This window comes from Tetrao urogallus (assembly GCF_951394365.1).
Source record: "Tetrao urogallus genome assembly, chromosome: 6".
Taxonomy (NCBI): Eukaryota; Metazoa; Chordata; class Aves; order Galliformes; family Phasianidae; genus Tetrao; species Tetrao urogallus.
In genome coordinates this window covers 17,683,100-17,755,188 of record NC_136819.1, presented here as the reverse complement: position 1 = coordinate 17,755,188, position 72,089 = coordinate 17,683,100, and the positions used below count along the sequence as shown (strand labels likewise).

Genomic DNA, 72,089 nt, shown 5'->3' with positions numbered 1-72,089 from the left:
AGGACATCTGTGTTTCAGCCCTGCCCCCCCACAGCCCTTAAGGGAGCACAGTCTGGAGTTCAATCAAACCAAAGGAGCCCAGCTGCAAGCTGTACTGTCCTCAAGCGCCAAGTTAATGTCATGGGTTCTCTACAGTGTGCCATGTCAGGAAAGCTACTTGCTTAGACCAGCCTTTCAGAACCTCTACCACAGCAGTTCAACAGCCCAGACAGACCACACAGATCTTACACAACTTCTGTGATCTATTTCCCCTCTGCCACCCCAGATGTAGGTGAAGGCATCTGATCTGGTGCAACAGAGAGCAATGGGATGGAAAGGAGGGCAGTAAAACTAAGCTCACAGAGGTATTTTGAGGGTATGGCCACCCACCTTAGAGAGAACTCAGATCTTGCAGTGATGAACACCGTGAAAAATCCAGGAGTAAATAAGGAAAAGAGACATTCATTTGTTTCACGGTTGTGATGCTAAAGGTCAACTGGAAAAGTTACTCTCCTACATGCTCAGAGAGGTTATGGATTGTACAGCTATGTCCATATATGTTCTGACAGATTTTAAGTGTTGCTTTGCTGGGAAGTTTTAAAATTCAGCAATACACGTCATTTGCTTACAACAGCCAGTTTTCTTCACATCAGCCACCGGTAGAAAATGATTCATACAAAAGAGGCCACATGTTGAACAGATTTGTGTAAGCCAGTTATGCTACACTCAAAGTCAGCTAAAACATTCTCACACAAAAAGTTAACTTAAGCTACTATTTCCCACAATAATAACAATAAAAATAAGCTTAACAAACATTTACCCTGCTTCTCAAAACTCATTTTCTGTTATGTTTCCTTTTACCAGTTTTGTTTGGCAGAATACCATGTAATGGATCAGCAAGAGTATGTGTGCCATAATCTGACAGAAGGAAAAAAATGTATATTTTTAGTTTGAAAATGTTTATAGTCTCAATAGGTAGAAAGGATACAGGACAAGGAAGGATAAAATAGCACATGCAGAAATGTCAGCAGTCAATATAAGCCTAGGAGTTTTAGAATGAGAATGATCCTGGCTGAGAACTAAGTTATCAACAAAAGACATACACTGGTAGCAAGAGCCCTCTGAACATATTTCTTCACCTTGGTTCTTGGACTTCCCCGCTAAACTTAGGCTCGAATTTCAAGAAGCTAGAATCAGTGGGCTGTGAGTCTATGGCAAGACCCCAGGACATTACTGCCCTCAAGAAAGATCTCTTTGGCTGATAGCTTTCTAGGACATTTCTATTTCCCATCCCACTGAGTCCTGCTCCTCAAGAATAAAAACTCCAGTCGTATACTCCCTCTCTATTAATGAAACATTGAACTCACCCTTTGATATTCTTAATCTGAGAAAGATGGTATCTCTGAAGAGTCTTCAGGTCTTCCATGTTCTCCATTCATCCTACTGCCCTACAGAAAAGCAGCACCTCCAGTTTCAAGAGCTGACACTAATCACAACATCAGAGAGAAATCCTACTTAGGCTGTTACAAATTCCTCCCTTAACTGGCTCTCATGCTATCACACCCCAAAGCTCGTTTTCACACCATTTATATTTGACTCATTCAAGTAAGCAGTGGCATTATAAAGGCAATTGCAGAGAAGATCAACCAGGTAAGAGACGATCTTCAGCCCTGTGGTTAAAGTTTGTGTGTTATTTAGTTATCTTTTATCATACTTCCACAAAAGATATTTATTTCTGTAATCGCATCAGCTGGTCCTGAGGATGGAGAAGGGAGTAAAACAGAAACAAGGGAGAGAGTAATGAACAACAAGAACTGTGTGCGTGGCAGTGTGGCAAAAAGAGCTGCTATCAGTATAAAAGCTAAGAGAGAGAAAAAAAAAACAACTGCTGGAAAGATGGCATGGTAGTGATAGTAAGATTGGGGGTTTGGGCTTTGAGGAATGCATGGTTAAAGAAAGTCATGGAGCAAAGCTGCAGCCTGCAGAAACACGGTGAGAAGCAGAGGGTATCATGGATTGCTCAGATGTTTCTTCACCTGAGATCTATTACTGTGTCAGTCAGTGGCAGAGACCAGCTGGACAAAGAATTGGCCTGCGGTGACCATAGCAGATCAGTCGGCTAAAAACAGAGCTGGGTCTCCCATGCGGTTGCTGTCACCACACTGTCACCCCACACCTCAGAAATGGCAATGCAGAAACAGTAATCTTACTTCCCAAAATTAATAAAGCAAATGAATCAAGCATGAAAGCTGAAGAAAAATAAAACCTTCTAAGACATTGAATATAATTCATAGAAAGTCAAATGTTTGTGACTTGATTCTCTCTTTGGTGCCCAAACCCACAGCAGTGTGTGCATGTGAGCAGCACAGTCACAAGCTGGAAACATGAACTGTAGCATCTGAGCCACTGAAGGCATACAGGAGCCGCACAGATGGATGCAGTCCTCTCTGATCTCCACTTTATACAGGAATACTACTGCTCAAGTTCAGTAGCAGCAGAGGGAGTAGCTGTGGAAAAAGTCCATTCGCATTACAAGCAAAGTGACACCCAGTCATCCAGCTGAAGCAGTGCAAGTACACAGGAGAGAGGTTATTAGTGCCTTTGTTATCTGCCCAGCATCGCAGCTGCTTGCTGTTATACTCCACTGCCCTTTTCCAATACATAACGCTACAACATCACCCAAGATAATAAGGTTTTGATCACAGCAAGACGCTCACAACAGCAAACAGTCCAGGCACACAGAGATCAAATAGACCAGCTGCAAACAGAAAAAAAAATAAAAGGAGTGCATATGACTCGCTGGCGTGTGTGGGTATGCGTGCTATGCGGGCAGCAGAGGCCGGGATGCGAAGGTCTCCCAGCGACCCCGGCCCTTTGGGCTCATGCCCCAGCACTGCGCCGCATTCCAGCCTCTCCCGGCCTGCTGCCCTGCTTGCACAGAGGGGCAGCCAGACGTGAATGTGAGAAAGCTCTCTCAGGCGATTCCCTTCTGCAGGTTGCTGGGGAGTTGTCTCCCAAAATCATCAGAATTAAAAGGGGTATGTGCAAAAAGGGAGCTGGGATACGGGCTTGCATTTTATTATTATTATTATTTTTTTTTACCATGTCTTGGTAGCATGCAAACATGGTGAAAATGCTTTTTTCCTGACAACATACTTCTCTGTGCCCTTTCCACTCCACTTTTTATCCCTTCAGATCAAAACCCATGAGCAATATTTTTCAGGGCCATTTACATCCACTTAGTGGGGTTAATAAGTTGATTTTCCAATGGACATACATCCGTTTGGAGATACAGACACACAGCCAAGTTCAGGTGGCTTCTGTGCCAGTGCAAACTAATTTCCATAAAGGTTGAAGAGAAACGACAGATTCCTACTTCCCTTTTTCTTTCAGAATACATGGTACAGATTTGAATCTGGGTGTGGACCTGAATTCTATGAATCCTTTCTTCTTGCTTATACTTTAAGCCTAGAGGAATTTGGAAAGCAGAGCTGTCTGAACTGTGATATTCACATCCTTCTAAGGAAACAGAGCCAACATATCATGAAGACATTTTACCCGTTTTAATATTCAAATTATTACTGTGAAAGAGTGTGTGACACAAGGTGTAAGGGGTATAAAACGATGGAGAACGTCATGATATGGAAGAGTCATAAGAATAAACTATGGGATGATCCAGAGACAGCCAGTTACTCTGCACTGCATGAAAGCTGAATGGGTGTTGGATGCTCTATCCCAAGAGCCTGGCCAACCGTGGGCAAATCATTGCATCTCTTTGTGTCCATCTATGGCCCGGGATAATTCTATGTTTCTGCCTCACAAAGGGTAAGGATAAAGTAACATTCAGGAGCTGTTTCAGTATTACACAAACAGAGCTATAGAAACTCCATGGATCTGGAAACATTATAGTCATGGAAAAAAAAGAAAAATGAAAAGAGAAAATACAGTCTCAATGACTTCTATAGGGAATACGCTATTTGGATTTTTTCCTGTAACAGTAATTTCCAACTGGAAATATTTTTGCTGAAGCACAAAGGCCCTGAATGTCAGCAGCTTCCACTTGTCATTTACACCTGTTGCAAATTTAAACTGCTGCAGCCTTACTTTGCTTTCATCTCCATGTATCTTCCACAGGTACACACAGCTCAGCGACCGGTGTGCTTTGAAGCATCAGAAATAGTGCTCTGCAGGTAGTAGGAGCTTTGCTTTGGTGTGTTGTAGAACTGTATCTGCACAGAGTTTAATGAACTGCCTATATTGTAAAGGTACCAAGAGTTCATATTCAGACCTCTGGGCAGTTCAGATATCAACTCCAACAGTACACACTCTAACACACAAGAATATTGGTAACTTAAGGCAAAGCCAAACTTCATTCCTCTGTTCTTGCCTGGAAACTTCTTGCTTTTTCTTTCAGAAAGATTCTTTTCAAGCTTTTATGGAAAGAGTGCCATTTCATTCTGTCAAAAGTTGAAGAATGAACTTGTAGAAGTGTCCCTTATGGGCCAGTGGTATTGTTGCTATTATGTGATGTTCTGGATACTTTGTGAACTAACTGGGACCTGATCTTATAAACTTATGGACTCAAAGGGTAATGGACACTTTAGGATTCATTCTCGTATGTCCTAGTGTTGGATATTAGGAGAATGTCTTCTCTAGAAAGAGTGGAGAGACCTTAGAACAGGTTATTGATAGAGCTGGTGGTTTCACATTCCTGGAGGTGTCCAAGGTGTGGATGTGGCACTGAGGGACATGGTCAGTGGGTGTGGTGGTGATACACTGCTGGTTGGACTTAGTGATCTTTAGTGGTCTTCTCCAACCTTAAGGATTCCATGATTCTATGATTCTATGACCAGGGCCCTGCCTGATGCACAGCACTGTCATTTGGAATGGAACCCTGTGCTGCTCAGGTGCAAATCCATTTGTACATTTGTAAACACACACAGTAAGTGTGTGTGTTTAACCTCAGCAGATTTCCCAGCCAGTAAATCTCGACAGAGAAACCTTCACATTCTGCTCTCTTTAAAACACATGCTTAAACAGACTTGTTGGACACACTAGGACAAAGTTACAGCTAGGAGGCTCCTAAGCCTCAATCAGCAGCATGGCAACAGCCGTTGCTTTTCCATCCTGAAAGGTGCAGCTTTTCCATCCTGAAAAGCTCTGGAGAAAAGGTACACACACACACACACAGACTTCATACACCTCAAATAAAAGCACATCATCTGAGTTTGCTCAGGTTTAGCGAAGGTCAGAGATTTTCGCACTTAGGTGAGCTGTCATCTGGCTCGGGGCAATTCTCTTTTCTCTCGCATCCTTTGCTGGAACAGCAGGAGTGCTTTACTGGTGTGAAAGACTAAACTGTCCTCAGGCTATAAAGGGCTTGAGTCACAAACCGCTTCCCCCCACTTTGCTATTAATTCAGAGCCTGCCAAGACTGTTCTAATGTGCCCTCACCTGTGGGTTCTGAAAACCTGTTGAGGGCCGAGGCTTAGGCTCAGAGATGTGACAAACAGATGGGATTTACTCAAATCAAAGCAGCTCAAGTCTGCTGGAATCTGTACTCCTACTTTTAAAAACAGGGTTTCAATTCCATGAATTTAAACTTAATGAAGTAATTATCTAAGAACAACTGCATCATTAAGGCAAAGCAGCAAGATCTAAGTGCATGCTCAACAAAGATTGCAAAACAGTCATACCATTAAAAAATGCAGCAACACTGATGTGCATGGGCAGCCTCCATAGGCCAGAAATGAACTATCTACTGTCATTACTGTCCCTATCAGCATACTGACCAAGAGTGAGCCCCACATGTCCTCCACTCCAGAGCAATGCTGTGCTTTCTGGCTTCCTAAACACATATTTAGAACCAAAAATATTATTACTGCTTTCAAGCCTCTACTGCTTCATTAACTGTTTTCTGCCTTAGCCCTTTCATTATTTTCTTTTCTTTCTTCTTTTTTCTTTTCTTTTTTGTTGTTGTTGTTGTTGTTGCTGCATTCTCTTTCATTTTTCACTTTGTAAACCTCCCATGCAACAACTATTTTGGCTGTTAATGAAGGGAATTTTTCTGCATCCAGCAAACAGTAAACCATGTCGCTTGGTTACAGCAAAAGCTGAAATTCCACAGATTTCCACAATGTCATACATTGTGTTGGGAGGGAAAGTGTGCTGGGCATTCTCTGACTTTTGTGTGCCGTGTTAGCATTTGTAAACACGTATAAAAGAGAGAGAAAAAAAAAAAAGAGGAAGGAAAGAGGAAGGAAAAATGAGAGGAGAGGAGAGGAGAGGAGAGGAGAGGAGAGGAGAGGAGAGGAGAGGAGAGGAGAGGAGAGGAGAGGAGAGGAGAGGAGAGGAGAGGAGAGGAGAGGAGAGGAGAGGAGATAAAAATAGCAAAGCAGAAGAAAGGAAAAAGGAAAGGAAAAAGGAAAGGAAAAAGGAAAGGAAAAAGGAAAGGAAAAAGGAAAGGAAAAAGGAAAGGAAAAAGGAAAGGAAAAAGGAAAGGAAAAAGGAAAGGAAAAAGGAAAGGAAAAAGGAAAGGAAAAAGGAAAGGAAAAGACACTTGTGTGATTAATGCAGTATATGACCTTTTCTTTTAAAAAGTTTGTGCTGTCCCTCTTGTTTAGTGCCAGTGCTGCTCACCCTTTCCCCTGAAGACGCTTGAGATGTTAAGCATCTAGGGTGCTAATTTGACTTACAGCTAAACCCGAGGGCTGCAGCAGTAGGTGGTGATGTAATAGGTACCAACGCACATGGATATATAAATATCGTGGCTAGGGCTAAAGCGCTATGGCTGAGCAGCTATAGAAGATCAGCACTTCAGACAAGACTCCTGGAGTTGAGATCAAGTTCAGAAGCTCTTGCTCCCGGGATTTCCTCTTCATGCAGCCTGCCCAGGGAACCCAGGGAAACTGCAGATCCTCAGGGGACTGAACGTGGGGCTCTCCTTCCAGCCTCGCTTTTCCTTTTTTTCCTTTCTCTTTTTTCTTCCTTCCTTTTTTTTGTTTTTTTTTTTTGTTTTTTTTTTTTGTTTTTTTTTCCCCGTGTGTGCGTTTTGTTTTGATTTTTTCTCCCCTCCGCTTTGACCTCACTATAAAGCAGGAGCTGGGGGCCAAGCGCCTTTTCGGAGCGACCGGCCGCCGGCCCGTGGCTGCGCGCCGCTAGCCGGGATGCCTCTCCCCGCGGCGCTGCTGCCGGCTCTGCTCCTGGGGCTGCTGTGGCCGGGGGCGGTGCGCGGCCGGCCGCCCCCGGGCCGCCTCCCCGCCGGGCCCCGCCAGCGGCGGTGGGACGCGGCTCTCTTCGCCCGTTCCGTAGCGCGTCTCCCGGCCGAGCGCCGCGACGCCGCCCGCGACGGCGACTACCTCCTAGGCATCAAGCGGCTGCGGCGTCTCTACTGCAACGTGGGCATCGGCTTCCACATCCAGGTCCTGCCCGACGGCCGCATCGACGGGATCCACAGCGAGAACCGATACAGTAAGCCGGCGCCGACTCCCGCAGCCGGGCAGGTGAGCCGCTCCGCACCCGCGGAACCGCTTCTCTGACGGTTCTGCGGACGCGGAGCGGCTCGCCTCACCCGGAGAGCGGTGTGAGTTAAAAGGAGGGTGGGTTTAGGGCAGACCTCTCGCCGCCTAGAAAAGTCCGCTCGCGCCGGCTGCCCCGAGGGCGTCCTGCGCCCGGGGGAACGGGACGGCGGCGGAGCTCAGAGACCGCTCCATGTGGCCGCCCCGCGGGTCGCGCTGCCCGGCGCCGCGCTGTCCCCTCGCAACCAGCAGGCATCAGGTGTGGGGGCTACCTCAACATCTAAAGGATCCTCAGGCCCTGGGCCGCCCACCTTGAGTAGGGGCTGGGAAGAACTCAACCAGGGCCCAGCTCTCCCTCAGACTTGAAAAGCATCTGCTAGAGACTTAACCCCATGGCCCCGTGACTCTGATATCCAACTGAAACAATAAGATCCAAGGGGGGGATATAAGCTGCATGATGACAAATGTTTCATACGCCCCAAACACAATCTGGCTTATTTTAACCTTGGCTACAGAGGAGGATGCCTAGGGGCAATGTAAAAATAGATACTTAGCTAAAAGAAGAGAGGTCCCAGCATGGTGCATGGAGCAGCACGTGAGGCACGAGGCTGGGGTTCTGTGGCCACCCAGCAGCACTGGGGCATAAGGATCCATGCTACATTGGGGATAAGAACCTCTGGATGAGTGCAGAACTCACATCACACACTTCCTCAGGCCACAATCCTTTGTACCCCTGATTCCTGTGTCTCTTCTGTAGGTCTGCTGGAAATCTCCCCTGTGGAAAGAGGAGTGGTGAGCATATTTGGTGTTAGAAGCGGACTCTTCGTGGCCATGAATAGCAAAGGCAAACTCTATGGATCTGTAAGTAGGCACTAGTTGCGTGCTTGGGGAGGGACCATGGTGGCCTGGAATGAGAGGTGTATACAGTGCTGGAAGCCAGGGCCCCACAGATGATCCTTTATGGTGTGATTAATCAGTGCCTGTCACATACCTGTCTATTGCTCCTTATTAATACTCTTGATTGGAGAGCTCCCATGAGAGTTCAGCACCTTTAGGGTCCAGGCTCGTAATTATAAAGAGGCAGATCTGTTAAGATACAATGCAAATCTTCTATTACATCTAGTCCATGGAAAAAATACTGGCATGTTTTAAAGCACACTGCATGGACAGTAACAGTGCATGTCTTAATCCACGTTGAGCTGTCCTTCTACTTTAGAATTCAACTGTGTATAAGTTACAGTGATTAGCATCATTTCAACCCTATGTTCTTGGATTTCCTTCCCTACCCCTGGCCTTTGTATTTCATGTCCCTTAGGAATGTTTTGAAGAAACACGGGCTGAGAAAGGGCCAAATTATGTCAAAGTTGACTAGGGCATTTTCACATGCACGAAAACTTGAATTATCCAGAGCTATTTTCTGTGGCATCAATCCTGTCACAGAGGATTTTGACTACATGAAAGCCAGGAATGACTAGTCATCAAAGTGCAAAAGCTCCCTTTGTGCCAAGCCTAAATGAAACAATATGCTGCTTTGGTGTCCTGGATACAATTATCAATGCAGTGTTCATCCTGGCAAGCTGAGACCTATCTTACAAAACCATCAGATTTGCCCACTAACAAGAGATGACCTCACTTGTTACTCTCCATATGACACACCTGCAACACCTGTCCCTCTTTGTACTTGCATGTGAAACCCCTTTACAAGAAGCATGCTTTCTGTCAGCCCTGTCTTCCTGATCCATTAACACAGGTAAATCTAAACCCTTCAATTTTAAAACTCAAGATGCAGAAAATACTGTCCACTCTGAGCATTTTTAAAATACCTCTTTCCCTTCAAACAACATGAGAAAGTGCTAACATTCAGATTTTTTTCTGAAGCTTCCCAGAGAATTCACTACTGGTAGGAACAACCACTGCGTTGGGAACTAAGTAAACTTACCAATATGTAACTCAGAAATATCAGTGAGCCCCTGCACTCTGACATGGGGACATGAGCACTGGTTGCAACTCATAACTCTCATTGCTCCGGTGTCTGACAGTTTCTTTTCCCCTTCTTTTTTTTTTTTAATGGTAAAAGCTCATCAGCTGAGCTAGATGATGAGCCGGGCAGCAGAACTGCATCTGGGTCACTCCTGATGGCAGTGCCCTCTGTTAAAATGGGCCTCTTTCTCTCAGAAGCACAGACAGAACTACAGGGTATCCTTCCGTGCTCCACGTGTCTGTGCCTGGCTAGGAAGCAGCACCCTTAATAATTGTCTGAGTGTCATTTGAAGCTTCCTTTGGACAACCACTTCAAAAGATTACTTACGGGGGGGATGTCAGCTGCACCTTTTCCTGCAGCACACCTACTACACCTGGTAGCAAGAATATTTCTGCACCTGATGTTTAAAATTCCTTCCCTCTCATTCTTTCCTTTTCATTTCAGACCCATTTCAATGATGAGTGCAAATTCAAAGAGATCCTCCTGCCAAACAACTACAATGCTTACGAATCCAGGATTTATCCCGGGATGTACATAGCCCTGAGCAAAAATGGAAGAACAAAGAAAGGCAATAAAGTATCTCCCACAATGACGGTGACACATTTTCTTCCTAGAATCTGAGACATCTCCCTTCCGACCTACCTCAGCACAGGGAAAGACTCAGAACACGTTTGGGAAAAAAAGAAACGTGGTGCACTTTTACTGGAGAGTTTTATGCAAGAGTAGGTGTAAGATATTTAAATTAATTATTTAAATCTGTATATATTGCCACTAAATTTATTTATAGTTCTGATTTTTTTTTTTTTTCCTGAGAACAAAACAAACCTCCAAGCCTAGGTATTTCATTTCATGGTGCAACAGTAGGAGACTTCTGCTTTGTGGTTTATTTAATTCGTTTCCTAAGTTATCACAGGTGTGCTGCTACTATGTGTTCTATAACCGGTGACACTCAATTCCTACTACATTACAACATTTTGCACTGTTGGTGTGTTGTATAGTGTCTATTGTTGTACATGTATTTGTTTGCTATGTTGGCTTTGTTCCCCTCTGTGTTTTTAAAACCCCCATGAGTCCCAGAGAAGCTCTTGGCCTTTGAGAAGGAGCAGCACGGAGGTGCCTGGGTGGGATGCCGGCGCGGAGCCACACACAATGCCTGACCTCCTTTGTGCAGCGTTGCTATTTAATTGGAATGGTATCGGTTTACTTCGGTGCAGAAAGTGCGGTGCTGAAGAGCTGCCCCACAAATCTGTTTTTAGATCTGCCAGCGCTGAACTTTGAACTTTCCTGCAGTCAGTCTTAGAGCTGCCAAGCAGCGAAGAGGTTTAAGCACCTATATAAACTCAGTGGGCTTTTTATTTTCTTTTCTATTTAGATAAACAGGAGCATCATATTTTTGCGGCCCTTAATGGACACTGCATTTGATACGACCGCTTCATATTAGGCGAATAAATTGTCTGCTCCTCCCCCAGTGAGCCCACTGGGGCACCTACTGTGATGAACAGGTTATACTTCATTCAAATCAACTTCCCTCTCATATTTGGAGACTACACACATTTGTCAAAATTTGCAGGAAAAAAAAAAAAAGCAACAAACCAAACATTGTAATACTCATATGCTATAAAAAGGCAAAGTCATTTGCTGGTTCACTGAAACGCAAGCTCCATAGAGAGAGTTTAGATTGATTACAAGTAACCGAGGTTGTTTTGTACTATTTATTATTTTTGGTGCAGTATTTGGGAGGAGAAGTATGCTGCTTTTTTTTCCTGTCTCATTCCCTTGAAAAGTTGATTAATTTCTACCTCACTAACTCTCAAAGCCAACCTCCTAACAAAATCTGCATGGAAGGTACATGCTTTTCTGCTTCGTCTTATAATGTTGGAGGAGGGCTTCGGGGAACAATTGCTGTCATCCCAAATCTCTATTTTTTTCCATATGTAGCCAAAAGTATTCAAGATAGAGTCAGTTGCATCCTATTTGAGCCTTGTCACGTTTGAGCTATCTTTACCCAGTGATTTACTTTTAGTAAGGATAATCATGGTGAAAATATTTGCAGACAGCTGTCAGGCTGCAGTACCATATCGTCATCAAGTAACTCTATATTTTTCTTTATACATTTTGCAAGAGTAACGCATGTCCCTAATGCGATGAAGGAAGAATCAGGTATGATTATGGTGGAATCTTTAAAAGGATCTATTTTTCCTTTGTTCTTTCTTTCTCCTCTTTAAGCAATATGCCATCTTCACGGCATCGATACGTTAAGTTGTAACCAGGATGTTTAATGAATTAGAGGATGTTTACAGATCATCTTCCAACCTAAACTAGCCATTTCTGACTACATGCAAGTCTCAAGGCCGTGGGTAATTTGAGTTCAGCTAATTTTTTCCTTTTACATTCCTACAAGAAAGTATTTGTTCTATTGGAATCATACAGACTTACCTCTATTCTCTGCTTACACATGACCTTGAAGACAAAATCTACTCACCAAAGTTCAGTGAGACCAGAGCAGACCAGGACCACACCTTAAGCCAGCTGCTGCCAAAGCAAAAATACAGTTTAAAAACAGGAAGCCAAATCAGGGAGATTTGGAAATGTCACGCCTAAGGATTTTTTTTTTTCCTGTAATTTGGGGGATTTCTCTACTTTCTATGCGTTCTGTATGTGAACAATCATTGTGTAATTACCACTACTACCTCTGCTAATGGATGGTTTTGTTCTAGGATTCAGACAGCAAAATCGCAAAGAGTTTCCCTGGGAATGGTTCTTTGTCACTTTTCACACCATCGAAACCCACAACTGAGAGCCTCACATAAGATATGTTCAGAGGTAGTTGTTGTAACTTTGAAATATTGTGCTAAAACCTAGATGACAATGTTACATGGTATGAGTTTTCACCGTTTACCAGAATCTGTCTGTAGTTTTATACAGGTGCTGTTCAAGACTGTGGTGTATGTGCTGTGCACATTTAAATGCACAATAAATGATAAATGTTTACAGTGTATGGCACCCTGGAATTGATTTTAACTCTTTAGAAAGGAATGTGTCCTGCAGAGAAAAATTTAGACGAGGAAGCATTTGCACCTCTGCCAGATACTTCACGAATGACAATCTGGATTTCTTACTCAGCTAAAGTTCACCCTGGAGAGGTTGGAAATTGTCCAGGAAAGCCCAGCTTGGTAAGCTCTGTAATAGATACACATTCTGGCATCTGCCACAGATTAGTATTCACGCTTGTATTAATGACAACAGCTTTTCATGCAGCGTCTCATATTAGCGATCAGAGGCACAAACCAGTTTTGGAGTTTATGTTGCTGGATGTTAGCCTTACACACGAAACCAGATTGCCTTTTCCTTGGTTTTAGAGAGTGCTGCTGTCTCTCTTGCTGCAAAGAAAGATTGCACACTGATGCAAGAAGTTCTAGGATTGATTACCTGTTGGATTTAAGATAGTCCCTTCTACTGTTACCAATTATAAGCACACCGGTGTATAGAAGTACAGAGTGCTTTGTAGTATGCCTTATGGCAAGATTTCCCAACTTTTATTTATACACACTCATGCATATGGACCTGTACATGCACAAGCACACAGCCAAATCCTGTGGTTTGACTCAAGGCCTTCCCTTTCGTGGGACTAAGGAAGCATATGTTATGGCAATGGCAATATTCAGGTTTGAACTCACACTCCTTGGTGGCAAAGGGAGTTTTCATTCTGCTAAGGGCTACATGACCCCAAGATACAGATTTTTTCACTTCATTTTCTGGCCCTACTTTGAGCAAGAGCAATTTCTTTCTAAAGTCATACAGGCTTCATGAATGTAGCACAGGTGGCTTTTTTAAAACCAGACAAGTATAGCTGCTCCTATAAGTAGAAGCAGAATAAATAGGTAAGGAGATTATTTTTTTCCACTATTAACTGTTTGGTTTGTTTTTTTCTTTTTGTAACCAGATGTAAGTTTGTCACTGCCACTGGTCTTTCCAAATTTTAACCAAAAGTCACACTTTTGGACGTAACATTGTTTCAGCCTTGGAGAGACATCCAATTATGAATTCAAAATTGTTTTAGAGAGAAATCCTAAGGCTTACCTGCCAGAAAGGTGAAATTTCAGAGTATGGCTTTGCTGGAGTACCAGCACCTTGTGTATAGTCCTACCGCAAAAGATGTTATGGAGAGAGCTGGAGAAATGTTCTCTCTCCTCTAGCATTCACTTGTGCTAAGCCAGCTTTCCTCCCATTGCCTTTGCAGGTAATAAAAGTAATGCACCAAAGCTGGTAATCAGCTTCAATGCCTCAAAAAGGGCCCTGATACATCATGTGTTGCAACATTTCTGAAATCCCTGAGAGCTCTGCAGTGCTCCAGGCACTCCTGGTGCCTCTGGCATCCTCCAACAAACATTTCCCTGCACAGAATAACTGAAAATCTTCCCCGATGCAGGATTAGCCCTGTCTGTGACGGCCCAGCCTGTCCTGTCAGGCAAAGAGGAGTTGTGCCAGCCTGGCACCTGGCAGCAGTCCCAGGGCAGTGCAGTGCCCTGCATGCTTGCAGAAAGGCTGCAGTGGGCTCCCTGCCCTGTCACTTGTTTATGGGCTGGCACCTTCCACATGGCCCTGACTCCTCTGTGGCATCTCCTGAGCTGCCTGTATCTAATCTGTGCTAATAAAAATCAGCATGACAAAACACTGCCTTGTGTATAAATAGCCACAACATTCAGAGCAGTCACCAAGTTCATGGTTCCAGTTTCGGTTGTTCACACTTAAGCACTTGGTTTCCACTGCAATGTATTAACCGGCCATGCAAGTGACCAATTAAAGAGAATCTGTTAAGGTCTGAAGAGGCTTTTAATAAAAACTAGTGAGCACTTCAGCAAGGGAGTTAAAAGGCATTCCCTGCAGCACTGCAGCTCCCTTTGTATGACAAATTATTGTTGTTTTCTACCAAGTGATCTAAATAGGGATGGGGTTGTGAGGGACTGCAATACCTCACTGCTTTCAGGTAATACAGCATATAAAAGGGAAGCACGGCACAATTCCAGTTTCCTGCACACCAGCCACAATTTACAGACCCCAAGCAAGAAATAGTACCCTCCCCTGTTATTAAATTTGTTTGCTTAAAAACGAAACAAAACCCAGCAGATAAATATCATGCCAAGAAGCAACTACAGAAAGTGACTTAAGGCTCAATAATCACTTGATGTAAAACAATGACAACTTCTAATATCATAAATCACACTGTATGTTAAAATGATTGTTTGCAATGTCTATCGAGCAGATTGTTTTTTTTCCCTTTTAATGTTATTAAGAAAAGAACATTTTAGTGTCACACTGAAGATGTTAGTGTCACCTCTGCCACCAGCTTACCTGCAATGCCAACAATGAGGAGCAAGAAATGGTCTGGGCCTTCCTTCTGGGATGCCCAACAGGACACCGCAAAGCGGTTCAAGAATGGTAAGCACCCAGAACTGAATCCAGCTGCATCTGTGTGGTGCCCTGGGAAATGTCTAGCACTAGCAAACATCTTGCTATGAATGTTTCAATCCAGGCAGCTCATATTACTGCACCTTTTTGACACCAACACTAATGCTTCTACTCCCAGTTCCCAAGATACCATTAAATGATGTTCAAAATACATCTCTTAGTATTGTCAGAAAATAATTGATACTTGTGAAAAACAAAAGTACTGAACTTGTGACAGTTATGGAAAGCTTGCGAGAAAACAAGCAGGTATTTCCTCAAGGACATGTAATCAGTAAGCCATTCACCTTCTAGTTGAAGAAAATAAAACTAGAAATGGGCACTTGATCAGCAACTGGTTTGTGCTGGGCAGGTCTCCTAGCTGAAAGCATGCTGCACAACCACACTTCAGTTGAATGTACAAGTTTTTTTCAGTTTTTCTTAAACTGAGTGCTGGTTTGACTTTGGGAACCTCCTAGTGTCATTGCATGTGTACATATACAATTACATGTTATTGCTAATCATACAATTTTACTGTGGGTATATAGAGGAACACTCACTCTTTCTGACTCCCCAGGCTGTGTTGACCTTTGCTGTCCTTCATTCACACTACTTCATATAAGTTAAAGAAAGTGATTTAGTGATGTTTGTACCAATTTACATATTCCAGATTCAAACTGGTTGCTAATCAGGTTACCTCTGAAGTACAAATCAGATCTTTATCAGCTTAAAGGTATTTGGTAAGTGTCAAAGCCACTTGGTAAAACTCTGTGGTTTCTGGTGAGGTTTCTATTTACATCCTTTCTCATTATCTCCACAGCTACATCTGTTTGCCTCCAGTGCCTTCAAGAAGTGTTTGTAATGTTAGCTGGGGCCAGTACAGCTGTTTAATGTCACTGGGAATTAGGGTGCTTGTGGGAAGGAAGGGAGTAACACCTGTGGGACCAGCACCCCTTAGGCACCAGCCACCCCAACCTCCTGGGAACCTCATTAAAGCAACTCTGCAAGCTTGGATACTCAGATATGCGTGAATTCTTGGACCTTTTGTCAGACAAACCTCTTCTAGAATATGATCCACATGCCCAGAGCCCTTTCCCAGAGTAGTCACCACCTCGCACCAGCTCACACCCCAGCAGTACAGCAGGGCAAGTGGCCTCCCCAGGAGCCTGCCCCTGCTGGCCACATTGCTCATGCCCACATCCATGCTGATTCCCAGCCCCACTGCACCTGTTGTCTATCTCCCAGCCTGGTAAGACCAATCAGGTCTCTCCAGCTGGACACCTTCCAGTGTGAGGGCCACACTTTGCTGGGCTTGCACACCTACTCTTCCCTCCCTCTCCATGCCTTTACATTACCTGTGGGGTGCAGCGCTCTGTCACTCTCCTCCCATGCCAGATCCTGCTCCAATTCCTGCCACCGAGCGCCCGGTGCTGCTGCAGGCAGGAGCTGGCGCATGATGAGTTACACATTAACTGATGCAACTTGGGCTGGGCATCTTGCCTGCGCTCTGTCTCCTGGCTGGCACTTCTTTCAGATAATGGCTCTGATGCTGGAGTGCTGCATACTGTTACACCAGGGCGATGACCTGGGGCTGCCCACAGAGTTAGCTCCAGGAATGGCACTGCCCGTGCGGGTACGCAGGTGCGGCCCACATCAAGTCTCAAGGAAGCACAACCATAACATCAACTGCAGTTCATTGCAGCTTTGCCACAGCCCCGAGGAAAATGACCTATGTTGCTCTTTTCCTTATTTCTGGCATACCTGTAGCAGGCCAGGTGACTGACACTGCCTGTCCCCAGTGACACTGTCTGTGCCCAGCCTTCTCCTCCCATCCTGCAAAGGGCTCTGACACCTTTCCCTCTGGTTTTGCCATTTCACCTCATACTCTTGCTTAATTTTCTGCTCCCCATTGATTTCTTTGTTGCATTACCTCTGGTTGCCCTCCAGTTCTCTGTCATCTCTGCTTTTTGTCTTCCCTGAATTTTTTGTTATGTTAATGCCAATGTGCATGGACTACCTGATATGCCCCAGCCAGGGCACGTGTATTTTCTTACTGCCTATGGTTTTCATCTTCTGCATGAAGTCCAAGTCCCTTTCTAGGTGATCACAGACTTTCTCACCCACGCTTTATTTCTTCCTGTACATCTCACCTCCCTCACTCCTGACCACCTTCTTTCCGAATGCCCCAGTGTGTCAGAGGGAGCTGAACCAGCTTCCACAGCACAGAGGTGAAAAGTTCAGCACACACTTTCCTCCGAAGAGCATGGTGTTCCCGCCGCAGTCTGTAATGAGAGCAGAATTGGGCCATCAAGGGTTTGTTTATCACCCAGAAGTATAAAAAAAACAGGTTCTTTGTGCTTGCTGATACGTTATCAGATGTGATTCACCGGGTCATATCTGTTTTGGCAATCACAGCATGGGCAGTTCAGCACAGAGTTTTTTAACAAGCTTGGGATGATCAAGGAAGAACACTTATGAATTTATGGGACCATCTAAGTTACAGCTATGACAATCTCACGCCATGCAAAGAAGCTATGCTTCTAAAGAATAATCAAAGTATCTTCTAGAAAGAAAAATATCTACATAGATGTTCATCTCCACCTCTTGTGTTAAACAGCAGTTTTATTTTAAAGAGCTTGAATGCAGAAATACTGTTGAAGCCAGATTTGTAGTCTGAAACATAAGAAATTACACAGAAAGAAATTCAAAATCTTTGATCTCAAAGATCAGGAGATTTGCATTTCTTCAAATGTCTATTCTAAAAATATTAGTCACATAAGAGATAGGTGCTTACTTTAATTCTTGTTTATTCTTTTCATGTTAAAATATATATTAAAATTTCAGTTATAGAACAGGTATAGCCATATAATACCATTTTATTTCACAGTTCATCAGATAGCTCCTGGAGGGAATATAAGTAACAAAGAATGTGAATTCGTGGAGTCATGCATTTTATAAGATTGCCCCTTAGGTCAAACCAAACTAAAGCTTCTTCAGTAAATTTTGTGGTTTTGGAATACATCCTAGTCCAAAATGTGGACAAAAAGAGTAAATGCAGACATAACACTTCATGTGTTGAAAATCATTCAGAATACCTTCAGAGGTTAAAAACGAAGGCATTCAATTTCTGTCTAGGGCTTTTTCAATTTATACGACCAAATACAAATCACTATGGCTATGCTCACACTGGAAATCTGACTGTAAGTATCATGCTTCTAAACACTATCCTTCTAAGCATACTTATATATGCTTAGTAAATTATCATTATGACTTCTCACAACCCTGTAAGCCTCAGCCTACTCAGTCACATGCAGTCAGCAAAACTGAGACACACACACACACACACACACACACACACAAAAAAAAAAAAAAAAAAAAAAGATCTGTTGAATTATTTTGTGAATAAAGGCTGAAAAATCAACAAAAGGATCTGTGGATCTTGACCAGGCTCTCCTGGTTCTTTCTGCTTTCAAGTCAGGTGAGTATGAATGAGTGACCTTGCAGAACGGGTAAGCTACGCTATTAGTTTAAAGCTCATTACTTAAACAATTGCTCTTGTTCTTCTCTGCAGAATGACCACAGAAAAGAAATAAGGCTATCTATGCAGTCACTGAATGAACCACACTAAATTTTAGATGAATACTCACAAAAATACTCTGCAGTAATCACCCTGTGACTCTTACAGAAAAGCAACTGAAGCACAAGCAAGGAACACACGTGCATTTAATGAGAAAGATGTTTGTGTGGGTTGCCCTAGCCATCCACCTCCAGAGTCCCATAGCATCAGGTCATAAATGTTCCTTTTCCCTCCTTATGGCAACATAAACCTCAGGTTCCTTTCCTGGAGTTTTGGAAGAAGACAGTATAAATATGCATTTGTTCATATTTTACACTCTCCAAAATTAACTAAGAAAAAAAAACAGGAGCAAATACGCATCTGCTTGACAATTTATTCTGGTTCTATACATACGATCATCAAACACGCAGTCCTTTGGTTCTGCTGAAAGCCTCACCAGCTCTGCAAATGTCTACTGAACTCCCAGGGACATGGCCAGGCACTGATCATACAAGCTGCTGTACTAACAGGACCATCTTTGCATGTGACCATGCACAAAAACATGCCTTGATGTTGGCAGAGTGATAAAGGATAGATTCCTGATTAAAGGAAAATGGCATGAACTGACAATCATAAATACACATCCAGACCTTGAGTGCTGTGTTCTGTTTTGGGTCCCTCATTACAAGAAGGACATCAAGGCCCCATGGCATGTCCAGAGAAGGGCAATGAAGATGCAAAGGTTCTGGAGCACAAGTCTGATGGGGAGCAGCTGAGGTACCTGGGATTGAATAGGAGAAAAAAAGAGGAGGCTCAGGGGAGTCCTTATAACTATCTATACTGTTCTGAAAGGAGGTTCTAGCAACATGGGGATCAGCCTCTTCTTCCAGGTAATTGTGATAGGATGAAAGGAAATGGCCTCAAGTTGGTTCAGGCTGGTTATGAGGAAGAATTTCCTCTCAGAAAAAGTGGTGATGCACTAGAACAGGCTGCCCATGGGGATGGTGGAGTCACTGGCTAGGAGATTCAAGAAGAGGGTAGCTATTAAACAGACTGACGTGGTACAGAGAGGTTGAAGGCATGGGCTAGCAGTCAGACTGGATGATCTTAGCAGCCTTTCCAATCTTTTTTAATAAGTACAAGTCCACAACAGTTTTGGTAGTAAAGTGATGTGCAACAAAGAATAGCTTGTGATACAAGTTTTCCTTTTTTCACTGCTAAGGAGATTACAAGGTTATAATTTGTAAAATAAGCATATTCCTGATAATTAAATTAAGGATATGAGCTGCATAAGCAAATAACAATCACAGGAGAAAAGGAGAGGGATGCTGAGTTTCACACGTAATTTGTTTCTGGCTACTTAGCAGGGCTATGGCAGACATTCACTAAGTAGAGAACAAACATTCACTATTTAGCTCACCTATCCAGCTAACACCCTTACATTTCTATTAGCAAAAGCGGCTCCTCTGGGACAGTTGGTTGTTTGTTGTGAAAAATTTTTCACTGAGATGGCTTTAAAAGAGCATTTGCTGCTAGTTAAAAATGTACTCATCTTAACCAAGTACTATAGAACTACACAATATTATACTTTACACTTGTATAACTTACATCTCATGCTGCAGCTCTGATTCAGGTCTACCAAAATGACTAGAAAAGTTTCACAGAATCACAGAATATCTTGAGTTGGAAAGGACTCATGAGGATCACCAAGTCCAGCTCCCAAACTCAACCCAAATCCTTCTCCCTACCTTCAACTGCAGCTTATTCCTTCGTTGCACAGCCTACACCCTTCATCCCATTCCTGTTGCTGCATCCTGCACAGGGAGGTGACATCCACAACCATCTAAGCTTGCAGTGAGGAACACACAGAGACAGCCTCATCTGAATGAGCCAAGCAAAGGATTTTGAGGTAGCTATCATGGCTTGGTCAGTCCTAACAAGGCCCAGCTGTGCTAGCAAATTAACAATCCCCAAGCACTGTGAGGCTGAGGCTGCTCAGGCTCAGCTGTGCCCAAAACTTCAACGGCATGAAGTCAACCCTTGTGACAAAACAAGCTGTACACCCCAAAGGAAGAGGAGAATTTCCTTCTAGGGTTAGCCTGTGCCCCACTCATGTTTTAGCCTAAAATCTGCAACTTCAGCTGACTTGACAAGAAGCCTAGTATTATGCAGGCATTAATGCTATGTTGCTAAATGTCAGCTCATAAAAGGAGCAGCCAAAACAAAGCAGGAGGAATGCCGTGTCACGGTACAGGCTGTAAACTGGCAGTGCACGCTGAAAATAAAAGCAATTTCACTACAGTTCAGCAGGAATGTGTTCTTGGGGAGAAGAGGGAAAGACTGGTGTGCATGGATGGGAACTGCCTGCTTGAAAATGTGTTTTGCCTAGGATACAGTACTTTCTCGTTGTTCGTTAGAACACTTCTCACATATTAGGGAGTAATACTGGAGATTCCTTTGTTTATGTTTTATCAAAAACAAAAGCAATGGGTGGGCACTTGCATAATGAAAGCATTGCTCAGATGGCTTTTTTTTTTTATCAAACCGACCACTTCAGAGAGAAGAACTGATGAATTATTACTATACATTTTGCCAGTTCTTCAAGCTGTCCAAATAATATTTTAATTTTTGTATGTGTCCATCTGTTGTTTCTTCTTTCCATTTCCATCCTGACATACTCTATGAATTGTAACATACTATTTGAATGAAGGCAAACACCGTGGTTCTGGATACGTGCAATCCCTTACAGCTCGAAAGGAAGGAGAGGAAATCATGATTTTGGAAAGTCCTTGGCCTTGTTATGTCCTAAACAGAAAAAACTTGTGTTTAACATTGCAATCTCATAGACTAAAACATGCTTATTCATGAGGTAGGCAGCTGGCACTAGGAAGGTGTCCAATGAAGCGCTCACTTGGCAAGTCATGGCCAGCTCTCCAAATCTGACAGCATCTTGTGTGGTATTTTTGCCAAATCTGTGCAAAAGCAGTGATGGTAAGTGTCATTTATGGGTAAGAGCTCACTGGTTTTGAGCTGTGACACTAGGAAGGTTTCCATAAATCATAAACACTTTTTTGAATAATAATGGCTTTTTGAGTCTCATATGCACTGAAGCTGAATGTCTATGTAGAAGGTTATTAAGTACAATTAAACAGTGCAATCAGTGAGGCTCGTACCCAGCTGGCTCCCGTGGTTTGTGGGTGTCCCCTCTCTCACAGGGCATTTAGCACTGCAGCAAAGCCTTCCCTCACTGCTCAGAGGGTCTTGAGCTGTGCTCCCACTAGCAGATGCCGCTCAAGCCCGGCTGTCTGCCCTTGGCAATATGGCAAAGTGCAGTGACAGGTGGTGTGTTCTTTGAAGGTGAATAAAGGAAAATGAATAAACAGTCACCAAAGCAAGTCACGAGCTAACAACGTACAATTTCAAGGTAGCTCAGAGAAAAGAAAAGATTGGCATTTGTAAGCAGTGTGCGTCCTGCTGCTCTTTTGTAAAGCCAGCTGTGAAACAGGGCTGCAATGCCTGTTTATAGCTAGGTGTGCAGGCTTCCAGATGTGTAAGTGTAAAGCCTGCAGACATCAAAAGGGCTAGCAGTCAAAAACATTACCTGAACACCACCTTTACATATTTCAAAGCAAAACCAGCTTAGCGTTCCCTGTAATCACTATCCTGTAACATCTCTTTAATGTATGGGGAACCAACCAGCACAGGATCTCTGTGTCAGTGAAATAAAGAGGATGCCCATCATTTCTCTTTCCCCCTGTGAGGCATTGCTCATGTCCCCAGCATCCCTCATGACCCCATTGTTTGTACTGTGATTGAATAGGATTATACAGCAGCATGAAGTGGGAAATGGCAGACTGAGCAAAGCTATTGAGAGGTACAGTAGCTGAAATCTGTGGCTGTGCACTGCAAGTGTTGGAAAACAGCCAGCGTGCTGGTCTCAGGTTAAGGGGAAACATGAGCTGATAAACCTTTCACAAGTGTATCTGGTATTTTTTAATTGGGTTACTTTGCTTTCTGGAGCCTAAAGAAATCACCTCTTAGCTTGGGATGGTTGGATTTGCCATGACAGTGACAAATGTGAATTTGTAAATTGCCCACAAACAGGTAATGACTTTCATGAATGAACCTTCAATGAATTGCTCAGCTGGTTGCTCATACAAGCTTGTTGTGGTTTTATCCAGCAGCAGCTCAGCACCACACAGCCTCTTGCTTACTCTCGCCGGGTGGGATGGGGCAGATAACTGGAAAGGTAAAAGTGCAAGAACTTGCATGTTGGGATAAATACAGTTTGGGAGGTAAAGCTAAAGCTGCATGAATGAGCAAAACAAAACAAGGAATTCACTCACTACTTCCTATCAGCAGACCAATGTTTAGACAACCCTGGGAAAGTAGGAAAGTCGTTGGTTTCATAAGCACTGCTCTGTAATGACTGAAATATCATTGTGCTATCAACACTATTTTCATCAGAACTCCAAACTACAGCATCATACAAGCCTCTACAAAGAAAATTATCCCAGCCAAAACCATGACAAAGCAGTAGCCAGCACTTCCTAACATGAATCTAGGATTGGTACTGGCACTCACATCAAAGAGAAAAACCCAGAATTTCCCCCTTTAGAATATGTGTCATTTCCTATTTTCCTGTGTGACTGGCCTCATAATTCATACCCAGGCATTTCTGCACCATGGGTAAGTAACACTGAGATTTAAAACTGACTTAGTTGTATGCTTCTAAAGCATTTATGCCTGAGCACAATCCAAATGATCAATGTTTTTCCTATGTAGTGTTCTGAGAAAATGATTTGGCAATTAGACTTGTAAAAGTGAATAATTCAGCAGACACAAAATAATATTAATGGGTACCTCTTTTGTTCCCTCATCCATCTTGCCCTCTCTGCACTACAGTGGCACAGAACAGAGAAGGGACAGGTTTTCTGTAGATGGGAGGCTCAAGGCCCGTGTGAGTCACATCATTTAACAATAGAATGATCGAGGAAGTCTCTTGTGCTGTGGTCCTATGGATGACAAGTTCATTTCAGAATTAGCTTGCTCTTTTGCACTTCAGAGTTTAAGTTTATTTTTTCAGTTCTGACTTTATTCATCCTCTATACTCCTGGAAAACAAACAAACAAAAAGCCCACAGGACTGCAAGCCAGCTGTAAAGAGAAGCATCTGCCCATAGTAATTCTGAGATGGGTAACCTGCCTTGGCTCTCTATTCTGGCTTTTACAGTTGGCAGTTTTCTGGTTGTGAAAACTGCCAGTTACCCAAAAAGAAATTCTTCCCTTTTGATCCACATTATTTTTTATCTAGCAGCCTGCTTTCACGTCTACCCTGGTAGCTTGCCCCCAACTAAATACAAAGCCAATAATAATCCTCTCCACAATTCTTTTGACCTACACCTCAGAAACTTTAGAATAATGAGCCAGAGATCACCTTGTAAGCAGAGATCAGCACCCAAGAGGAGGCAGCTTGATATGAAAGCTCAGGTTTAGGAATTCATGGAGGTTTCGTTCACACACTCTTGACTTCATTAATTTCAGCTGTCAGGTGGAAACAGCCTGTATGGCCTTCTCTGTGAGGATCAGCACCAAGAAACAACAAGTTATTTATTTTCCACTGTTCTCACAGAGTCATGGAACCTGTAATAAATAATGAGTAATAAAAATAATGGTTGTGGGTTTTTTGCTTTCATTTAACTTAAATTTTTAGGGGCTGGAGGAACTGACTGATGAGCATCTATCTCAGCATAACATAAAATTCACACAAGCATGCCCTGATGAAATGCTGACATTCAAAGCATTCTGGGAGAGCTCTGGGAAAAGGAAATGTTTTGCTTCATGCAAGCAAACGGTTGGTTCATTGGCTGGACCACAGAAGCCCATTTGAGGAACACTGCAAATACTTTGGACAAGGTGCATTTTATTAGGAAAAGGAAGCACTGAGGATTCAGCTGTAACATACGCAGCGGGAAGAAGTAAACAAATTAACTAAATTTAATGTGGGCAAAAATGGTAGCGAAATTCTGTTTCAGAAAGGTCATTCATTTGCCTCTGCATTCCTTCATCACATTTACATGCTGCTCACTGTATTCATCAAAGGTCTCCTTTATTCTTTCTTGGTATTCATAAAACACTCGCTTTCATATACAATAACATAATTACTCAAAAAAAGACAAGTGAGAAAAAATCAACAGCTATTTACTTCAGATGTCAGCATTTAGCAGCTCTTGAGAAAACAGATTTTAAAGGATTTGTGTCACGTATTTAAAATATAAGAGCAAGCACGACCTAACATGGTACATGTTGGAGACAGTGCTACGGGTGTCTCCCTCCTGGCCTGACTCTCCCAAAGCACATCTCTCCCTCTGGACCAGGACAGCTGCAGGGAGCCCCGAGCAGCTGCAGAACGAGAATGTTCTCATCACTCGCCCCCAGCTTCCCTGTGGTCAGCCCCGGCTCATCCTGCAGCTTTCAATGACACCAGGAGCTCTGCGGAGGCCAGGGAGGCCCCCGTACCCGACCTTGCTTTTAAAGGCTGCTTCTGCTCAGTCACCTCTCTGCTGCCCGAGCAGCACAAAGATCAGATGGAACATGGGGAAGTTTTTGACTGAACATCTGTAAATTAACGCACGACTAGGGTGAACTCTTGTTCAGATTTGCTGTGTCTGAAAAAGAGGCATAGTTCACAAGGTGGGTCATTGTGTTTCTAGTTTATTTTGTACCTTTCTGTGGGATCACACAGTAGTAATGATGTAACCACAACCAGTAAATGTCACAGTAGGGCAATGACTTGTTTAAAGCTCTAATGATTAAGAAAAAGACAGATACTGGTGTTATTATGATGCTTATCAGTGTTGTGTCATACACATAACTATATTCATTGTCTCAGTTAAAGAGTTCATTCTGAGGCCAAGAGTCAAAGCATGAACTTTTGAAAGTTCCTTTTTGCACTTTCCCCTACAGGGGCTTATTCTGCTCACTGTTCCAATACCTCTCAGCGAAAGTAGATGGAGGATGTCTGCTTGTGTTTTTCCAGAGCAGACCAATACCTGGGCTGGTCCACCCTGCCTAGCACACAGCTTTAGTAGCAACAGTAAATGGTCACAAATAAATACATGGGAGTTTGCTTGTGGCTGTTATATTCACATTGATGTACACACTGTTATAGAAAGATCTAGCTCATTTCCTAATTGCAAAGCATTTCATACTGGATGGCAAATGAAAGGCTTAAGCCCCAGCGGGATCGTATGTGTCTGACCCACAAATAATTGTTTGACATCAGAAGGTTTATTATCTCCTAGCAGGAATGAGAAGCATATTCCTTAATAGGTTCCCTACCCTGGGCAGTGCAAGCTTTCCTTTGAAGAGTGTCTCTATGGTAATTGATGTTAATGAGCAGCAAGCCAAGGAGAAACACTGGGTCACCAGGTAGGAAGCCCCCCAAGAGATAATCTAATTACTCTCCAAAACAAATTACTTTCAACCAAAACAAATTACTTTCAATCACTCTGCAACAGATAAGATCAGTGGAGAGAGCTCAAAGCCGATGACAGCTGGAGACCGAGGCTTCGCGAGTTTATGGATTGATCGCTTGTCTCTTTGGTCCGTTTTGTTGAATGACAATGGAGTGACAGAAAACTGGAGCCAAGAACTGAGCTCCCTTTCATTTCATTCAGATGAATGTAGAGGACCTGCCAAGTCGGTGCTATTTGCTGCTTGACTCATTGATCTAAAGTTGGAAAAGCAGCAGCGGTGCACGTTCACATATGTAATATGAGTAAAACTCTCTAGGAATAAATGTATGGACTGGGAGATGATAAAATCCGCTCACTGCCTCTGCATTGTTATGCTAGGAAGCAAAACACTGCATGGTTGCTAACTTGTGAGTGCACATAAAAAGTGATGTAAAAGGAACCCTCTTTCTTATGAGGACTTTAAAGGCCAAAACCATATGTGTTAATTGCTCCTCTAATTGCATACTACTAATTGTTACTAAAAATCTTAGTTCCTATTGAAGTAAATGCTTTATTTTTTTATCCCATGGAAAGCAGAACTGGGCCTTAGTTCCTCTTCTTAACACAATATTAGCAATGCTGTTCTGAACATGAACTGATTAATCAGTACTGTACTGTGATATCAGACTGAAATACAAGCTACCCACAAGCAACCACTGCATTAACCAAATAGTAAGATCTGTTTCAGTGCAAAGTGGCTAATAGATACGATAAGTGAGAAAATCCTACCATCTCCTAATGACAGTACAGAAGGAACTTGGGCAGAAATGGTGTAAATTGTCAGCAAAAGTTGTAGATGACAAGTCTGTTGCTGGCTTACTTGGGAAATCAAGAGTTAACGTGCCACTCTAAAGGAAATGTAAGTTAGCGCACAGGGTGAGTGATTAATCAGTGAGTTTTTGTGCCATGGCTAATTGCTATGATGATGCACAGGATTCCCACCTTTACTGGTGTGTGTTAGAGAAGAACTAGATTGGGATATTACTGCATTTTAAGAATGGAATACCACTACTGACAGTGGACCCACAAATAGGAAGCAGTGTTTAAGGTCCAATAATGAGTTCTGCTGCTCATTATTTCATTAGCATTGGCCAATTCCTTCTACAGCGTTATGCAATCAATGCCACATCTGCCTGACCAAATCCAAGTCGAGCTGATGGCAGCATGCGACCTATTAGTCAGGAGAACACATAAAGGGCAGTCATTGTCCAGCAGCAGCAGCTCTTCAGCAGAAGGAGCCTACAGTAACAGAGATCAGTAGCTGGTGTTTTACAGGCTTTATCTACTAGACACCTCTGATAAAGAGCAATACACGAGTATCAGGGAGCCTCTGCTGTTGAATGAAACCTTGATGCCCCACACAGAGCTATGAGAGGGACTTCTAGAAGCCTGGAAGAAATTAAGTTCTGACTTAGTTGGTGGGCCTATTCTTAAAATTCCCTTTGTAAAACGAGTGCCTGAATCAACACATCCATATTCGAGAATACATAAACTGGAGGCCCAATCTCGACTCTGGGTAATGAGTGGGATGAAAGTCATACTTTTCTGTGAATCAGCAAATTTGGACAAATTCATATGAAAGAGGCACCATGATCATTTTTTCATCCTCAATGTTTGCTCAGCTTTGTTCACTTCAAGAACTGAGGAAATCCTATAATGGAAGAGTCTTCCTTGTACCTCCAGCCATGAAAGAACCAGTGGCAATTTGTCTCCCGCTTTGACCAGCAATGTTTAAGGAACTACTTACATCAGGGCAAGGTAAATAACATACACAACAGACAGGTAGCGGTGGATTTCACATTCTGTTCAATATTTGCTGTGATGTTTAGAGAGATAAATCCCTTATTTTAATTGAAGTATTTTGCTTCACTTTCTAACAATGCTTCAGATTTTATCTCATACTATAACACGTTATTTGACGAATCTGAACTACTTATGGAACTTAAATCCATTACCTACTAGTTTTCTCACTAGTCAGATGTGTAAAACTTAAGTAAACTTGACTTACTTTCTAAAGACAACCAGGCTTTTTCCATGATAATTTGTTCTGTTTCTCTTACTTTCAAATGGCCTTTTAATTGGCCATTAAACTAGGAAATTATGGCTGATTAGGATCAACCCAAATGCAGTGTTTTGGATGGATTCTTTTAGATCCCGTGTTACTTCTGCTTTGTCAGATAAAGGTCAACTTTAGCTGCACTGGCAGGATGCTTCAGTAACCTTTGCCCTTCAGTTCTTGACCACGAATGTCCCTCAGCCATGTTTAGTGGTAGCACTTCTGACTGGTTAAGAGGCTGAAATCAGAGAAAGTTACTAACCATAAACTCAATTTCTAGATCCATGGCAAAACATGCAGCCAGCCCACAGCAGTGGGATTTCAGCAGGAAATCATTTCCTGTGATGTCTGAGTAGAACATCAGTTACTAATAGTCTTTATCCCTCCCCTCTTGAGCAATTCCACTTTCAAACTTTCTACATGAGTATGTCAACTACATTAAGAATTGAATCTGGGCATCTTAAGAAGAGAGAGTAAAGACACCATCACACTTTAAAAAAATCCAAGGGAAGTAACTCTGTCTAGTAAGCAGGTTTTGAAGGAGTTGACAAGAGTTTTATTACTCCTTCTTAAGATAATTCTCCTTACTTTTAGGCACAAAATATGAGCTGAGTTGAAAGGAAAGCATCTGCTGATTCAACTGAATCACTTTGCTATCCAAAAGCTGAGGATGTGTCTGTGTGCAAAATATTCTTAACAGTCATAAAAGGTGCCATCAGGAAATCTTATATCTTTTTTAAAAATTTGCTTTTGTTCAGAAATTATTCAGGAAGGGCTTTATCATTTCAGTAAGAGTCCTTCCTGCAATATCATAATAATCAAAATGATGATGGTGAATAAGCATTATACAAACCTGCCACCTGTGCACTGAATTGAAACTTTGACACTACGTTCACCAGCATTCACTAATCATTTACAACTCTTGGCTTATCCATTCCTGATGGTGACTAGCAATTTCTAGGAATGATAAGCAGCAGAATGCAATATGCAGTAATAGGCAGCAAGAAAACTAGAACAGAGAAAACTTAGAAGTCTTACAGAGCTCTGAGCAGTGATTTAACATTAGTGATTTAACATTAGTTTAGCAAATAGAGAATGTAGCTGTCTTACTCTGCACCAGTTCAAATCTCTCACATCTTCCCTCAGAAAGCACAAGTGCAAGTCTAGCAAATAACCTGAACTGCCAACAGCTGTGAGGAAATACAGCTTCTGGTTGCATTTCCTCATGTGCTCATGGATTTGTTCCACTGGCTCTATGAGCAGTTTGTGGGATCATCATCCTGGAATAGGAATGCTTGCTTCACTCAACAGATAAACACAACCAAACCTTTTTCATGCCCTCCCTTTCTTACTACTTACTGCCAAAATGCAACCAACTAAGAGTCTCTGATTCAGTGTCCTTGTTAACAAAGACAATTATTTTTCACCTCCTGTGAAGTTAATTTGCACCTACATGGTACAAATTTATTCCCAGTATAACTCATCAAAATTGCTTCACAGTTAGATTTGGTTATTGTGCCCATAGTGGGTTCACTGCTGAAGCCCTTGCACATCACAGTTTCCTACTGTGCTCTTTAGGACTGATTTCATGGCAAATGGCATTGAATAGTACTGAATAAGATCACTTGATTAATTCTGGTTCTGTGGAGTTTAGCATGTATTTGAGCAGGACCACAGATCTGACTATGTGCACTTTGTATCCTTGTAGTACACTTTGGAAGCAAATCTGTTTCCTTTTTTATTTTTATTTTTTTGTAGCACCTACTATTCTTCCATCAGTGAATCTCAGCCTCCATGAAGAGGCTAGATTATATTTGCCTTGGGTATTGAAATAATTCAATTAAATTAGATGTTTATGCGCCTCAATTTTTCCAACTTTCATGGATTTAGTGGAAATCAGGTGATGTAGAACACCTAGAAAATCAATTAGGCTCTAATAAGTTGCAAAATTCCAAAGAATTTGGGAATTTGAAGCTGATGGGACTTTGGTAAGCTTTAGAGTAGACTTAATCAGAAGACATCATTTGATCATGGAAGCTTCAGGTCAATTCCAAGCTAAGTATTGCTCTCAAAAATGCACTGACTGATATCAATAGTTAAGAAAACATTCGATGACAGAATGGTGAAAGATATTTGAAATTAATTGTCCAGCTGTGTTCATTAGAAAGAACCAAGTTCTCCTGACTAATAGGTCGCATACTGCCATCAGATGTGGCACTGATTGCATGTGTACCTACTGATGACAATAGCAAGAACCTCTCCTGTGCAGTGAGCACTTCAGCAGAGCATCTTTAGAATAGGGACCCTCCAGACGTTGATTATTTGAAAATCTGTCAGTATTCAATGCATTTGAATCCTGCTAACTCACCAGGGGCTGCTACACCCACGGTATGGGGAGAACCCTCTCTTGACAGGCATCCCACTGGTGGGTGTACACAGTGGGTGCCGTGGAATCTTAATCCTGCTCTCATCCACAGTCCATGGGGAAATACTGTCATCTTTCTGCCTCTTGGGTTGCAGAAACAGCTGGGAAGCAGAAAGGCCCTTGACACATGGTGGAGTAACCTCTCCTTCTTAGGCAGGTTTTTAACTTGTGCTGCACTTACAAGGCTCTTTATAGAACAGCCCTGTGCTCAAAGCCTGCACATCACAGTGTGCTGTGTCCACTCCTGTGATCCCAACCAGAGGCAGGGAGAAGCATCTGGCTATGATGCCTGCCCTCTGCACTGGGGCAAGTGAGGGCTGTCTGCTTGCTGCCACTGTGGGGTGGCACATAGGGACTGCAGCAGAGCTCAGAAGAAAAGGAATGAGATTGGAAATCTCCAGCTCCCTCTGGAGATCTCTCAGCCACTCCAGTTCTTCTACTTCTGACTTCAGAGAAGTAATACCAAATCACATTCATGTGCTGTCTCTTCCTAAATCTATGGAGATCCCAAAGATACCTCAAAGGCAGCAAAACACTTTAAAATTCCCATTTTCCATTCTACATAGACCTATCCATATCTGAGCATATCCAGAGAAGGCAACAAAACTAAAGAGTCTGGAGAACAAGGCAGCAGCTGAGGGAGCTGGGCTTGTTCAGCCTTAAGAAGGCTCAGAGGGGACATGACCACTCTCTACATCTGCCTGAATGAATGTTGTGGTGAGGTGATTATCTCAAGAGCAGCTTCATGCCCTATTTCTGACCATCATGTACCAACCTTGCTTCAATTTATCTCACTTGGTCACAATGATGTTACTGCCTACTAAGGCACAAACACTCTTATATTCTTGGCATGCTCCAGGATCGCTGGATGTTTGACTTTTAAAACATAGCAGTCACGATCTTCCAAACTTATTTGGTTCAGCTTTAGAATCACAAAAGCTGAAGGTTTTGTTCTGCGGAAATTACATAGGCCCATTGAAAAGTGCAGTGGAAATAAATGATTAATTACAACAGGTGAAAATGCTTTTGCAGTTGAGTAATATTTAGTCAGGAGGTATTTTTATTCTACAAGACTTTCCTCCTTTATTTTTTCTTATCCCCAGAAAAGCAAAAGTCCCAAACCAGCAGGTTCCATTGCTGCTGCCTCAAGGAGCAGGCCCAGCACTGGAAGTGATGGTATGATTTGTCATGTTATATCTCTGCAAATACACCTTCAGCAACTTGCAAAGATGTGTCCTTCTACTGAACTTTGGTAAAAAGATGCCAATAAATGATAACATTCAGTGATTTATATGGGAACTGATATGAAAGTCACATTACAGCAGTATACATTGAAAAGTGAGATTCACTAGCTGTAGCTAAGAATAAAATACTAAATCTGGGCTAATCACTGAGGGTTTTTTTCCAATGCCAATAAAGAAATAAGCACTTCCAGAGATTATTTAGCCCGTATCTCTCAAACAGCTGTTTGCAGATAGGTTGGTGCTACCCAGCCCAGATAAGCGCATGGAGGCATTCACCTCAGTCAGATTGCAGAGGAACTTGGACAAATGGATTAGATGGAAAGACTGTTATATCAAGAAAGGCATTTCCTAAAAACAAATGAGTTAAATGTTTCATTGCCATTTGATCTGATGTGAAATTTTAATCTCCCTTACTGCCTCCATTTTTGATCCTCACAAAAAAAAGGAATAATAATACTATCAAAATGAATAAATATGTTGCAAGCATCGGTTCTTTCTGCTTGAAAGGCAGTTGACTTTTGGATGAAGAAAATACTGTATATTACGATGGCAAATATAATTAACACTACAATATCTAGCATTAATAGTATAGCAGCATCGGTACTCATCAAATAGCTTCTGTTCAGTGAGATGCACAACAAATGGACCAAAGCACCTCACGGATTCATCTCAGCCCAAGCTGTGTGTGCGTTGGGTACTCAGTGCCTTGAAGAATGCTCAACAGCCAGGGTGAGTTACATGCACAACTGCTGTGGGGCCCATGGCTGCAAGCAGTGAGCTGCCTTGGAGCAGCCACGTCGCAACAGCACAGAATTATGCAGAGGGAAAAAAACAAGGTCTTAGACACCTTTGTATTATTTACTGGTGCTATGATATCGTGAGCATGTGAGATGTTTGCAAGGACAGAATTTCTCAAGTCAACCCACGACTTAGGTGGTGCAGCAGGAAGAACCTGGAAGTGAGGTGGCCCTCATTTTCATTAATGAGTCATCAGCCATGTGAGAAAACTGGGCTTCTTCGGGATGACTCAAAACTCCTGTTGCAGGAGCAGGTGTTGCAAGACCATGATCATCTAGATACTGATTAATTAGTGTGACAAACCTCAGTGCCACAGGGTGCACACGGTTAGGGTGTGTAGAAGTGCATCCATACAAGAGTGCGCCATCATCCCACAAAGCTCTGTATTTTCACATGGCCTTATCTGGGTTGCTCAGAAAGAAAAGATGTTTGCAGGAGTGCTCACAGAATGGAGACGCAAATGTACAGACAGAAAGGCAGAAGTAAAGAGGCAATGAAATTCAGGAAGATTTGTTTCTTTGTTTGCTTGCTTCAGAAATTCTGCCAGGGCTATGGGGCTATGTTCTGCTTAATTAATACTTCATGTGTCCTATGGAAGAAGAATTTTCTTTTTATTTTGAAATCCCATTGATGTTTATTTTCTCTCTTGGGATATGAGAAAATTCCTGTAATGCTCAGTTTGGATGGACAACAGGAAAATCAGCAGAAATCCTCTGAAGTGCCCTGAAAAAGACAAACACGGGTGTGCACAGCTCTCCCATTGCCTGACACATTCTCTGGGTGAACACCAGCATGGTAAAAACCGTCAGCACACACAAACCCACTCGATGCCTATGTCGGGTCTCTGCCAGGTTTCGCTACACGCACTTTTTTTGCCTATTTCTCTGCGCGAATGGGAAGATGGGCCGGAGAGACCCGAGCAGGAGCTCCCCGACGCAGCGGTCAGCCCGCACCAAGGCACCCGGCTCCATCTAGCGGCACGGCTCGGGATGGCCGGGCGGCAACACAGCCCGGGAGCGGCGCCGGTCCGTCCCGAGGCGCCGTGCCATGCCGTGCCGGGACATGTCAAGATCTGCCGAGCCAGCGCGTGCCGGGCCGTGCCGTCGCTCCGGTGCCGGGCAGTGGCCGCTCTCACCCCGTGCTCACGTCCCTGCCGGAACAGAGCCGGATGGCGGCCGCGGAGCCTCGGAGCCGCCGAGCTGAAGCGTGAAGCGTGGCGGAGCTTGCCCTGCATACGGCCCTTTTCTCCGGCCGGGTTACACGAGCATCCCCGCTAGCTTAGTTCTGAAATGGGAACACAGGATGGACAAGCGCTAGCGCGGAGGAGTGATGTGTCCCCCGAGCGGCTGAGCTGCTCCCTCACCTCTGCGTGACCGCTGGTGCTTTTTGGGTCACGCACCCCTGGGCTCATTCCCCGTGCTCAGAGCTCTCCTCGGGGCTGCGGGACCCGACCCTACCCGCCCCATCCCGTCACGTCCCGTTCCGTCTCGTGCAGCTCGGTTCGCGGGGGCCCGGCGCGGATGAGCCTCGAGGGGAAAGCTCGGAGATGCGGTGGGGAGGGAGCGACTCCTCCAGGATGTCCCCTGCGACATGATGTCATCTGATCAATATTTTCGGGGGGAGTGACCGACCCGACCAATTCCCGCTATGAAACGGGCTCTATATTGGAGCTGGATGCGGCCGAATCGATCGGGCTGATAACGGAGGCCTATAAAAAGCCGGGGGGCCGGCTTGGCCCGTGCTACATCCTTCCCGCGACACCGCCGGCCGCACAGAGCGCCCAACCCCGTACCGCACCGCCCCGCACCGCCCGCGGCAACGCCGCCGCCCGAGCCGAGCCCGAGCCGAGTCCGAGTCTGAGGTCGCCGCGGATGGGGCCTCGCCCCGCCGCCCCCAGCGCTGCCCTGGCGCTGCTGGGGATCGCCGCCGCCGCTGCCGCCAGGTCCCTGGCGCTGCCCGACGCGGGCCCGCACGTCAACTACGGCTGGGGGGAACCCATCCGGCTGCGGCACCTCTACACCGCCAGCAAGCACGGGCTCTTCAGCTGCTTCTTGCGCATCGGCGGCGACGGCCGGGTGGACGCTGTCGGTAGCCAGAGCCCGCAGAGTAAGCGCCGGGATCTGAGGGAACGGACGGGACGGGCGAGGGAATGGAACGGGCGGGCGGGTGGGCGGCGGCGCGGAGCTGACGGCTCGTTCCCTCTCCCCGCAGGTCTGTTGGAGATCCGCGCTGTGGCGGTGCGCACCGTGGCCATCAAGGGCGTGCGGAGCTCCCGCTACCTCTGCATGGATGAGGCGGGGCGGCTGCACGGGCAGGTGAGCCCCCGGTCGAGAATTGCAGCGGGGGGGGGGGAAGTGGAGAGGGGGTTGGAGTTAACGGGGCTTTGGGGCGTCCCCTCTACCCGGGAGGCTGCGGGGATTGTGAGAGGGCAGCAGCAAGGGGACATTGTCCCGAATGCGCAGTGCCTATTTCATGTGGAAAATGCAGTATCGTCCAGAAGTGCGTTTGTTTAGGAAGTCTTCTCGTTTGCTGGCTGCCCCAGAAACCGATGAAGTTAGGGCATTAGAGCTGAATGATTTCTCGCTGTTCAGCTCAGATACTCTAGGGGAAAAAATAAAGTGAAAATAAGAATCGCTTTCTTTGGAAAGGAGATGTGCCACTCAAGCAAGCCCGAGAGACACAGGGGTGCCATCTCTTAGGTAGTACCAAACAGAAGGGGCTTCAGGATGGTTCCACCCTGCTCCAGTCCCGCTCCAACCTGAGAATCAGCACACCTGTAGCCGGCTGTGGAGCTCAGTGACCCACTGGCGCTGCCCAGCTGGCTCGCGCTTTTCACCCAGCGATGTCAGCATATCCTGTAGGCATTATCAGCTATGTAAACTTGGCTTTGTAAACCCAGACATAAACTGCCAGCTCCAGAATTTGAAGGTTCAGAGTAAGGCTTTGTCTAAGCGCTCTGCAGGAGCCTGGGTTGCGTAGGGTGACGGCTTTTTATTGTGCTGTAGTAAAGGCACGGCTGCATTCTGCTTTGATAGCTGCGGCAAACTTTGTGCTGCTTGCAGTAGGGCAAGGACTTGGCCCACTGTCAAAACTCCCGGTATGTTCAGTCAGACTAAGATGGGAGTAGGTAGGTTATTGACTGAGCATACAGCATAGGATTGAGTCTTTGTTTCTCAATTTCCTTGCTTTTCTGGGCTAGAATCAGACAATTCATGCAGTGATAATGTGCATAGGCTGTAACGGTGTGGTGGGTCAATTATTAGCTTTAAGTTTTAATGTATATCCAAAGCAAAATGATCAATGAAAACAAAACAAGTCCAGATCCTGCTCCTATTGGAGCTGCTGTAGTTAAGGCATTTTAAAGCAGCTTTCTTATAACATAATTCTGTAAGCTAATGAGTATCCCTTGAGTGGGTGTGTTGGTGTATAATATTCTTCACAGGTTGTTAGCTTTTCTTCTGAAAACACAATAGCATGTGGCCATGCCATTATACCTTTATGTCATGGACCAGTTCTATTTGCCTGATTCTAGAAAATAGTTTTGTCGACTTTGGTAGCAGTATTCACAAAAGTGAAGGGAGTAGAAGCTGACACATGGAGATAAGTCTTCTCTTTTGGGACACAGCCCCCTTTCCTGTAGCTACCCTTCTCTAGGGGTGTACTTGGAAAGAAGAAAGAAATAGCTTTTGGCATATGCCATCTGTACTCTTACGATGCCCAACAAACATGGGCTGAGCCTGTGTTAGGCTGAGGGCAAGAAGCCAGCTCATCCTTGACACTCACTGTCATCTCTCCACTATCGGCCCAGGCAGAACATGCGCCATAGCCCAGAGATCAGCAGTGGAAGAAGGAAAGGGCAGGTGCAATGTCTGGGGCCCAAATTCAGCCCTCCTGTAATGAGTTCCTTCTTAACATGGGATGCAGGAATGGCTAAGGTTGATTCTGAGCAGGCAGTGTGCTGCACAGACTGCCCTGAGAATTTCTGTAGTTTACCAGAAATCTTTAACTGCTCCATATACTGACGTACTGTAAATTTCTCCTGTGGAAAAAAATTGATCTGGAAATACTTAAAGTGCATTTGAAATGTATTAAAAACTACTCTAGAGACAATCCCACTGAAGTGAGCAGGGAGCAATCTAGTGGAGGCACAGGGGTGCCATCAACAACCAATGTGGTTTGTAGAGTGCACTTGCTCAAGAAGCTTGCTGATATCATCATCCTCCAAAGAGAGGCTGACTGCTCATAGCAATAAGGACAGCTGACAATTCAGCCATAATTGTGCATCACAGATTGGTATCTTTCTGAGATATATATTGTGTGTGGAAGGAAAAATACTACATAATTTATTTTGGAAAAAAATGTCCTTTTTTTTTATTACCTGATCAGTTTAACGAGAGCTTTTAAACGATACTCAGATGCATGTACTTAATTGTACTCCATATTCTCGATGGCACATGAGAAAAGAATGAAAAGTAGCAAATACAGTCTATATTAATTCACTTATCACTAAAGACTGAGGCATCATCAGCAATTGCCTTTTGCTGACCAGGAGTTCAGTCACCTACAGTGACTGAGCCTGAAGCAACACCAGCACTGTGTCAAATGCAGTGCGTGTGGGAAGGTCTGAATGGTGATCCTAGATCCTAACAGAAGAATGTCTGCAGTATGTCACAAATGTACTTTTACAAATTCATACCTAAGCAAATACGTTCTTTTTCACAAGATCTTAACTGAATGGAGTGAATCTGGTGGGTGTGTTTGTAACTAGTTTTACTCCTTTCTGTTCAGCTCAGCTATTCCATTGAGGACTGTTCCTTTGAAGAGGAGATTCGTCCAGATGGCTATAACGTGTATAAATCAAAGAAATACGGAATATCAGTGTCTTTGAGCAGTGCCAAACAAAGACAACAATTCAAAGGAAAAGATTTTCTCCCACTGTCTCACTTCTTACCCATGATCAACACTGTGCCAGTGGAGGTGACAGACTTTGGTGAATATGGTGATTACAGCCAGGCTTTTGAGCCAGAGGTCTACTCATCACCTCTTGAAACGGACAGCATGGATCCCTTTGGGATCACTTCCAAACTGTCTCCAGTGAAGAGCCCCAGCTTTCAGAAATGATTCTGACTGCACACTCGGTTTTAAAGAAATACCACAGAATGTTGCAGGTTTTTAGCTTCTTGTGTAGTGATGTCTCAAACCTTTTTTTCATGTCTCAGTATGCAGACAGCCTTTCCCGTACAATGTGTTGTACCTATAAGAGCTAAGTGCCCAGATGCCATGTTCAAAAGCATTGCCTCTCCATAGTATTCTTGGAAAAGAAAAATTAAATAAGAACAGCTTAACAAATTCATCAGAGTTCTTCCATTACTGTGGTGATGATAAAATACATAGTTTTCATACATCAAATTCATTACCACATATGTTCACCTGTTGTTTCAGCTCATATATATATACAGGAAATCTTGCCATTCACAGGGAAGTTCACAGCCTTGTAGACAAACATTTGGAACAAAACACAGTTAAGGAAGACTGAGCAAGTGTGGTTATGTGAACTAAAGTTAGTGCTGTTTCTTGAAAAGCTGCTGACAACCTTCTGGGAAAGCTTTCTGTTGAAAGCATACCACTGAAAAACAATTCTGCTTATATATTGTGCTTTTTCTTCCCTTAGGAAAGAAGGGAAGAAAGGAAAATATTTCTTCCTTCCCCTATTGCTAAAGGATACGTTGGAAAACTGGATTTTTGGTGTATTTTATAGGTTAATTTATGTTCACTGGGGGATCTGCATCATCCAGCATAAAGACTTGTCGTTAATGTTAATGGGAATTCAGCACACGGGTACGAGTGTATACAGAACTAGCATCTGTGTTCATCTGGTAGGAATGAGCAGTTCAAAGTAGTGTCCAGGTATAGGTTCTGCTGTGTATACTCATGTATGTTGTTAGCAAATAGAGAGGAAGTCTGAAAATGGATGATGTGTAGGTCACATCAGTTACAAAGAACATTTCTATGTTTTGCCTGTAACCATCAGCAATTCCTTTAAGTCCATCCAGGCTTGATTCTGCATCAGTTGAAACTGTGGAGATACAATTTAGTGACTTAAACACTGCAGAACTGAGCTGGCCATGCTGTGCTTCTTGCAGGAAGGGATCGTGTGAATCTCAGGGCCAGAAAGCATATGTCTGATGTCTTCAGTTCTGTTCTCCCCTTGTGACAATTTAACAAAGGAATAACCAAAGAGAAACCAAAAGAAGACACATGTCAGGGTTCAGAGATTCCACTCATTTCCAAAGGCTCGCTTATAATAGATTTCTATACAAAAAGATCTACTGGAAACACTGGTGTTCTTCTGACCTAGCACTTCATTGCCAATGCAATATTTATAATTAATTTATTAAATACATACCTCTGTTTATTTTGTTACTGTTATTTATGCTCAAAATTCTATTTATATACTCTTGAAGGTGGGTTTTTTGGTTGTAACAAATTTTGTGAAGTTTTGTAATCATTAAATTCTAGGAAACAATAGCTTTTTAAATTTCTGTTCATTATTGGTAGTGTAATATGTATATTTGCAATAAAAAATCATCTTCGGTACAGAAATCTAGCTGACTCTTTTCTGACTTCTTCAGCCCAAACACATCAAGGAGCTTTATCAAACTGTGCAGTCTGGTTCCACTGCAGCCATGTGGAGATGACACTGTCAAGGTGCAACACAGAGACAGAGTGAGTTTCCCAAAGCCAGGCAGTGAGTGCCAATGGTGGACCTTTTGTCCACCTGCTGCCTGCTCCTGAGGAGCCCCACGTGAAACTGCAAGACTGAGAGAGGTAGCTTTGTTATGGAAAGGTTCAGCACCACGTGTGAGCCACCTGCAAAATGCAAAACCACGTTAAGTAGAAGGTTGCTCCCTTTTTAAAAATGGCACCCAACTAAAAAATGCTCCTAGGGGGGAAAATGGCTGTTAGACTTGAAAAAGATGTTAATTTCTGGCAGAAAAGGAAAGACTGAGCATTTCACTCTAGGAATACTATAGGGTGACTCACAAGAATTGCAGAGTTCTTGGCTGCAAAACACCTCCCATGGTGTTTCACGTTCTCCTTCATGTTGAGTCACTGCCACAAATGCAGAGGCTTCCTACTCTTCATGCACTGGGAGATGCATGATGATTTTCAAGTTGTGTTATTTGAAAAGTTTTTGGGTTTGGGGTGTCCTGTTTTTCAGCTTTTCATTTCTGCTTTTGATCAGACTATATATCTTTTGAACATTAGATGCATCTTTTGAGACTCCTTTATATAAATCAAAACCCAGAACACAAAATGAACTTCTAAAATTTGTTCAAAACCTCACTTTTCCACCAAAAAAAAAAAAACAAAAACAACCAACCTCACAGTTTTCAATGGAAACACAGCAAATGATAAAATTCAGAGTGCACACTCTTCACATTAACCAGTGAGAGATTTTAAAGTAGATTTAACATTGCTGTCACAAATACTGGTCAAGAAAACAAAGTCGAGCATCCTACCATTGGGGAATAGCATCCTATTTGCTGACACCTTTGGGTTTGCATCTTCCATGAGCAGCACGGTGATTGTTACTGTAACAGCATGGTCAGAGGTTGGCTCAATATTTATTCAGGCAGAGAGAAGAAGACCGGGGGCTAAATTACGCACACCACTTCCTGGAGCACTTCAGTTTTCCTTGGAGGTTTCCCATCTGAGCTCTGACCAGGCCTAGCCATTTTGCTTATGAAATGTGACAGGATCCCAGCTTGAGGCAGAATGATTACTGTAAAAATGCTTTCCCTGCCAACGAACACCTGACTTGCGCAGGAAAACCTTGGAACACCATTGTCCTCAGCTTAGTGGGAATGCAAACACCAGCACTGCTGTGAAAAGGTCCTGGCTGACCACTGCAACCCAAGGACAGCAGGGCAGTTGCCGCCCTTCCATTTGCAGCGGCACATTTTACAGCCCTAAAAGGTTTTAAAAGGTAAGGTGTCAAATGCCTCCTTGTGAAGTCCGCGTTAGAAGCTATGATGTGTAAATGCAAGTAGTGAGAAAGCTACAAAAAGGAGATACTGAGCATCTCCATTTCCACTCTGGGGAGGTGTGAAGGGCTGTAAAACCTTTATTCAGGCTCTGAGGATCAGTGCTATCTCTATTCCAAGTACTGAAACTGTTTGTGGAGAACCTGGGACAGTTGTGCTTTGTACAGGAGCAGAGACGTGGCAAGCTAAATAAATGCACTTCCCTTCCTCACAAACGAGAGGGTGCCAGCTGACACGATGAAGTAAAGCTGTGTTTCCCTGGGATGCGAACGGCTGTGGGGAGCAGGCGTCATTTGGATGCTGAAGTAGGGGTGAATTTGTGACAGGACTGTTGAGGACCCATGAGGGCAGTTTGTCAGCTTTCCTGCTAGAATACTACTGCATATGCAGCATAATGAATCGAGCCCCCTGCCTACTGAGATCAAAGCACTTGTTTGTCATTAACTTCCAAAACAAGACGAAAGTGGTAGCTCGTAGCTTCAGAAACACCTTTATTTCCACTTGCACCAGATGGTTACTGAACACAACGCGTTTATGACAGTGGAGCAGGACAGCAGACGCGAGCCCACGCACCAGCACGTGAACGCACACCCTGCACAACGCAGCCCCTCCCGGACCTCCCCGCCCCGGCTCCGCAGAGCCCGGCACCGACGGCGCTTTGGCGCCCCCTATTGCCTGCAAGGCCGGCGGGGCGCAGCGCCGCCCGCCACGCGCGAGCGCTCAGGTGCTGCGAGGCGGGAGGCTACGCGCCTGCGCACTGGGGCACCGCGAGGCGGCCCCTCCGGCTCGCCGTCGTCTCCCGGCGTGCTGAGCGCTGCGCCGGCCCCTGGTGTGGCGGCGCGATGGCGGCCCCGTCGCAGGGTTCGGACATGTTTGATGAGATCGTGATGGCCGATGACAGGTCGGGAGCCTTCGGGGGGCAATGGCTAGCGGCCCTCCCGGCGGCAGAGAGGGAGGGAGCGCCGAACCCGGCCGCGATGGCGGCGCGAAACAGAAAGGAAGGCGTGTAGCCGTGCGTCTCTCCTTGCAGGTTTCACGGGGAGGGCTACCAGGAGGGGTACGCCGAGGGCAGCCAGGCGGGGGCTGCTGAGGGGCGGAGGTGCGGCGGCCTGCATGGCGCCAAGATCGGTGCTGAGGTAAGGAGACGTGCTCAGGAATTGCAGTTCGTTGTGGGTTTTTGTTTTTTTCCTTTACGGAATGGTTCTAGCACAGGAATACATCGAGCAAAATCCAGTGTGTAGGTAGCGTGAGCCCTGCAGGCTTCATTCTAGGAGCGTTCCAGGCAGTCTGAAGCTGCTGCTGACAGCACACAGAAAACTACAGCGGAGTTACTCTGTAGAATACAGAGATTAAAACTGAGCGTGCTGTCATAAGCTTCACCAGCATTGCACAGTTTTAGTTGTGTTTTCTGAGGTGGTTGCTGTAACTCTATAATGTGATGGAAAACACACCAGTGATAGCAGGAAAGCGAAGTCCCAGGCTGCAACAAGTAAGGACGTGCTCAAATGCAGCTGCCATGGGCACAAAAACAAAGGAAATCTGCTTACCTCAAGTAGACAGGGATCTTTAGCAAGATACCCTCACCTCCACCACCAACCCTTAAATGAGGTCTGGGAAGGGGTGGATCCTGATTCCAACCCTTCTTGTCATTTCAGCTGCACTACATACACCTGTGCTCCCCTAGATTGGCCCTGCCTTCCCACCAGGTGCTCAATCACTGCTTCAAGCCATGACTTAGCATTTCTGCTGCAGTTGCAAATAGAGTTCTGTATTTTATTTCCCTGAAGGAGAGGACAAGAGACAAACAAGTTTGCTTGGAACATGTTGGTGATGGAGTACAAGTTTACTTTTATAACCTAAGGTTGTATCTGAAGGCTCTCTGGACCATCTTCTGTGGCTCAGCGTAGGGGAGAAACAGGGAATGTTGGTTCTTACCCAAGTTATGTCCCAACCAGACAGTACTGGTTGTCTCTATCACCCTCTTTCCTATTTCTAATACAGGCAGAATTTGTGGCTCAAAGATTGCTACTAAAAGAACAACAGCAGTGGTATTAATCCATTATGAAACAAAAGCAGTTAATGCAAACTCTCAAAGGATAGTTATTGTAAAACTTTGTCACTTGACTGTGATACGAAGATGACCAGTGCTTATTTTCCTACCAACATTACAGCTGTTTGGTTCCAAGATGACAGTTAAACAGCTTCTAAAACTGACTACTTTTATGCAGCATAGTCCTATATAGACTGCAAGAGAAGTGCTCTAATCTACTGATACTGGGAGGTTCCAGAAGATTATCTGTTTACAGTCTCACTGTCATACTAAGTAAGTGAAAGAATGACATAGGTTATCTTTGAACTGTCAGCCTATTGTCTGTCTTAAGGAGAATAATACTGATCTGACAATGGCTTGCTTGCTTAAGAATTAAAACAAGATTACAGTTAAAATATGCCTGTTTTCCAGCATGTCCCTGAGGTAATATTAGATACAGTGTGTGCTTGGGCTCAAGTGGAAGATTGGTACTGCACCCATGTGGTAATGCATCACTAATTATGCAGAGCAGACTGCTGCAAAGCATCCATAGGCCAGCATCCCCAGACCACAGCAACTTGGTGCTACATGAAGTGAACCTGTTGGTGTCTCCACTTACCTGAGGTCTCCAAACAGCTTTGGTGCATGCAGATGAAATTGCCTCACTTTTTTTTAAGTTTGAGCATTTCTGGAGATGTCAGCTCCTAACCACATGTATTTTAACAAACATAACTCCCAGAAGACTAGAGCTCGCAGATGTTCCCACTGTACTCTGATGAAGTTTGCAGGCTGAAGGAACTTCCAAGTCCAATTGTGTCTTGTAAATTTAAGTGGCAAGTGCATGCACAGATTGAAGTGGAATTTGGCAATAACTTATCAGTTTCATAAATTTTGTGGTTCAAAGCACACATACCATTTTCTAAGCCTTTCAATGTGAAAATATATTTGTATATCCAATGGCTTGTTTCCTTAGGAATAAGAATATAAAGCTTTACTTCTCTTTGACCACATAAATATTAAATATGTGTTGGTTTTTTTTTCCCTCCATGACATTCTTAAAAATTCACAGATTGGCAGCTACCTTGGATTTGCACTGACCTGGCAGCGTCTGCTCCCAGAATGTACAGATGAAAAGAACAGGTAGGGTTTTAAAAGTGTAAGTCATATCCCTTTAATAGTTTTTTCAAGTTATGGTGTCCAGTTTTGCCTACTCTTCAGTTTAAAAAAGAGGAATCTGAAAAACAGAAGGGTGAGCAGATAGATGGTGTCTGGGATGGCATTGCAGTCTGGACCGTGTGATGCTAAAAAGAGGATAAGGGAACTTGGTTTCGTCAGCCTGAAAAAGAGAGGATGGAGATGCCTACTTGCATTGCACAAAGGGAAATTCTAGAGATGCATTCCTTGCAGCAGCACACAGTGGAAGAATAACAGACACTTTTCACAAGTTGAAACAATTGATGTACTAATTGGGCATAAAGAGAAGGTTCTTTCCACCATGACCTCTTAAGTACTGGGACAGGTTGTCCCAGCTGAGGACAAAAGCCCTGTCCTTATGGTTTTCCACAATTTGGTTGGAGGTGGTCCTGAAGAACCTCAATGGGCTTTAAGGTTAGCCATGCTTTAGGCAGAAGGCAGACTGAATAACTTCCAGCCATCCCTTAAAACCTGCTTCCCCTCCCCCCCAACTTGCATTCTATTCTCAGTATGGAGAATAATGCGTGCATACAAAATCCTAGCAACTCTTACTGCTCTTGCACCACAGACTCAGGTTCGCAAACCCATCTCAGAGCTTCTTTAATTACTTAAAAGCTGTGAGTTTTACAGGGGTGAGATGTTAAAAGCTACACAATATTTTCACTTAAAAATAGTTTCTTTGTTATGATAGTACTTAGACTGCACAGAATCAAGCGTATAGATTTCCTGCACTGCGTTTTTGTTGTTATTTAGGTACCTGAAAGTATTGTTATAATCCATCTTTTCTCATCACTACCTATCACCTGTGTGCTTTATGTTTGGTTAGACAGCTTTCTTAAGATTCAGAGTGTGCTCCTTGGGAAAAAAAAACAAAAAAAAACAAAAAAAGCCAGAATATGTTGGACTGTCTGAAGTCCTCTAGGAGCTGATAGAACTGGTGGCATTATTGTTTCAGTAACATTTTCTTCTGTGAAGTGCAGTATTGTATAATCAAGATGTTATAATCACAATATAATTGTATAATCAATAGATATCAAGATGTTATAATCACAATATAATCAAGAGAGTTAGGCAAAGTAAACAACGATCACAAAGAGAATAAGCGGAAGAGCTTACCCTTCGGCTGAGTTCACCAGAAGACACCAAGAGAGGTGATCTCCAGAAGAGATCCTTCCCCTCTGGTAGCCAGCTCTTAAATAGGTCTAGGAGGGGTGGAGCCAGGCTCCACCCCTTCCGGCAGCACAGGTGAATTGCCTCCACCTGTGCTCCTCTGGCTGACTCATGGCTCGCCTCAGGTGATTAATCAGAGGTTCAGGCCGTGACTCAGCAGTTCCCATACAAGTATCCATGTGCTTCATGGCAGTTAGAAACTCCTAAATAGATTCACTTGAATAAAAACTTGGGCCCCAGTTCATTGTCTGAAAATTAAACGATAGTTTCCAAAGGATGCTTTAACAGTAAAGTGATAGATGAAGTTCATTAGTACATTAAAACCTGAACAGCTTACATTTTAGTTTTCAGCAGACTGTTATTACATAAATGGTTTAATTCTCACACAGTATTTTATTTCCGTTAATTTGTTTAAATTTTAACTGGACACATTTGTTTTCCTGAGCTGTTAACAAACTTCATTATTTCTGACATGCTTGAATAATAATTAGAATGCATTGAAGGAAGGCACTGAATAAAGTTTCATACATGAGTGGTATTCAGACTTCACGAGGACTTGAGTTGAACACTCACTGTGGAAGCAATATATCCCCAGTTAGCACTGTTTGTTCTTACAGATACACTCATCCCATCATCCAAGACAGACCTTCATGTTAAACCACTGAGGCTCTCTTCTGAGGGAGCTGTAATTCACCATCAGTAATTAATCATAGCTTGTTTCCCTAAGCCAGTTAGACATGCAAGGGAATTAGTGTGTCACAGATAGTTCACTTTTTTGGTGATGCTAGCCATCTTCTCTTTCCATGTCTGATATTTTATGGTCTCTGCATAATTTATTTTCTGTCTGCAACAGAAATACATCTGCTATACTTCTAGGTGCCCTCTTTTTCTTACTTTTCTCTAGTTTTCTATACATATGCAGATACATGCGCTTCCGAATATCAATTATTACTTTCCGTTGGTAGAACTTAATGCTTTTTTCTGACCAGTTTTGATTAATTTGAACAAAATGTCAGCTTGCTTTCAGCTATGTCAATAGAACATATCTCAGTACATGTTCTGGTGAGCTTTCTTATTGCATTTATCACATCTAATTGGTAGTTCTGTGTTTCCTGACTAGACGTCTGCGTTTGGGAAGTAAGTTAAAAGGAAAGCCTTACATTTGTCAGTACCAAGCTTGGCTTCTGATGATGCCTTAAATATGTATGAGGCAATTTGAGTGAGATAAGGGCAGAGGGCTGGATTCTATGCTCTGAGTCATAAAGTACAGTTTTCATACTGACAGATGGAAAAGACTTCTTCGGGAGGCTCATTGTTATTTACTACTTTTTGTGTGGTTTTTTTTTTCAGTAAAAAGATAAGGGCTCTGGATTCATTAATAGGAATGATTCAGAAGTTCCCATATGAAGACCCCACTTATGAAAAGCTTCAAGATGATCTGGAAAAAATCAGAGGAAAATTTAAACAGGTTTGTAGGATTAAGTTGTTATTTTTAGCACAATATAGTATTGCTTTCTGTAAATATTTCATCTCCTTTTGCAGTCATAGTAAAAATGCTTTGACTTGAAAATTTCCTGATTGATAGCAAATGCAAAATAAAAGAATAAAATTAAGTAAATGGAAAATTGAAAATACTGTTTGACAGTGAATTACAAGCAGGACAAGAAAAATAAATAGAAAAGGAGGAATTAGTAGTTTAGTTGAATTTCCTTTTGGAAAATGGACGCATCAGAACACTCTCATTATTCTTTTTTAGGTTTGTTCAATGCTAAATATTCGATCTGATTTTAGAGTCAGTAATGAAAGATCTTCACTTACATTTTGAATATAAAAGCCGAAGATAAACGTGGATGAAAAAAGGCGTATGAAAGAACAGATAACTGGAAAAGTGTTCATTTGTTTTAAACAGAATCCAAGTAGCAAAGAGATGCTAAATATTAAAGTGGTAAAGAAAAAGCACGAAACATTTGATGGTTTCTTATATTTGTCAAGGTTGGTTTTTTTTTTTTTGTTTTTTTTTTTGTTTGTTTTTTTTAAATCTCATGGCATTATTTAGGATTATAGAAACACTGAAAGCCTGTTGAATAGAAGTATTTGATTCACTCTTCACCAGCCTTTCCTTAAAAGGAAAACATATGCATATGCAAAGCTTTCTTATTTAAAGAATGTATATTATTTTAAAAAAATCTACATATGTAGATCATCCATTTTACACAATGTGTAGGTTTTTTTAGGTGAAGATTGAATCAGTTGCCTACAGAGCTTGCAGTAGTGAACACCTCTGTGGGGGAAGGTAGAATACACATGAAGTAAGAACACAAATGAAGGAAGGTTAAGATACCAATTCATAAAGTAGCTGCAACTCAGAGTGTGAATCTTGTGGTTTTTTTCCTATGCTAGTTTTGCAGACCTATCCAAACATCACAAAACAAGAACAAATAGACCCAAACCCTAGCAATTTAAGTTATGAGTAACAGAAACATGGCTACTAGAAGAAGTTGCTACTTGTTCTGCCCACAGAGAAGCAAAATTGCTTCTGACCGATGGCAATACTAGGCAAAGAACCCACAGGTACACTGATAGTCACATGCAGAAAAAGAGTTGAACTCACCCTGCTGGTCAAGGGAAACTCTGGCTACACAGCACCCACTGTCAGGAAGCAGCCAAGGCCCAGAAGATGCTCTCCCTTCAGTGTCTGTCTCTTATATGAGCCCAGGGTGGCTCCACACCTTCTGGTCACATGAGGAGCACAGGTGCAGCTTAAATCTTTTAAAATGTTTACTGTGCATTTGCATCTGGAATGCAAGGGCATATGTTTTGCTTTTTTATTGTAATTTTGGACTAAAAAGATACAGATATTTTGTTGAATGTATACCTGTGTGCATATGTATTGACTCCATTTCAAAGTCATCTTTTATTTTTGTCTGATTCCTGAGTACATGAACATGTCAATATCAGCTGCCTTTTTTAATAGTTACTTATGGGTGTACATACATAAATAAGTGTTCAGACAGCTTTGATGTACATACTGTCAGAGCCATCTAGTGGAGGAGGTTTTTATACTGTTTAAAAATAGCCTGTAAGTAATGCTTCTTGTAATAGTTCACAAGTATTCATTAAGATGAAGTTGTTCAAGTAGTGCAGAATATATGCATGCATGATGCAGCTCTTCTAACGATGTGGTGCCTTCTTTTGAAATAAAGTAGTATTGAGGTAGGATTTATTTGTGGCTTGTTTCTTTATTTCAGACTTTGGAAGTGACATGACAGCATTGCTGGCATCTTCATTTAGGGCAGCTGAAGTATGGCTTTTAATTATTGTGCAACTTAAACCACTGGGCAGTGTGAACAAGCTCCAGTGTGTGAGCACCTGAGACCTAAGCAAAAAAAAGAGCATACCATATAGCCTCAATAAATCAGTAGACACGTAACAGAGAGGTCATTTACCAGAGAAATGTGATTTCATTTTATATTCTCTTCAGAGAAAGCTAAATTTGAAAAAGCTGTCACAGGATCCACAAATTAACACTTTTTTTCCCCACAAATCATGCAATTTAACCCATTTACTTCAAAGTAGTGAGAGTGTGCTAATATTCAGCTGTGACTGACTCAGTGTTTTTTTTTTTTGGTTGAAAGCTAGATATTACATTTAAAATAAGTGTCCTCCTTCCCCCCAAGCTGATCTGGTGTCAGAAAGGCAGTTTATTGCTCTTCTGAATGATGTACAAAGAGAAGTAAACACTGGATGTCTAAGCATTCAAGTTTGAACAAGTGATCTTTTCTGGAATCTTTGTACATGGCTTGCAAAAATGTGTAGAAAAACTGGAAAAGAGATGAGAGCTCAAAGTATCTGTGGTGCATTTGATGACTAGAAGTGTATGCTATGTAAGTGACATGCTAAGTGCTTCTCTAGAGATTGTATTGAATACGAAATTCATTTTGTTTTCTTGAGGAGAAGATGGATCCTTGCAGATCAGTCTCTTAACACCTTATTTTTAAATCTCATGGCTAAATTTCTGCTATTGCTTTACTATCCTCTTCTATTAAAATCTATATTTTAATATAAATCACTAACATAAATATGAAAATAACTATAAAGATTGTAGCATCTCTGATTTCAAACTGGGATATGCCAGCTTTAGGTCCTTAACTTAGCTACAGGTGTGTGCACACCTCTGTTTTTCCGATTATCTTTTATGTGGGCATGATAATTTGTGTTACATGAACTACAGTTAATAGTTCTGTTAGATATGTAATCATACAGTTCTTCAGTGCAAACTTTTAAAAATATCTTCTGTAACAGAGTTGTGGATTAGGGTTTCTTGTGACATTCAGGATTTTAATGCTAGTCTCCACAGCACAGAGGAGGTTTTTTAGTGACAGCTAAGGAGTTAAAGACCAGATTACATGATGAATATTGGTTTGTCTTAATCAGTGTGACGCCTTGCAAATAATCTTGCATTTTAATTACTTGGGTACATCAGGATGTGCTACTTACTGACATCAAGAGTGACTAGGAGGACCTGGCTTTTTACATGCTTCTACTTTCGGTTGTGTTGATCAGAGGAGAAACCTAGGAAATGAAGAACATAAGAGTTAGCAAAAACCTGTGAAAGATATTTGCTTAAGTCAACTACAGTGCTATTTTTGAACAAAAAAATCATTAATATTTGGGATAGCCAGGGTACTCAAAAGACTGTCTGGTTTCATGGGACGTAGGGCATATGTTTTTCTCTTTGGTGCCTGTCTTGCTAACACTTGCTTAAATCTGTAAGAAATTAATGAAAAACTCTTGTGAAAGGTTTCATTAGCATCTTGGTTACTCATCTTGTCAGGAGCCTGGTGGAAGCAGGTTTTAAACTGAAATTAAAGACTGTCAGAAGATCTGTGTGTGGAGAGGCTGAATAAAGCATCCGTGAAACAGTTACTCTGACATTGTCTGGTCTCAGCAACTGACTGCACAACTTCAGGACTGCTTTAAGGTCTGGAAGGGAAAAATGCAGAAAAATGCAGTCTTGTAGACTGCAATATCAGTTATTAATAAAGTAGGACAGATTGTGGCTCTGCAGTCATAGTGGTTTAAGTCTTCCTGGAGATACTTGATCTGATAAAAACAAGTAGCATGGAAGATTTCTGCCAAAAATACTGAAGTTACTAAGACTCACAGCAATGCATTTTAATATGTTTTTATTCACCACCGCTAGTTATGCTCAGTAGTTAGGGAGGAACACTTGAAATATTTAACTCTTAATTTTCTGACTTGTTGGGGCTGTGTTCTGGCTTGTTTTGTTTCTTTGTGGACTTAAAGTGTTGAGCATACATTTTTCATTTTAAGAGTGAATGCAAAGCTAATTACTGCTAGTGTATTAAAGTCATTTCACTTGAAAAGACTTACAGTTTTCATTTCTAAATTACAAGAGTACAAGAAACGGGGAGTTTTGAGGCATCAACAAGGAAAGGTAAGCTCATCTCTGACTACAGTGAATTAATTCCCTGCAGAATTCCATTCTGATTTCAGTGTTGTCTTATAGTCATGGGGTTATTGGCTGCTAATCCCAAATCAGTCATTACTAGTACATGTAAACCTGACTTTGTCGGTTATCTGTGACATTGTACTACATCAACACAGTAAAAGTTCTTTACTGAGACTGCATTTCCATACACAGATTTTCAAAAAGAACTTAGAGGAGGACAAAAAAACAGGATGGTGCTCTACTCACAGAGAAGCAGAATCACTCCAGCAGGTTCTTAGCAATACTTGCAAGTACCCCAATAATCACATACAAAAAGCAGAGCTGAACTCACCCAACTGGATCTCCGGCTACACAGCACCCCTTCTCAAGAAGCAGCCAAGGCCTAAGAGATGCTCTCCCTTTAGCAGCTGGCCCTTACTTGAGATCAGAAGGGCTCCACCCTCCGTCCACACCTTCTGGTCATGCAGGGAGCACAGGTGCCAACAATTTGCCTGTGCCCCCTGGGCCAGCCACACCTCTTCACCAGGTGCTCAGTCACCAGCTCAAGCTGTGACTAACAGTTCTCCTACAGATTAAAACCTTCAAGTTAAATTCATTATTAAAATGCTTGTTCCATCTTCATTAAACAAGTACAATTCCATTCCATTTGCCGTGAACTGTAATGTGAATGGGATCGAGTTCAGCTCTGAAGAGATACCTGTAATTAACAGAAAATTGTGAAATCAGAGAAAACAAACGTTCCCTCAGAAAGCAGGAGAATCCTATTATGTTTTCCCGAAACAAGGTTACTGTAATTTGTATTTGAATTTGTACGGAAAGCCTGACATCCCAGTTTGGTTATGTGACTTTTTGATCTGATTGCTATTGAGGTATAAAATAGAAAAGCAGTGGTGTGTTCTATCCTGTACATAGAACCTGTGCAATCTCATGTTGCCAGCTGTCTGTAATGCACCATTTAGAGGAAGAGTGAGTCAAGCACCCGTTTTGGTCTGTCCTTAGGGTTTCTAGAAAGATAGCACACTTCTGTTGATTATTGTAGAGTATGCATTAGAAATCTTGAGATAGAATTGAGAGCTTTAATTTTTCAGTAGTTCACTATGAACGTGTATGAACAAATGCTTTGTTTTGGAAGAGGTGGAAGAATTTGAGCCCTTGGGTGTATTCATGAAAGTTTATTTACACTTTGGCTGTAAATAGTGTCTCTCATTGAAACAAACCAAGATCCCTCATTCAGAAGTGTGCCTGCACCTTCTTGCTCCAGTGCTTTAGCGTTATAACTTATATTCTTTTAAGTCAACTTACTCACATTAAGAGATCACATAATTTGAATTTGGAAAGTTTGAAATCCATAAATCCTGTCCTGTTCACATCTTTTTGTTCTGTGTGCATCTACACACATTTTGAATACATTCTGAATCTAATCTTGTGTTTCTAAAAATCATGCAACTAATAGTCCTGGATCTAATACTGATTATTTATTATTTACTTAGAATCTGCAAAAGCTGTGGCTTTTATTAAATACAGCCTTCTGTTTCAAGATCTGATTTAACAATTTCAGATCGTTTTCAAGTTTTATTCTTCAATAAGAGCAGGTACCTTCCTCCTTGGTGACCTAAAAACCACATCTGTGTTTTTTTATCATGTCCTGTAATTAGTGTTGAATGTTTGAGAGGAATTGTCTATACTAATAAGTGGCATTTTCTGGAGGTAAAGTGGGCACTCAAAGTGAAGGTAGAGCTCCTTGTCAGGATCATTAATTCCTTAAACAGTTTCTGCAGTGCTAGCAATGTGAAGAATTAATTATTACCAAGTGCTGGTGTTTGTGTGTCTGATGATCTTAAGGATATAGTTTAAAAGCTTCTGAAATACTACAATTAGCTGAAGTCCATCTGGATTGGAATCATTATTTCCAAAGGCACACCAGAGGAGGTTGTAACAAAGCAGGATCAGGCATGTACATATGTGTGATGAGTCCCATCAAGATCTTCTTAAAGAGAAAGGCTTTGGTTTCAAATGAAAATTGTAATTCTTCATATTCTCGGGTACAATGCAGTGTGGATATTAATGCCTTTGAAATATTATTACCCTTCGCAGTTTCTCATAGCAGCTTCTTCTGGACTAATTATAACCTAAAACTTCAGCTTTCATAGTTGGACAAGTAACTATGAAGATTCTCATTTTGCATTCTGTCCCAAGTTTGGTTGGTTTTGTTTTTTAATGGACAGAGTTATGACAGTACACATTGTCAGGGAGATATCACCAGAGAAGATGAGATCTTGGAGAGATGAAATGAGTGCTGTGGTCAAGCTGCAACTTTTGGTGTCTAAAATTGACCTATAAAGGCTAACTAGAGTAGTCTGGTGCTGAGGCTCTTCACTGTAGTTAATTCATCTGGAACTAACATGACTATCACTAGCACTGCACTGAATATTCCCGCCTTAATCACAGCACTGTTTATTCCTTAAGTGTAATAATTATATTCTTACAGCATTTCTCACCCTAGGATTCTTTAAGTAAAATATTTAAGTCAACTCTTGAGTAGCATATAGCTCTACCAAATGATGTAATATTCTGCAGAAGGAAACGTGGTCACTATTTTGTCTGAGACATAACCAGTGTGCAAGACTTTGGAGATCTTCGTTAATGTAAAGCAGTACCCATTCATTCTCATATAAAATATATGAAAGCTATAGAAAGTGCCAGTTGAATCTGAAGTGGCTTGCTGTACAGTATTGGTTTTCATATATATATATGTAATTAGCCAATTCCACAGTTCTGTCTTCCTTCCTTCCTTCCTTCCTTCCTTCCTTCCTTCCTTCCTTCCTTCCTTCCTTCCTTCCTTCCTTCCGTCCGTCCGTCCGTCCTTGTTTTTGATCATAGCAAAATAGCATACAGATAGTTTCTGAATAGGTACAAGAAATAGCATCTAGCTTTTCTATTCCAGCATCAGAAAGTGTCTGTAGAGCAGAATATGTATGGATGGTATCTGGAATAGTAGAATACCGTCTGAAAGAATTAAACTACTGTTTGTTTATAATAAAATTATGGAGTTTACTTTCAGCAAAAGTCCTGTTTTGGCAGGAAGAGGATTGCTTATTCAGTTCCTGCATCTCAGCTGTGTTCTAAGCGGAGTCAGCATCAGGATTTGTCACTGTCTCCTTCCTTGCTGATTGTTTAGCGGCACGATTTGCTGCTTTCTATCCATGTAATGTTTAGCTGCAATTTGTAACTTTCAGCTTCTTCAGGATTCTGTGGAATAATCGACACCGCGTGGAATCTTGATTGTAGGAACTGTGAGTCAGCAACCCTTTAATTTTTTTAGTTGCAGCTATTGTTCCAGCAGCAAGCTTTACTGCTATTGTCCACTGTTTGTCCAGCTCACGTTTACTGGACTGTGGGAACGGATTAGGGTTTCATGGCTTTTTTTTCCTTCTTGCATAAACTCTTGATCAAAGACATTCCTTGGATGACAAAACACTGTATACTGTGTCACACAGTCCTGACCAGACTGCACGAACAGTAGTTTAAAAACACATGCCCACATTGTTCTCTAAACTGGCTTTTTTTTTTTTTTGTAGTGTAGTGTAGTGTATGTGCAGACACTGAATTTTTGAGACCCCACTTACCTTCTTAAAAAAAAAAAACCAAAATCTATTGTTAATAAGCACTTAATAGTCTCTGGAATACACGTAGAAACAAATGAATATTTGAAACTCAGAACCATATTAGTATGTAACTTAGAATACATAATAGTATGTAATTCTTACAGGAAATCTAGAGATTGTGTTTGCAGTGTATTTTCTTGAGAGCATCCTTGGTTGTGGCACAGTTAGTGAAGCACCTTGTAACCTTAAAACCATTTAAACTTACAGCATCACTTTGCGTCATATCTGGGATAGCTGAGTGAAATGGAGAATGATTTATTTGAGCACAGTTTGGGAGTTTGTAAACCACCTTAACCATAAGTACATTATAACTGCATGTCATGATGTTAGAAGTTGTTTTATGCAATAAGGTGGGGACAGACTGCTCAAGCAGTCCAGTAGCATCAGTGATTTCAGAAATAATGAGAGAAATCATGTTAGAGGAAAACCTGGAGAGACATTTACAAGGAGCTGTACTTGGGATTTGCCTGGAATTCTCAGGTGATCAGTTTAAACTGTTTTGTCCATAAAGGAGGAACTTGTCTGATTCTTTGCAGTCCGAGGGCTTCCGTGAAAAGAAAAGCCAGGATTAATATGCAGTTGATAGACACATTGTGTAAAAGAAGCAAAGTGGGCCCAGTGAATGACTGAAGCAGCTACAGATGTATAAAGTCAAAAATGAAATAAATGTATTTATAAGAAATAATGGCTAGTTTTGAGAAAATAACTGCTCATTTCTTCTGGAAAGCTTGGGGAGTAAATTTGCTGGAGAGCTGTTCTTCGTAATTAACGTCGCCAGCAACCAAATGTAAAGAACGATGGCCTGTGTGTGCTGAAGGAGCAGAAAAGCTGTTCAAAAGTAATACCGTGTATTCAAACAATCTATAGTGATAAAATCTAATAAAAGGAGAAATAAAACATCAAAAGCTCAATTGTCTGTTTCAGACAGTCTGCCATCAGAGCAGTGACTTAGGACACCGGGTCACTCGTTCAGTGCTGGCTCAGGCAAGCTGTCGTAATGCTCTAGTGGTGGCTTAGTGGCCTTTGTTTAAACGGTTTGCTCATCTCAGCCCAACTCCTAGAAGACTGGTGCTAATGTTACAAGTAACATCCTCACAGGCAGTAGGTAACTCGTAAGCTGTCACAGGAGACCAGGCATTTAATGGCATATAGCATCTGGATGGATGCAGACAAGTGCCACAGGTACTCAAGTGTGATGGGTGAAATAAAAAAGCCACACCACTACAACAACGTATCATCCAAAATTTATTTGCTCGGGTTGAGAGTGGTGAATAGATAGTGATTTCTGTTCTGTGAGTCGCATGCACTCACATACAAATTGAAGCCCTAGGCCTTCACTGCTCACCCCAACCAAGTTTGTTACCACACACGACTTAAGCAACATTTGCTTAAGTTCATGTTTTGCTTCTTTGTTTTCCAGCTCGTGCCAGGTCAGTCAGAGAGAGCAGAGCTAATCAAGGTCTGATTTGAGTGGGCAGCCTTTGGCTTTCAGGTAGGCCTCACCATATGACAGACATTTTAGTTGGGAACGTCATGCTATAGCTGTGCCCTAATCTATACTTCGAATATGACAGGAGTGTAACTTTCTATTTGTCTTTAAGTGAATGTGCAGGCTTGGTGTTGTTTCGAGATGGGTTGCTACACTGAGATGGGTTCTTTACCTGAAATAAAAACTAAGTGTTGCATTTCTTCAAAGATATTATAAATGAAAAGGTAGCATAAGCCATAAGTAAAATGAGAACAGAGGTGAAATCCACACAGATGGATTCTTTTTTTCATACAGTGTAAGTGAGAAGACCTCCAGCAGCACTAAATACAACCTCCACAACCCAGAGAGGGAGTTTGGAAAGGTAAAAACTGTTGTTGGAATTAATCTGTGTATTGTAGGTATTGCTCCCCCAAAACAGGAGCTGTTCAGGGTAGGAATTGATCCTCTGCAGAGCGTTGGTTTTTGTTTTCAGGAGTTGGCTGGAAGTGCTGTGTACAGCCTGGACCCCAGAAGCTGTCTCTGTACTGCGGGGTGGTGCTTTCGCAGCAGCAAAGCCCATGCAGAGTTCAGATGCTGCATGCGTGCCTTGTTCGTGGTACTCTGAGAGCACCCAGTCTTTCTGCCAGCAGTTTTAAGTAAGAGTATTCGTAAAAACTGTGGCTGGAAATATTTGGCAGTTTTTTCGTATGGCTGTGCAGGTGCTAACGGGATCACTGAGAAACTGTTTGGTTTTCTTATCAGATTTCTAAAAAAGCAAAATAGAGAACTTTCACCTTGCTCCTTGAGCCTAAAGAGCAAATTCAGAAGTCTAGCAAGCCTTATGCTAGCAGTGCAATCCAGTTAACAAATATGCAGTCATTGTTTGATCTTAATTTTGTGGGGAACTCAAAAGCTAAATGGGAATCATATGTTTGCCATGCCACTGCAACTACCTATGTCAGTTATACTGCTGGGATCATAAAATCACCATGTTTGTCTGAAAAAGATACATTTCCCATTAAGAGATGTTGATGGGATTCCATTGAAATGCCATCATTTGTAGTTTTACTACCTTTGTCCCATTGTAGCTTTTCAGTGACACTACTAGGAATCTTACCAGAGCATCTAGCCCAGCTGCTTGGGTCATTCCTGTGGCTCTCCTGAAACAGTAGCTCCAAGCTTCTCTTTCTCCTTGATCTGGAGTTTTCCATCCCTTTAAATGCCAGTATGCTTCCACATAAGTGGATTTCCAGTTTCTGCATTTAATGGACCCTGCTTATTCTTTAATAAAGAATGTGTGAAGTTAATATTCATAAAGGATACGAGTTTGCCAGTCTGAATTCAGCAATGGAATTGGTGTTTTTGGAGATCTTTTGGATGTTTTCTGTGTATGCTTCTCCATCTGATGTAATAAAGTATTTTTCCTTTTAATGAGCAAGAGCGCAGCCTAGCTGAATGTGCATATTTTTTACAGCCTATAGTAAATTGTTTTTCTTGCTACATTCTTGTCATCCTGCCCTTTTCAATGTGAATAATACATTTGAATTTAGTAGGCTGCATGCTTAAGAGAAAGAAAATGTAAATAACAGAGCTGACAGTCAGGACTTAAACCTACTAAAGTGACAGAATATCTGATTTTAATAGTGTAAAACATCATAGAAAAGGCAAAAACCACTTAACATGTTCAACAGAAAGCAGGTTGAAATTTCTCATTGTTTTTTTTTTCCCCCAGCAAAAAGCTGTTTGTCCCAAATCAGGATCCTAAGTATGTCCTCCCTCAAAACATATGAGTGAATGCACTAGGACAGACTGATTTTGCACTAGACTGTGTGTAACAGTTGTCAGCAGCTTTCATTGTAGCCTCGTTTGCAGTAGTTACTGCATAGAAAAGGTTGTGACGTGCAGTTTAGTCACTGGGAAGCTCATAAAGCAGATACCAGACTTGTCATCCGGGGAGACTTGACATTTCAGGTGAGTTGATACTTCTAATGCAGTAATTGACATCACGTTCTCCTCTCATTCTCCATAGTCAGTATATAGATAGGAAGTGTGATTGTTCTCCACAAAGAATAATCTGTTGCTGCTGTGCCCAGCTCTTGCAATTGGCAACACACATCCTGTTTTCAGAGAGGCACCTTGGAGAAGGAATTGGCAAACAGGTTGTAAGTTTTTCTCATTTTGTAATCGTACCTCATTACTGTTGTATTTCCTTCTCAAGTCGAGTTTTTTTTTGTGTATTTTAGCAGGCTTTTAATTTTTTCTGTATTAATTCCTCATTATCTCTGATACCAGTAACCAGCAAAAGCTCTCTAGGAGGCGGGGGGAAGGAAGAGACTGCTGATTTTAACTTGGCTGTTTTTAAAACAAACCCTTTCTGTAAATGCGTTGCCAGGCACAAAACCATACAGTGAGCAACACTGACAAGCGTAATTGAGTGCCAGTCACCTGCCCACTTCTAAGAACACCTGCTTTCCTGAAGCAGTGATAAAAATGTTAGCGTTGCAATTATTAAAGCCCAGTCAGAATGAGAGTGGTGTGGCTTATTTGTTACATGACACAGTTACTACCATTCTGCATGTGTGAAAGTAATAAAACGACACAACAAGCAGGCACTGGGTTTTACCAATTTTATTTCTAGACTTTAGTGTTGTTTTTTTTTTGTTGTTTTTTTTGTTTTTTTTTTTTTTTTGCTGGAAACTTGTCTGTTACAGGTCTGTTGGTGAAAATGTGCATTTCAGACCAGTGATGCCAATAAGTACAATATAAAAATGTACAAATCTGAATTGCTTGCTTACTACAGATTGTTATAACAACGTGACAAACAAAGCATCTCTGTTGGCACATGAACCCACGTATCTGGATTTGGCATTTCAGTACATACAATATGGAAAGAAATTTGCAGTACACACTGCCACTCAGTGTAACACGTAACATAACCAACAACCACTAACTCAGTAATCATGTTTGGTTCAGAGACACAGAGATGCCACAAACAGAAGTGTTTTATGAGGTAAGCAGTAAGAAATGTTCCTGAAATTTGGACAGAATGTATCCAGTCCTCCTGGGTCCTGCGACTGCTAGTAGCATTGCAATGCTCTGTTTATGCACTATGTAGGGTCTTAACTGCATTTGCCTCAAAAGAGTTCTAATTCTGTTTTGGTTTAGCAGCATACAGGCAACAGCTAGATTATTCTTCAGCATACAACTCTGTTAGCTGGCTTATTTATGAGATTTACAGGCTTTTTAAATTAGCATTATGCTATAATTAACAAAAAAAAAAATTAAAAAAAAAAAAACAAAAACAAAAACTAAAAAAAAAAAAACCAACAAACAACCCTAGTATATCATAACAGATTAAACACACAAAATACTTAAGAGTTCCAGAAGATAACCTATCACACCAAGTGATGGATCCCAACTGACGGGAACCACATCAGGTGGCATACAAAAGTTATATTATAATGCACCTTTCATATATCAATGTGGCTAATAACACAGCTTAGAACTACTATGATAATAAACCCCAGATCAGACAAAGAATCCAGCTTTATAAAATGTGTAACAACAAAAAGCGACATTACTGATCTCCTGAAATGTCTGCTGTCTTTAAATCAATGCAACCTAGTTGCAAATCGCGAGACCCATTCAGAACAACGTTCGATGCATTTCCATTTGCAGTAGAACTATGAGGCACTGTGTACGAACATTAAAACCTGGTCTAGACATGGTTAACTGAAGTATGAGGTATTGTGAAACAGGAACCTTTTTGGAATAGAGCAGTAATCACATTAAGTAAAAATTGATCACATAAAAAATCTACAAAAAAAAAAATGATGTCAATAATATAATTTTCTATGAGAAAATTAAAACCTATAACATGGCAGTATATGACATTGTATAACAAAAAAAAAAAAAAAAAAAAAAAAAAAAAAAAAAAAAACTGATCCACAAAATAGCAGCAAAACACAATGACAAAGATACAGAAAAGCAATGTTAATTTTTTTTCAAACCATGCTGGGAATTTATCCATAGCAGCTCAATAAAAATGGAGCATCCACTCCTCTTCTTTTCTCTTTTTTCTTTTTTCTTTTTTTTTTTTTTAACTTTTTTTCTACTTTTTTCTTTTTTTTTTTTCTCTGTTCCTTTTTTTGTTTTGTTTTGTATTGTTTTTACAATCAGCACCTTAGCGGCAGTTTTCTCACATACATTTCACCATCACATTCTCCTCGAGCATCAACTTCAACAGCTATGTCCACGTCCCTTCAGCTACTTCCTAAAATAATAATAAAAAGATACATAGCCAAGATGTGCAAATTTTCTATTTGTAGCTAAATTAAAAAAAAAAAATGGGGCATATACTGGAATAAGAACTTCTTTCAAGTACTCCAATTTTCATATCTATTAACTATGGCGTTTTTTTTCATGGTTAGCCTGCTATTGAAAATGTCTAAGGGGCCAAATAGACTGCTTGGTTTTGGGTTTGTTCTCTGAAGCGTGTCCTTTTTCTTTAATAAGCTGTGTTAAAACTGCGACATCAAGGGTAGAACGATTCTTTTTTTCAAAAAGGGGCGATTGCATTATTTTACAAATCATACTGGCCTTACGAACATCCTCTGCAATAAATATTCTTTTTAGCCTTAACTATAAATTATATATTTTAGTGTTTAAAAACCTTCAGTTGTAAAACATCTAGAGACAGTCCTTAAACTATGCGTCCTATACGTGAACCTTTAAGGCCCCTAATTTATAACCGTGTGTTGGCACCAAAGGATTTCTAAACTTCAACTTTTCTATAGAAAAGGATAGGAAGATATCCTGGCAATTTGTGAATGCAATTTCTCTCACTGGAACACAACCTTCGGAAAAAAAAATCACCTTTCCTCTAACACCATAGTTAAATGCACTTGCTTTGCAATTCTGAGTTTGCGAACAAGCACTTAATATATTTCCAAACCATTCCATTAAAAAAAAAAAAAAAACAAAAATTCCCACACAATAAAAGAATGTATTTCCTATATCTAATGGACTGAAAGTGCTTTGAATGGAATGGTTTTAGAATATTACAAACAAACAAAAAAGACTAAACTGTGGATTGAACCTGACCATAATTAGGCTGAATATCTGTGGGGTCAGACCAGCATTTTTACACAGGTAACTACAAAAATATGAAGATTACAAAAATATAATATATTATGTCACTATTTCGGTTTCTCTTTATAATAGAGTATCGTATGAGTAGTACATTGGCCTTTCCCAACAACGCTAAGCTGGAACCCTACAAATGCACAGGCAATCCACAGGCACAAAAAAAAAAAAGATTAACATATAATAATGCTGTATACTAACATACACTAACTTATGGGTTACGTTAACCATTTATAAGGTGAAGAGGATAAAAAAAAAAACTAAGGAAATAAAATAAACATTTACAGATGAATTATAAAGTGACTAAATGCATAAGCAAGCAAGATACAGAAAAGCCTAGAACTGCGTTAAAGTTATGCTTTTTAAAGAAAAAAAAAAGAATATTTCATTTACTATCTAAAAAAACCCTCTTCTACTTTAAAAATGGTTGCTTGGTTGGTGGGTTGGTTTTATATGTAAGAAATCAAATCTAATACCTCCCCTGGAGACATTTTGTGTGTTAATGCCTATTTTTACAACATACAGACAAGAACACTTTAATATAAAAACTAGTTGATTATTATTGTATAAAATCCTCTATTTTTGTAGCACAAACCCCTGGGGGCAATGCAAATACTATTTTTTTCCTTTTTTAAGACAGTTTTTGGGGTATTTTTTGTTTATTTGTTTGTTTGAAGTCACAGATGGAAGGGAGACAGAGCAAGAAAAAATATAACAAGACTGGTTTTCCCTTCTGGTATAAAAATGTCCTGGAGAAAAGGGTTTCTGGGGGGGAGATCCCGATGCTGATTCCTTCTCAGATGCCCTTTCTTTGTCTGCTTCTCTTGCCGAGCAAACCCCTTAGAAGAAGTCCTCTTAAATGTTCACATCTCGCACATCAGTGGGTGTGCAGGAAAGGTCTGCTTCGTCCTCTACAGTCTTTGTTTCTGAAGATACGTTGTGCTGCTGTGCCTGGCGTAGACTGGATTCAAGGAGGGATTCAATCTGTTCTTGGCAGGCTCGTAAACAATCCTAGGGAAGATTAAGCGGGAGGAGAAAAAAGACCCAGGGTCCTTTAGAAAAATACTAACACCACAGACAAAATACCTTTTCTTGAAACGTCACGAGAAGTACAGTCGTGTTATTTGGGAGTGTAGGAAGAGCAATGCTGAACTGTGCAAGGATTGATGAGGCACTCAAACTGCTGCAGAATGCTAACTGGCTCCAGCCTTCAGCAGTAACTCCTGCCATCTTCTATTTAACAGCCTCAGTGAGCAGCTCCACACGTGCTCCTCTGGCAACAATGTCATTTTGCTCCTTGAGTCAGCACACAGAGCTGCGTGCGTGGATGTGGTGCACACTCCTGTAGTGACACGGGCAATAGCCACCCTGCCTGGCAGGACCTTGGATAAGAAAGCTCTTCAACAGAAGTGGCACGCACATGGATGCTTAGATACACAAAACTGAAGCTGCTACTATCTGCAGTAATGGGCAGCTCGGGTTAGCTAACTGATTTCTAACTCAAAAAGCACCTGAACAGAGAAAACTTAACCACTTGCGTGACCCCAGTGTGCAGAGATCTTTTAGAAGCATCACTATGGTGCTGCCACGCTCTCAGTTTGCTACTGCATCCACCTGACAGCTCAGAGAGCTCTTTCCCAGCTTCACAGCCCATGTCTGGAGCTGAGTGCCGACTCTGGAAGGTGCCATGGCTGTGCTGTGCACCGGCTGCGGTTTGAATGGAGAGCAGCAAGTGCCCAGCAGGACCAGGTCTACTGTGGGAAAGGGGAACTTCCCCAGCCATTGAGCACACCACGAGCAGGCACATCCAAGTCTACCTATTGATGCACAGCAATTCCATTTGGAGAAGGCCTGTCAGCTCAACCTGTCCGACCTCCTGCAAACTACGACTGCATTCTTCAGAGCCACGCACATCCACTGCAAGGGCACAGAACTGGTGCCTCAACAGGCACAACAATCCCACTGTTTTGCCAAAATTCCTCCAGCGTGCTGTTTACTCTTATCTATACAACAAATATCGTAAGCTTTTTCCCAACATATTTAACTCTGTGTCTGAAGGACTTTGAAGTTTCCTTTCAGTACTGCCTTTTCTGATTTAACCTATGACATGTGTTAGCCCTTGCGGTGAACCCAGTCTTCCATGATAAATTGCCGTCAAAAGTGTTAGGATGTGCATGACTGAGAATGAATGTTGTTTTCCTGAGAGGGTGACCTGCCTGCTGTTTTCTTTATTTCCCAGTTTCAATTCTGCCTTCATTCAGAGGCTTCTTGTGTGATCTACCAGCTTTTCACTGATTCCACTACCACAAGAATCTCCTCTGCCACCAATAAGGGCACATGGCATTTGGGGTAAAATAAGATTAGAAACCCAAGCAAACAATTCTCTGCGAGGCCTTTCTGAGAGAGAGGGAGGTTAATCCTACCTCTAAGCAGATCAGACCATCAGTTACAGCTCACTGAAAACACATAACCTATGACCTTTCTTGGTTTAAACCCTAGTGTAATATTTCCTCTTGACAGAGACACACAGCGTTTTAAATGACAAAAAGAAACGCCTCATATCCTGAAGTCATGATGCCTTTGGCTCCTGCATTCCTCTGGCCTTCCCACTAAGTTCCCTGTGAAGCCCCTCACCCCTTCCCAAGATATGACAGATCAATCCTGTCTGTGCGGCTGCTGCTCGCCCGTCCTGCAGCATGTACCTCAGTCACACTTGGAATTAGATGTATTAAACAGTACATGAATAGCGGTTCGGGGATTTTCACTTTTACAAATCCGGGCACTTTTTCAGATAATTCTGTTATAACAAGGTACTATGCCCACGGTTCCAAACAGAAGCCAATTTATTTTCAGAGCAAAGCAAATCCTGTTTTCGTTTTTGATGCTGCTATTTGCATATAGCATGTCTGAGTTCTAAAAACCCAAACCATTCTAAAGGATTTCTATAAATACCTATTCTTCTCCCTCTGGAGTTCAGCCGCCAATTCATATCTAGAACTACATCATTTAAAGGTTATTTTTGACCACAGATGTTTTTAATTCCTGTCAAAATCTCACAGTACAGCATGTCAGAACTGCAGAAGATGTTTTAAAGCATTATCCTTACAAGTTTTATGAACGGCAGTCTTGTGCTGCAGGCGATGGACAGTATTTTAAGTGTTAAGCATTTTGTTTCAAACCATTCAAACTAACTCAGTTAGTTACTCAGTTAGTTAGCAGATGAGCGGTTTGTTTGCAGGAATATCTTAGGGCTAGCAAAAATGACTGCGAAATACAAAATTCACCATGAACAACCTAATAAAAGCTCGTTTTCATTCTCAGTACTTCTCAATGCTGAAAAGCAAACACTAAACTTGTGCATTATTCTGATAACTTCTCCCAACAACTTTTCTGCTTCGCTACCCAAATTTTCAATGCGCACAGTTTGTTCAAGGTCATAAACCCTTCCTGGATTAATTAAGACCATCAGTGGAAGAAAAAAAAAAAAAAAAAGGACTTGCTAGCTTAAGTGATGTGCTCAAATACCTTTAACACACAGCAGACATGATCACACTCCAAGGTCAGATACTAAAGGAAACAAACAGCAACAACAAAAAAGAAGCTGCTTGGAAGTCCTTTGTTACTGCCTGACCTGCTCTGGATAGCAAGCACATGTCTGAAGGTGCCTCTGAGTAGGGGCAGGCAGGAGACGAATTCCAATGTGCTAACAGACAGCATGGAAACCCAATCTAATCTAGTTTAGCAAATTTCTGGCCTGGAAATGAATGTCAGGTAAAATTCCATCTGTTTGGATGATGGGGTCAAGAATAGAATGATGGAAGACAGCCCAAGACTTCTAATTGTGATTATCTGACTTCTAATTACCCCTGATCAAAGGCAGAATGGGAAATTGGACTCCTACCAACATAAACATGAACCATAAAGGAATTCCAATCAGGTGATATCCATTTTACTTTAGATTCAGCTTTCTGTGAGACTAAAGGTAAAAAAGTGTAATTATATAACCTGAAATCCAACAGACCGGCTGCTCTAGCTAATAGATAATCTGGGAGAACGTTAGCCATGCTGTTATAATGCACACTCTTAATATTTCAGCCACATCAGTATAAAGGGCTTCAGTCATGTAGGCTGACAAAGGGGAACCATCACTATGGAGTAACAAACTTCACGTGGATGCCAGCTAAATAGACACTGGCAGTAGGCTTACATGGGCCGGCCTTATAGGAAACTCTCTTTGCAAGGGAATCACACTGTGTACAAAACCAAGCAATTTACCCTTTCCAAAGCAGGAGCTGTGAAAGATATTCTTATTCCATTACAAACACAACATAAATCTACATTCAGTATAATTTTATGGTCCTCATTTTCTGTAGTAGTCTCTACAAAAACCTTCCAACTCTAGCTGCGCTAACAAGTAAATATGTTTAGCAGTGGAAGCAAGCTGGAAGATAGTTACTTCCTTTCAAAGGTCTTAGTTCTTCTTTAAGTTCAGGTCGTACAGGTTGTGGCCTTATGACGACCTTGGACAATAGAAAACAAATAAGCATTGGTTTTCTTCTTGCTAAATTTTCTTCTAAAAGAGCTGTCATCAAATAAGTCAAGTCATATAAGGACATGCTCTTGTTCTCTAAGGTGTGAGAGCATCTCCCTGAATGCTCTGTCAGGAATGATTACAACTACCTCTGTTTGAGTCAGATGCTGTCGATAGCAACAGCAAGCCTAGAGTTTTTCCTCAGTACCTCCTTCAGTCACCTTGTGCCAGGAAGAGGCCAATCATACGCTGACCTACCTACACTGCTCCCAAACTCACTGAAAGCATTCCATATACATACCAAGCTGAGCTGTGGGATATTTACAGCATTTAAGGTTTCTATAACATTTGACATTTCAGCACTGGATCCATACTACTTTAGCTGTGGTAACGTAAATGGCAAAAACAACGCACTAAATACTGAGGCATTGTGAAAGTGATCAAAATAATAAGCTGTGATATAATATTTGTCAGCAGTTGTTTCACATCGTTTATCTAACGTAAAATATTCTGCTGTAATTCATTATGATGCATTCACCTTTCCAGAAATCATTCAATCCCGCCAACAACACCCAGTTACACAGAACTAGTTCTGATGGACCTGGACTGATAAAATTCTCTACGGATTTAAATTATTAAAGTGCAAAATTATATAACAACATCTCAAAGATTCTGCCCTAACCACAGAGTTGTCTTTATTTGTCTCATTGTCCAGCACTGGGAGACCTCACAAGAACCTTTTAAAAGCATCTATTTATTGGTCTTCCACATTGTTGCAAAACAAAGCTCAACTCTGCCCCAACTTCACACACCATTATGACATGGATCATTGACTTTAGGTCTTCCTTGTAGGCTCCCTTCCTGGCCCATTCACTCATGAAAGGTTTATTGCTCGCTAGTTACTGATGTGCATCTCCTGGAAGCTGCAGGGCAAAATGAGAGTCCTGTGAGGACCATCTACCTTGTCAGAAAGTCGTGGGACAAGCATTTGTTCCAAAAAGGAATTCAATACCAGCTACTGTGCAGGTCTAGCACGTAATAAACCAAATTAGATCATTAGAACTCTTTTAAGAAGGGCTTTTTCACACCACTTGGCACAATAAAAGGCCTCAAGAATGGTCAAAGATAAGGTCAGAGATACCACGAGGTCCATTTATTGCAATCCCAGTAAGTATTTCCTCGTCTTTAATAGTTTTCTTTTGCACAGACTGCTGTTTAATTACCTACAAGCAAATACGGCTTTTGCAATCGTCCCAACTCGGCTCAGGGTTTCCTCTGCGCTGTCAGATACGCCTCTCAAGAACACCAGAGCTGGACGTGGCGTTCCTATCAGCAAACTGCAGCACTGTAACTGCCGGTTATTAATGGCCGTAACGACAGCACAGAACGGGGACGAACACCAGCGAGCATCTTCAGGAAATGCACTCTGAGGTTTGACCTTTATCGAGATTTACTGCCAGATTAGCGACTGCGCAGCAAGCAGGCATTCGTTCTTAAACTCTAAGGCAGAAGGATCAACTGAGAAGAGTCACTTACCGGATCACATTTGATAACTTGTGATAGGAAATGTGTGAGGCATTGATAGGAGAGGAAAGTGTTAGTGTTCCCCAGATGCAGGCCTTGCACAGCTGCTACCACACTGCCAGCTGCGATCATGGAAGGTGGGTTTGAAATAAATTTAACATCTGTATGAAGAAAGAAGAGGGGAAAAAAAAAAAGAAAAAAAAAGACTGAAATGATTGCTGTAGAAGCCTGCCCATACGCATACGCTCTCTTCTCCCAGCATGGCTTCAGCTGCCAGCTGCTGCACCCAAACGCCGGTGCTTCCCGCTCCGAGCTGCCACAGGCCCCGACCTGCCAGCACTGGTCCGGGCGGGCAGCCCGCTGTGCACGACGCCTGGTGGCCCACCATCACCTGCGGACCTCAGTGTCCCAGCACTTTGCTTGTAATGGTGCAGCACCGCAGGGGAAACCCGCTCCCATTCCCCAGTATTGTGCACCACCAAGCCCTAGGTGTGCTCCGAGCGGAGTCCCTGGGCCGTCTCAAGCACTGACATACAAAGGAATATGGCTTTAATGAACAGCGACATCAGTAAAAAGAAAGGAAGAGAGAGACCGCTTAGCCCTGTCAGGAGGCAGATAATCCATATTTAAATTAAGGTTTCATCTTAAAAATGCTTTGTCTCGACCTAGTCTCTTGTCAGTGGCTGCCATCCATCCCGGCAACAGGGATTTAATGTAAATGTGGCATAACTAAGTGACGGGGGTCCCAAGAATTGGCGGACAATCAGTTACATTCTGATGTGACACCATGCTGACAAGAGGCTGGGCCCCCTTCCAGACTGCAGTGCTGTAGGTCTCTCCACAAAGCCACTCCCATGATTCCTTAAGGGGCTATCTCTGCCATTTAGCATGGTTTGGGTGCGTTTTTTAATAAGAATAATCCACGTTTTAATGCTAAGACTCTTTCCGCTGAACAGGAATGCGTTTGATGTGTGGCAGCGTACACCTTGGAGGGGAATCGAAAAGAAAAGGAAAAAGCGGCGCAAAACAAACATCTGATTTTGTGAGGAAGAAAGGGAAATGCCACATTATACGCGAGAACCTGAGATACATTCCTTCAGCTTTTATCAGAACACAACTTCCTCTGGGCTGAAAAAATATAAACCATCTGTCAAACCCCTGAATGAAATCAAAGGAATGGACAGCTTAGAGAGCTCAGTGGAACAGTGTAAGTATTAAACCATCCATCTCCTTTATTATGGTAAAATAACTTTTGTGACAGTGTTTTACCAGTGCAGCTGAAGTCTCCACCACTCTGTGGAAGTCCCCTCTCTGAATCTGTTCACGTATCTCTGACACTTTGTTGTAGCCCAGACCGGTACCCACCTTCACAAGGGCATTTCGCCCCACACTCCACGAACCTTCACGTTAGAACTGATACGGTTAATTGTGGCCCAGCTTTTGTGATGCGCTGCCAGCAAAAAAGCCAACCTTGGTCTAAAGCCATCACCTGCGCGCCACCGCGTTCAAAGCAAATGTAATTTGCCCCCTTTTCCTAACCCGCCCATTTCAGGACAGACGCTAAGTACACACACCTTGGATCAAGCTCCTGCCATTCCCCCAAATCAAGATAGTTACGGTTGGTTATTGACAACATGCGCCTTCCACAGATGGTCTCCCAGCTGAAACACTGAAAGGCGGTGGCAGGTGGGCTCCAGAAGCAAGGGCCTCCAGCAGGCAAACGTGAATCTCACCACGATTTGGTTTCCAGCGGGGTACGGCGGCAGTGACTTCACGCCAGTACTGACTGCTTTCCACGCACAGGACGTGGCCAAAATGTGTCAGTTTAATGAAGTCTGTCCTGACAAGATCATGTTTGGGATTAATATTTGCGTTCTTCTTTTAAATGGAGCAGTAAACAAGAACATGAATTCATAGTCACACCCTCATTCTTTCCAAGGTGGAAAAGTGATAATGAAGTTTAAATGACCAGTTTGTGTCTGTCCCTATAACCACTCCAGACAAGCAGCATGGACTGCCTTTTTGTTGCAACTCAACAAGGAATTATTTGTGGCAGAGGCCACTAATTTCAGCATATTAATCAGGGGGCCCCTCTCGCCTGTAATTGGATGCCCCCAAGTGAAGAGTGTGGCATCATTGTCAGCCTCCATCGCCTCATCTTGCGCTATTGAGCGCTCAGGAACAAGGGGGCTTCGGTGAGATGAATTAGACCTGACACAGCCACAATGGGGTAGGGGGCCCCATCAATTGAAGCACACATCCCCAGTAGCCTATCTGAGACTTCATCCAAAAAGAATAAACAACTTCAGCGTTGTTAAAAAGAGAGAGAGAGAGAGAGGGGAGGGGGAGGAGAGAGAAGAATGCCAGCCACCCTGAAGGGAGGACAAAGCAGGCATATAGGCGCTGCAGCGCTTTAAAAAAAATTCCTAACAAGGCGAGTCACCCCTTTTCCTTTTTAAATGGAGCAGCAGTTCCATCCGTCTGGAGAGCTGGGGGCTATGAATGAAAATCTTTTCATTGAGGCAAATCAAAACTGCGAACATAAATCACTTGCTGCAAGATGCAACAGGTTCCAACTGGTCACATACCTTGAGACTCCCAATTTTATAAAGGCCAGAGAATAGGAGAATTGTAACCCGGTTGTTTCAAAGCGAGATCTTTCTTTCTCCATTCGAGAGAAGGAAAGCAACAACAATAATAATGGCGATAATAATAATATAAAAGGAGCCCGGTATGTTTTGATAACCAGAGGAACATAATGAAATGCTGAAGCTCCAATATTTGTTGCTATTCATTGTTATGCTTGTATAGAGCCGCAATTCTCCCTCAACGCTGGTCTTAACTTGGGCCAAAAGAGGCCTGCTTCCTTTTGAGCTATCCCTGCCTTGTTCGGCCATGCCAAAGCCCCATTCATTAAGCTCAATTATGTGTTAACTTCAAACAACCCCTGGTAAATTTTTTTTTCTCTTTTTCTCCCAAACCTACCACAGCACAAAGACATCCTTTGGTGAAAATGGATTTCTCGAAACTGAACCTAATCAAACAAATCCACTTCTACCAGCCAGGCAAGCGAAGAGAGAGCTCAGAAGGAATTCCCCTCCACTTCACCTTGCGACGTAACCTTCTCGTTCTGGAGCAGGCACGCATGCACACTCATCCACAAACACTTCCACAGCATTCACCTTGCTAAGCCAACTGGCAGAGATCTTACTTTTTAGGCCAGCATTATTTTGCTGCCTCCTCTCAGGAGCCCCTCCTTCAGGAGGGACACGGGCTGTGCACTTCAAGCAGAGGACATACTGAGCTCACCCCCGAGGCCACTTCAGTGAGTTTCACAGCGTTTCTAATGGACTTTGGATTGGGCCCCACAGCACAGCATCCAGGCAACACAAGGCATTTGCAGTCCATCTAGGTTCATTTTGGCAGGGGGAAATACAACTGCAAAGCAAAGTCCAGATGCTACTTAAGCCACATGTTATATTCACTAGCCAACAAAGAAGTTGTGGGGAAAGCAAGAGGTAGAGAAAATCCCAACATCCAAAAATAACAATAAAAATACAGAGCCCAGCGACAGCCCTTCTGTGTGCGTTTTCCCCAGGAAATATTCCCAACTTGAGTAGGGAGCCAAAGAAGGCCCCAGTTCCGGTGAGCTCAGCACTGTTTTTCAAAAGCTAAGTAGAACTCCCAGAACATGGCTCTCATTTACTGATGCATTCTCCAGCTGTGGTTTGTACCAGCGTTAAATAAAGCCTCTAGATGTGCTTCCTAGAAGGAAATATAACAACACCAACAGTAGATCAAAGTACTGGACCCTTAGCGAGTCTCCAACCTTTGGACTACTCTTGTTTTCATCCCTGTCATTGCCAACACAACAACCTAGGTTAACTGTCCCCATATCCAAGGGGAGGCTGAGGTAGCATCAAAACCAGCAAGTTACACGTTCAGAGTCCCAGCAGCTTTACCTGGTGGGATCTGCCATGGAGAGCATGTCTGATTTTCCCGTGGTGCTTCTGCAGGTGGTGTGAATGCTGCTGGGGGGCTGCACGCCCCAATCCCGGAACAGTGCTTCTGCAGTGGGAGCCGCCCCACCACGCCGGGTGATGCCAGTGCTTATAGACGTCCCATGAGGGCTCGGTTCTGTCTCTGGGCCTCTATCAGTAGGCTCTGTGTAACCCGTGTTTTCTTCTGAGTACCTGCAGATGTCTCTTGAATCTTTTTGCCAAGTCCGTATCTGGAAAACGAGCTCCCCTAACTGGGCTGACCACACATCCCACCAAGGTTTCCCAGGTGCCACTGCAGGCTTGATATCTTCCACACGGCCACTAACAAATATTAGCGTTTAATGCAGCACAGTATCTCCTTTGCACTACGTTTTATCGGTGCTAACAGCATCTGGCATTCCTCTTTACGTGCTACTGCAAAAGAACATTTGCTTTGGCTGCTTTTTCTTCCTTATTCCTTTGCCATTCGTGGATTTGTCTCGTCATACTGACAGCCAAGGCACCGAACGCGCCGCATTTGAGCAGAGGATCTATGTTCCCTCCAGGACTTCTTTTGTCCTGCTCCTCCGCTCCGGTCTGTGGGAACCGCGAGATCTGGAGGACAGCTTTTCCTTCCCGCTCTGCCAGGGTTCAGCGGGTGAAGCCGGCGCACGCACAAACGCACACACACACTCCGCATGCAAACACGGAACTTCAAAGCCGCGGCGCGCACAGGCACGGTGCCCTTGAAACCAACGATCGGGGCCCTGCGGACCCAGCCTGGTGAGCGCCTGCACGGGGCCCTGCACATGGCTCTGCACATGGCTGCGGCGCAGCACGTGGCCGGGGCGCAGATGGCAGCGCCGGGCCCGCGCCAGCAAAGCCTCCGCACCGCGTGGCTCCTGCCACTGCCGCCAGAGGGGAAGAGGCGGCTCGGGAGGGAAGTTTCCAAACCCCCACACAGAGCTGTTCCCTCTGCCTATAAAGTTGTCTTAGGACTGATCCGCAGGCAGGATTTCCCCGTGTGAGCAGTGAGCCTCTTGCTGCCCCAGCACTGATAAAACCCAGTGCGTGGAGGCGATGGGATTGTGCCCTGCAGCGTGCGCCCCGTGCTGCTGCACAGAGAAGAGCGGTGCTTCTCCCCCAGCCAATGCATTCAACTCAGAAGTATCTTCTGAAAACACTTACCTGTGCAGAGTAATCCACCTTCTACAAACAACAAGGGCAATAACCAGGGCTTAAGCTCCCTCCCCACAGCCCCGAGAGCCCACGTTAGCCATAGCCAAGAGCCAGGGCCAGCTGTGCGCAGGGGAGCGACGCGCTTTGCGGAGCGTGCAGGGCTCAT

The 72,089-nt window shown here is 42.6% G+C and overlaps 4 protein-coding genes across 4 annotated transcripts in view; 3 read left to right on the top strand and 1 right to left on the bottom strand.

Annotated features, from left to right (window-relative positions):
• Positions 1-7,145: 7,145 nt before the first annotated feature.
• FGF4 (fibroblast growth factor 4) lies at positions 7,146-10,098 on the top strand (the record flags this gene model as incomplete). Its single annotated transcript, XM_079537120.1, has 3 exons — positions 7,146-7,449; positions 8,254-8,357; positions 9,922-10,098. The coding sequence occupies 3 exons, from the start codon at positions 7,146-7,148 to the stop codon at positions 10,096-10,098; spliced, it is 585 nt and encodes a 194-aa protein (XP_079393246.1).
• Positions 10,099-34,388: 24,290 nt separating this feature from the next.
• FGF19 (fibroblast growth factor 19) lies at positions 34,389-37,638 on the top strand (the record flags this gene model as incomplete). Its single annotated transcript, XM_079537261.1, has 3 exons — positions 34,389-34,623; positions 34,729-34,832; positions 37,306-37,638. The coding sequence occupies 3 exons, from the start codon at positions 34,389-34,391 to the stop codon at positions 37,636-37,638; spliced, it is 672 nt and encodes a 223-aa protein (XP_079393387.1).
• A 3,766-nt stretch (positions 37,639-41,404) lies between these two features.
• On the top strand, positions 41,405-46,783 carry LTO1 (LTO1 maturation factor of ABCE1; the record flags this gene model as incomplete). Its single annotated transcript, XM_079537122.1, has 5 exons — positions 41,405-41,466; positions 41,596-41,701; positions 43,664-43,734; positions 46,309-46,426; positions 46,715-46,783. Exons 1-5 carry the CDS (start codon positions 41,408-41,410, stop codon positions 46,781-46,783), a joined length of 423 nt encoding a protein of 140 aa, XP_079393248.1. The 5' UTR covers positions 41,405-41,407.
• A 14,781-nt stretch (positions 46,784-61,564) lies between these two features.
• CCND1 (cyclin D1) overlaps positions 61,565-72,089 on the bottom strand; it is a gene marked incomplete at both ends in the record, with an annotated part of 13,057 nt that continues 2,532 nt past the window's right edge. The window contains 2 exons of the mRNA XM_079537813.1: positions 61,565-61,720; positions 66,777-66,925. Of these exons, the coding sequence (XP_079393939.1) occupies positions 61,565-61,720; positions 66,777-66,925 (305 nt within the window). The remainder of the gene's footprint in view (positions 61,721-66,776; positions 66,926-72,089) is intronic.